Source organism: Mytilus edulis, chromosome 4 (genome assembly GCF_963676685.1).
Source record: "Mytilus edulis chromosome 4, xbMytEdul2.2, whole genome shotgun sequence".
NCBI lineage: Eukaryota > Metazoa > Mollusca > Bivalvia > Mytilida > Mytilidae > Mytilus > Mytilus edulis.
Window position 1 is genome coordinate 35412032 of NC_092347.1, and position 72089 is coordinate 35484120.

Here is a 72089-nt window from a genome sequence, read left to right on the forward strand (position 1 = left end):
AACCTTAATACAGCACAACCAAAACCAACATTGAAAAGCAATGGACGTATTAACACTGGAACACGTCAAGAGTTATATGACCAATAGAGACAAATTATTGTCTTCATACGTATGGTAGACAGATGTTCACACATTTTATACATTGTGATTTCTTATGTTATTATTATTCAGCCTATGGTGTAAAATTGCAATGAAAATCAAGATTTGTAAAACATTGTGTGTGATTTTGTACTGTTACAGCTTACATCGCTCTTATATGGGTTATCACTTTCTGGGGTTTCATTTGTAATCCTTATAGATTATATCATATGATACTCAGATGAAAAGTACTTAGGTATAGAAATACGGGCCTTATAATCTTTAAAGTACTTTTATCAGATGTCAATGCAACCAGATACAAAATATTTAAACTCTACGATCGACTACACGTGTATTAGTAAGCTATTGGTAGTGCTTCTGTAAGAAACTCAAGTACTGAGTGATAAGAACTAGTATGCTTCGTACCAAGGAGATAGGCGATGTACCACTGAGATATGTGATTACAAATGCAACAGCATAATATATATCAATGTTACTCAATATGAATATCTTGTCATCATAGAATATACACCGTGGACGTTGAAGTAGTAACTACTTTGTCCTGCTTCTGTGGTATTCGTTCTATTCGAGTCTAAAAGTGATAATTGAAGTTATCTTCAAAATATTTTAACTGTATGTCACCTCTGAATGTTTTTGTGTTGTTTTTGTGTCGTTTTGGTTGCTGTTTCATTGACGTATTCGCTACATATCATTTTATTCATCATAACTACAATTAAAAGTATGAATTATGCATTGTATTAGAATAGCTAAGTCTGACTTTAATACATGTATCCAAAAGGTCAGTGGAAGTGGTAAACATACAATTTTACTTTACATCACGTCAAGGTATATGCGAATGACGGAGGTGATATGCGTAATATATATTGCTGGATTTTTTTAATGACTCACATATAAGCACTAGACAAACAATCTTAAAGACTAAACACTAGACGTTGCAAGAATCATGTATTAAATCAAAACAAATTTGTTTAGCATGGTCGAACAAGTCCTGTATTATTAAAGTCTCATTCACTTTTTAGGCTAGATAAATTTGGTTGGTCTGTTCTCTGGAGGTTTGTTTATACAGTTTATAATTCTAGTTTTCAATACCAGAAATGAAAATAACCATAAGATTGTTCTTACTACATACACAATAAACAAAAATATCTTTTGATAAAAAAAAATAAAAGAAGCGAAAACAGCTGCTTCAAAGAAGAAACATGATAATTATTTTTTGAAGCAGCTTTTTTCACTCCAAGCTTTTGTTGATTCGTGTACTCACTTTTTTCCAATTGTTTCTGATGAAGTACATAAATAGATATAGAAATTCTTCATTTGCCCAATCATGGACCCGTGTGGATTTTAATTCCATACAATTACGATGATTTTTTTTATTTCAAGCTTATTGTTTTTCAATGCATTATTTTAACATCGTCACAAATATCACGTGCAGACAAAGCTGTTGTTTTTTTATGCGTCAACAACAAATGACATTGTAGTGCCTCAGTTGTTGTCAGCCGATTAAAATAACGGTTTCCAATGAAACATATATGTTCATGTAATGAAGTTATAACAGTATATGTAACAAGAATATGTCCATAGTACACGGATGCCCCATCCGCACTGTCATTTTCTATGTTCAGTGGACCGTGAAATTGGGGTAAAAAATCTAATTTGGCATTAGAATTAGAAAGATCATATCGTAGGGAACATACGTACTAAGTTTCACGTTGATTGGAGTTCACCTTCATCAAAAACTACCTCGACCAAAAACTTTAACCAAATTCTTTACCCTAAAGCGGGACAGACAGACGGATGACGAACGGACACACAGACCAGAAAACATAATGCCCATAAATGGGGAATAAAAATGAAAAGTCAGTGCATGCACATGAGAGAGAAATGTAAAAGGTTTTTTTATAAACCCTCTTAGTAATAGTTTTCTTACGTTGTATACACATTTTTTTCATTAAAGAACTTCTAAATTATTCATGTGTGAGGCTACTTCCAAAGTTCAGACGGAATCGTACATCACCGATGAGAAAATAATCTAAGTCTTTTAATCAAAATCCTACTGTGTCTTCCGACAACGCCAATTTAGCATACAACTGCAAAGTATCAAATGAAAAATAGCGATAAAAAACGAAATCAAAGGAAAATTAAAAAAAGAAACTTTTTTATCAAATGGAAAAATCAAAAGCTCTAACACATCAAACGAACGGAATACAACTGTCATATTCCTGACTTGATACTTGCATTTCCTGCTGAAGAAAATGGCGGATTAAACCTGGTTTAATAGCTAGGTAAACTAATGTAACACTGTCAATAGTACCAACTGTACATTTTTTTAAATTAATAACATTGACATCAATTTTTCATACTTGTTTTGATATCTTGAATACAGAATAGTCACTTATAACAAAATCGAGTTCAAACACTGTAATAACAGCCATTATATACGTATTTTAAAATTCAATCCTCACTATATACCGTAAGCTGTTAGAAACAAAAGAGGTATACTTTTTTTCCCTCCTGCATTTGTTTAACTCTCATTGCCGAGAGTCTCACTCAATTGGTATACACGTATGTGCCGCTGGAATGGGTCCCCTTTAGGATACGTTAATGGGTTGCATGTTCATCAAGGTAAAATGTCAATGCATTAGTCAGTAATTTTCGTCTTTTGAATAGATATCTGTATCTATACTGTTATATCAAACAATTTTACATTATTTTTATCCATAAAATCTATACGTCATTTGTTATTCGGTGTAGTAAACTGTTGCCGGAATCACTTTTTAACATAATTTTGAAAAACATGTTTCAACATAAAAATCATAAGAAAAAACGACCTATTTCGTATAAGAAAAATAATACAAAGATTAATTATGATAATTTTTGTATTTTTGTATTCTAAGAATGAAAATGTCCTTCCGTAAACATCATTTTATGAAATATTGAAGTTATTCTATATTTGACAAAATCTATCAGATTCGCTGTTTGAAACCAAGAGTACCGTCACTACGTATTTCTAATAACGTTTGCACGTTCGGGAAACGCCATTATACCATGATAATGTTGCTATAACCGGAAAGAAAGACAGATTTATATAAGTTTTTTCCAAACTTGTTTCCGAATCCCATATATGCACTTAATGTAACACTGTAATATGTTATCTTGTAATTTTTCATTAATATGAAATCAAATACTAGAAATTCACGCTATAAAACTGTTAAATTCAATAGAGACAGAAATTCAAAAGTATCTACGATCAGTTATTGTCATGGTTTTAAAAATATTCAACGGAAATTGATTTTGCATCTTAATTCCTATTACCCAAACACTTTTCAATGTTTCTTCGTGGAAGTGCTGTAACTATTGACAAACACGTGCTATTACTATTAACCTACACGTGCTGTTACTATTGACCAACAAGTATGAGGCGCCGTTTTACTATTTAATACTTATCTTCTGATATCAAAAAATGATTTTCTGATATCAAAACTTCTATTTTTTGATATCAGGAATTCGATTTCTTGATATCAAGAAATAAAGCATATTTTCTGATATCAAAAATTCGAATTTCTGATATCAAAATTTCGAATTCCTGATATCAAAAATTCATTTCTTGATATCAGGAAATCGATTTTTTGATATCAGAAATTCGAATTTTTGATATCAGAAAATATAAATTAATTTTTGATATCAAGAAATAGATTTTCTGATATCAAAAAATGATTTTGTGATATAAAAAAATCGAATTTCTGATATCAAAAAATCATTTTCTGATATCAGAAAATAAGAAATAAATGAATAAATGAAGGCTCCCTTTGCGTCAATAAAAGCATTCAAACTCAGCAATGAGCCCAAACATCAGGAAATATGTGAAATAATGTTTCCGGGTATACCAAATATTATGGGGGTCCTACTAAAAAGCGCCCGGGTGCACCCGGGTGAAGAAAAAGCGCCTGGGGAAAAGAAAAAACGCCCGGGGGGGGGGGGGGGGGAAGCGGCCGGGAAAAATATATAGAAATTGCATTGGCATGAGATAACTTTGTGTCGATGAAACATTTGATTTTTTAAAATTTTTAAACAAATATTTTGCAAATTCGGATAATAGACATTTGTAATCAAGCACAAAAACAAGTATGAATGTTTCAATTTAAACAATAATATATGAATACTATTTCGAAAGACAGATAATAATGGATCACAGCTTATGCTGAAGATTTATAAAATGTTAGATATCAAAAGACATGTTTTTCAAAAACGATATCAAAATGATAAATCCCAAAACAACTTAAAATTCACAGATAAATATAATTTTTCTAAAATTAAAAGAGTTGCACATTATTTAAGAACGATAGAAGTGACACGCACATGTATATCAGCATCAGCAAATAAAACAATTATACCATGCATGTTAAAAGCAGGTGTTCGGTATAAAACAAATTCTTAGTGACAGGCATGTTATATCCCTTCCACGATCTTCCAATGTCAATTCAAGTGTGTTTAATAAAATACAAAACTTTGAAAAGTTGTCACCATGCAGTTGCGAATATTAGACTCGGGCACTGATTTGTTTTTTAATAACGAAACATACGTTTTGATCGAGGACAATGTCATTCATGATTTTTCTATTTCCTCTTGTTTATATTTACGGCTTACTTACTTAAATCTAAAATGTAAAAGTGCAACAACACTATCTTCACTCTTTAGACAAAACAAGCAATGATTTTTAACCGGATTTTTGTGACAAAAATGTCGGTTATTGATTTGGGGATGTACGGCGGGCGGGCGGTCGGTCGGGCGGGCGGTCGGGCGGGCGGTCGGTCGGGCGGGCGGGCGGGCGGGCGGGAATCAAATGTTGTCCGTGCATTAACTCATGAACCGTTCAACCAAAGCTTTTAAAATTTTAATATGTTGTTACTGATGACAAAATGGAGGTCAAATTCAATAATGGCGATTTTGACTTTTACCGTTCAGGAGTTATGGTTCTTGAAAGATTGAAAAATGGAGTTCCCAGTCGTGTCCGTGCATTTACGCATGAACTGTTCTACATAAGCTTCCCAAATTTTAATATGTTGTTACTGATGACAAAATGGAGGTCAAGTTCAATAATGACGATTTTGACTTTTACCGTTCAGGAGTTATGGTTCTTGAAAGATTGAAAAATGGTGTTTCCAGTCGTGTCCGTGCATTTTCTCATGAACCATTCAACCAAAGCTTTTGAAATTTTTATATGTTGTTACTGATGGTAAATTAAAAGTCAAGTTCAATTATGACGATTTTGACTTTTACTGTTCAGGAGTTATGGTTCTTGAAAGATTGTGAAATGGCGTTTCCATTCACGTTGTTGCATTTACTCATGAACCATTCAATCTAAGCTTTTCAAATTTTAAGATGTTGATACTGATGACAAAATGGAGGTCAAATTTGATATTGACGATTTTCACTTTCACCATTCATCAGTAATGGTTCTTGTGATATTGCCAGGACACAAATAAATATTAATAAATCCGGTTTGCTGTCGTTGTGACAGCCTCTTGTTATTTTTTTTTATTCAGGAAAACATTTATTGTTATAAAATATTATTATTTTCTTCTCCCGAGCGCTTTATTTTCTTCCCCGGGCGCTATTTCTTTTTCTCCGGGCGATATTTGTCATTTTAATTATGGCAAAGGGTCCATTGTTACAAAAACAAAATGCTCATACATTTCAAGTTTTATAAAGATGATTTAGACTTAAAAAGTTTCCAGAAAACTTAACAATATTTGAAACTAAGTACACAATTCGAGTCCGATGCACAACAAGACAATATATTGAAGATATTTGAAATTATTATGAAATATAACACAGTATTTACTTTTGCGACGAACAATCCCAATCGAAAGAATTAGTCGACCTTAGAATTAACTAAATACTGGAAAATCTTGAACAAAACTTGACTTATCGAAAACAAATAATGATGTGTTCAAGATTTAGATACGATGGCTTGATGATATTATATTCAGGTTCAACTGACGTAATACACGATCTTTTCGCCTTATATATCTAATGCAATGCATGTACCTACCTAAATTGAACATACGAATTGTGCCATTCTTGACTGTCGTGTAATACAAATTTGAAAGACCAACGCTTTCAAAATAAAGGTATTTTAGAAATTTTACATACATTTTTCAATACTTCACAGTAAAGGCTTATATAAAATAAATGTAACTTAAAGGATATATAATTGCATTGCATGTATGTTTCATTTATATGATATGTTATTTTGAATGGCTAACAGCAATCTCGCGTCCTTCTGAAATTAACTTTCATTACACAATGAAATGTAACATTCGTGATGACCCGAACTCCCACAATAAAGTGCACATGTAAATTAAAGAAAAACTTGACAGAAATCGTGTTTTCATTATCCTAGCTAAAATGTGATTATAATATCGAATGCTTCTTTTTGTAATTCGTAGGGTTGTAAAAGCTTTGACCGTGCGCACATTTTTAGAAGGAAGGGCTTCCGCACTGCATACACAATGTATTTCGGTCAACGCTTTTATACCCCAATGAATTTATAAAAAGGAGCATTCAATTCTTAAATACAAGGCCATAGGCGGATTTAGATGGCCCGGTCACACATATCATGGCAAGAATTTGGTTGTTTATAATTGGGAATCACTGATCGAAGGATTACTGTAGTGGGCCCTTTTTATGGCAGTCAGTGGACCCCTATTTTAAAACGTTCTCGATCCGCCCCTGAAGGCGCAGTATAATAGATGCTATAGCAGTCTTTAAAAAAATATGTCACGTAAATAGACGAAATATTTTAAAATACAAGAAATGTTTGTTGCTATTGGCTTTGAGCTAGCTGTAAGAAGGTGAGAATGCTTTCCCATCTGTATTTTTTTCTTCTTGGTATTGTTCTACTGCCACGTCCAGTCTGTGTTTTTTTGTTAGCTATTTTTGTTCGTTGTATCGATCTGATGAATAAAGACCATTTTTACTGATTTTTATATATAAAAAAGAAGATTTAGTATGATGAGACAACTCTCCACAAGAGATCAAATAACATAAAGCAATTAACAACTATAGGCCACTGTACAGCCTTCAACAATTAGCAAATCCCATTCTGCATAGACAGCTATACAAGGCCCCGAAATGACAATGCAAAACAATTTAAACGAGAAAACTAACAGCCTAATTTATGAGAAAACAATGAACGAAAAACAGATATGTTACACATACACAAACGACAACCACTGAATTACAAGCTCCTGACTTGGGACAAGCACATACATTCAGAATAGTGGTGGTGTTAAATATGTCAGTGGAATCCCAACCTTCCCCTAACCTAGGATAAGGGTGTAACAGTACAACATAAGAACGAACTATAAAAATCCGTTGATAAAGGCTTAATTCATCAGATGAATACAAGTACAAATACTACACAGAGTGGACGTGGCCAGATACTTTTATATTCAATCAGCAAAAAGACAATAATATTCAGTTTGCTTTGAATTTACCGATAACTAAATCAATATTAATACCAATAAAAACATAAATTGTTTGTTCTTACAGTATGTTACGACAAAACACCAGTGTCCCAGGCCGCCACAATCTTTAAGTGTCTGTCCCACGTAAGAAGCCTGTAAGGATATACAATTGTCGTTAAGCTTTCTTAATAAATATTTTCATATTTTTCATGCCGGGACATTTTATAGCCCACTTTACGGTATTGGGTTTTCTCATTATTAAAGGCCGAACGATTGCCTATAATTTCTTATATCCACTTCATTTCATTTGGCTTTGGTGGATAGTTGTCTCAATGGCAATAATACCACATCTCCTGATTTTTATATACTAAACAGAACTAATTGACTTACTAAATTCGCAACATCATCAACTGGAAAAAACCTTAAAAAACGATATAACCAAATACTTGGGCTTAAATTCACAAAAACCTAGTTGAACAAATCTGTTTCAGAGGAAACTAACAATTGCTTATAAAAGAAACTGGAACGTACAATTGTTTTTCAATGAAGAAATACAATTGTTGACTATAAACCTTAAAAAAAATAATGTGTGAGATACACAATCATACAAAATTTCTTATAACTAATGAAGCCAAACTCTGTAATATTCTTTCCTTAAACAAGACCGAAACACTATACCAAATGTTAGGGCTCATGGGTGAGCTCGGAAGCTTTTATTGATTCACAGGGGGCAATCATTGATATTTTTCTGATTTTCTGATATCAAAAAATCATTTCTTGATATCAGAAATTCAAATTTTTGATATCAAAAAATCATTTTCTGATATCAAAAAATGTATTTCTTGATATCAAATAATCGTCAGTATTATTTGATATCAGAAAATCTATTTCTTGATATCATAAAATGGATTTCTTGATATCAAAAAATGATTTTCTGATATAAAAAAAATCGAATTATTGATATCAAGAAATAAAGATTATTTTCTGATATCAAGAAATCTAATTTCTGATATCAAAAAATGGATTTCTTGATATCAAAAAATTGAATTCCTGATATCAAGAAATATTTTTTGATATCAAAAATTATTTTCTGATATCAGAAATTCAATTATTTGATATCAGAAATTCTATTTTTTGCTATCAAGAAATATTTTTTGCTATCAGAAAATAAGGAATAAATAGTAAAACGGCGCCTCATAAACAAGTACTGTAACTATCAACCAACAATTGTAGTAACTCAGTCTCTTGACCGAGGAATATCATGTAAGCAAAATCAAATTGTTAATTTTATGCAATGTTTCCTGTCATTAATTCCCAAACTTCCATACGGTTTATACATTATGCAAACTGGTGTATCATCCCAGTGTACACTACTCATCCTATGTCTGGGACTGGCTTGATATATGTCAATTTAATAATTTTATAATAAACATTGTAGTGTGAACTCCTTTTGCAGCACTAGCCTGATATATCACAAAAACAATCCTACACTTAGTATTTTCTGCATCTTTTTACCAATAAGTTTTAAATTCTTCAAAATCTGAAAATAATATTGCTTTGACGATAAAAATATTACTTTTTCTATTAAAGTTGTAAATAATTGATATATTTTTTCCAAATTGCTTTAATTAAACTCCAACACTATTATCGTCATGGAAGTTTGAGTTTCTATTCAATTTTGTTTACACACTGATCAAATACATTAGATTTTCTGGTTCCATGGAATACTTCAGGATGTTAGACACGATAATCAATAGCTGTTCATTGATCAAGTGATATATGTTTAAATTGCATGTTACAATTTGTTTTGCTTGTCGTCTGCTGAAGAAACATATTAATTGGAAAAAACTTTAAACTCCGATTATTTATTTCCATATTTGGTTGTGTAAATAACACTTAAGCAAAGCAAAATAAAGTTACCCCCTTAGAACTTATGTGTCCTATTAATACGTCTAATTATGGTTAATTTGAATTAATTATTTACGTTATAATTATCTGTTGCTGTTCAGTTTCTTTTCAAAACTACGCATGTGCAGAACCGCTGTCCTCTTGGAATAACTAGACTTACGTCAAAGACTATCGCACGAAGATTTGTCTAAGAATCGATTGCCATTATTGAACATACGGATTCTGTAAAACTAACTAAATTGTTGTTTTAGAATGACCATAATGTAGAATTAAAGCTGTAAATTGGAAAATTAAAAAGTGAAAATGGTGAAAACTTCTCATCATATTAATGAAAAGCATAAAGACAGTAAGTGGAATTATTAATATAGCAATTATTATTTCATATTTTTATAATAATAATAAGAGTAATATTGTTGTATTCTTATTCATGAAAGTATACTTTGTGCTTTTAATATGTTTTTGAACATCTTCGGATAATAGACTAAATAAAATACCCATATTAACAATATACGTGTGATCTTTTTATACATTTGTACATTACTGACATAAAATAAGCATGATGTCACAAACAATTCTACTTGTTTATTTGTTGTTTATACTTTACACAAGATCACACTTCTTTTTCAACAGATACTTCAAATTGAATATGCATATTTTGTAAGGTTTTACCATGAGAAACTTAAGAGTTTCATAGTCGTCTTTCTTATTTAGAAAAATATGATAAGCATCTGTTTTAACTGTTGCTCATAAAATGAAAGTGTTTTCGTTTTCATGCTTACAAGTTCCTTGGTTTTCTAGTGTTCCGAAATAAGTTTAAAAAGGCAATCTTAGTTATATTCTCTGAGGATTTTGAATGTAACTATTGGTAACTGCTGATTTTCCTAGTCTGGTGTCTTATTAAGGCATATGATAATAATCTTAATTGATTTTGAATGTTTTGCAGAAATGCTGAAATAAAAATCCGTTTTCACGATCCAACCTGTTTGACAAGTTGTTTTGTTTTTGTTTCCCCCAAGGTACCCGACTAACAAAGCAACATGCATACTATTTTACGCTATTTACTTCAAAATTATTATATACATGAACAGTATATATATATTTTAAATGTTTTAGAATGAGCGCTTGGTAATTAAAAAGTATGAAATATGATCGTAAAATTGAAAATACATTAAATATTAATAATGGCAGTTGTTATAGGGTTACCAACGTATCTTCAAATATTTACATTTCATCTCTATTGGGATCTCATATTTATAGAACACCGCCATTAGGCATATGATTACACGCAATGTGCCCTTGTTTTTTGTTATTGTTTATTCCATTTTAAGTTAACATAAAGGGAATAGAAATTACGTTCGGAATCAGACATTGGGAAAAAAAATGAAATACAATAAAAGATATGGGAAGATATAATAATAGATAAAAAATAGCAAAAAGTAGAAAAATAAAAATACCGAACTCCGAGGAAAATTCAAAACGTAAAGTCCACAATCAAATGGCAAAATAAAAAGATAATACACATAAAACGAATGGATAACAACTATCATATTCCTGACTAGCAACTGATACAGTACACAAATAGTCAAAACGATACAAATGATAGAGTTTCATTACAGGAAATCCTGAAGGGTTTTTCGTATTTTTCTTCCCTTTTTTTCTGTTTACAGTGTGGTCGTTTTACCATAAAGTGCTGTTGTACCTTGTCAGTATTAATGTTGACCTCGAATATAAACATATTACATTATATCAATAATAAGTAGTAGTATGAGGGGAAATAGTCTGAGGCACTCTACAGTACATGTAGCTTGGAATTAAAAAAACAATAATGTGTGCACTTCAATTTATTTGCATTTAGAAAATTGAGAATAGTTACTAGAACGACCTGACAATGCCGGAATAAGATACTTCGTCAAAAGAATAGCAGTTTCTTTTTAATATTCCAGTTTCAGAATCATGTGATGAATTACAGATATAAATTACGTACAAATACTGGATACGTAATGCATAAATAATGACGCAATTTATCTCTTACAAATAACATGATATACTTACAACCCGTCATCAGTGTTAAAGTGTGCACGGAAGCTTCATTGGTGACATTACCGTCATTAAATGCGTCGTATGTATCTTGTAGTCACTAATGACCCTTGCTGATAATCAAACATTTCAACACTACTCTTTACCAACCTGTTTTCATGTAATTAGAAGCATGTATGTCACAACCTTTTTTTATTTTATGGTTGTATTTAGCTAATTTCTAAACTTTATTTTGTAATTGCATTTATTAGCCTCTATCTAAAATACATTATTATTATTATTATTATTATTATTATTATTATTATTATTATTATTATTATTATTATTATTATTATTATTTATTATTATTATTATTATTATTATTATTATTATTATTATTATTATTATTATTATTATTATTATTATTATTATTATTATTATTATTATTATTATTATTATTATTAATTCATTTCACTTAGGGTTGGCGCTGGACATTAAGCAATGAACACTCAAACAATCAATCACTCAAGGGTTTTATGGTTTTAATTTAGACATCTTATTAGATATAATACTTCAATATCCCTGGCGGTTAAGAAATCAATGTTCAATTAACTTTGTCTTAAACTGCAATTAACTTTGCCTTAAACTTTACAGTCAGTTCCTATACACGTAGATCCGGCTCAAGATCCGGAACCATAGGAAGACTCAGGTGGATTTTATAACGGAAAAGATCGATGTAGTTTTCTAAGAAATATCAAGTTACGGATTTTAATGTCAAATCAATAATGCAGTCTCTTCGTTACATTTGTACATCAAATGCATCTCCTCTATTCCAATTGAGAAATCAAAAGCCATTTATTTGATAAACACGTACGTCATCAATCAATTTTATGTTTTTATTTCATAAGTAGATAAAAATTTTATGAAGATTTTACCAAACTCGCAATAACAGTCCATTGTCTATATTCAAATGTGTAACTTTATTTTAATAAAAAGCTAGGTGTAGAATTATTTTTTATTTATAAATAAGTATACTAATGTCTAGTGCACATAAAAACGAATGATATTATCATGTTCAACCTACCATTTTTTCTGTTAAAATGTCCTGTACCAAGTCAGGAAAATGCCACTTGTTAACTTATTATAGTTCTTATCTGTCTGTTGTATTGTAGTGTTTTTGTTCAATTCAGGGTTTCTGTTGCTTCGTTGTTTTCCGTCTCATAATTGACGTGTTTCCCTCAGTTTTAGTTTGTAACCCTGATTTGTTTTCGTCTTAATCGATTTATGACTTTCGAGCAGTGGTATACTACGGTTGCCTTTATTGGGAGACTAGATATGTAATAGATCATTTTGCAGATGAGTTGATTGTCTGGTATCTTCGGTTGTTTCGTGACAGTCGTAGGTGTTATCCATACATATATTAAATGCTTGTAACAGATCAGGTGGCTTTGAATGAACCTGATATATTCTATACTAGAATATATATCACAGTTCATAACAATGTGTCCAAAATGTCATTGAAATCACACATCTTACAAAGAATGTTGAAAGATTATAAAAATCGGGAGTTACTGTAATAAACACACGACACATTTTAGATTCATGAATCCTTATACAGAAACAAAACGTAGCTAGTATACTCAACACATGACTTATATTAGATATACGTCCCTTCAACACTGAGGGATTTTGCTAAAAGATTATCGTACAAAACACGAATAGACAATATTATATATCCTTTAGTGTTACAAATGCAGTAAAAAGCTAAACCTTATGTTTTAGTTAACAAATAAAACAGTCTATTCTATTTGGTTAAAATCACACCTTTCACAGATATACATGCAGTGCATTTGTGTCGTTAGCTCTGTTGGTTTTGTTCACGCATCGCTGTCAAATGTCAATATAATGGAATTTGATACGACTGGCATACAAGTGAGATGTTTAGCTAACCACAAATCAAGGTTTAATCCAACATTTTCTACATAAGAAAATACCTGTACCAAGTCAGGAATATGACAGTTGTTATCCATTAAATTGATGTGTTTGAGCTTTTGATTTTGCCATTTGATTAGGGACTTTCCGTTTTGAATTTTCCTCGGAGTTCAGTATGTTTGTGATTTTACTTTTTATTATGTGTTTAATAACTATGTCACCGGATTTGATTTAATTTCATTTCCTTGCCGATCAAACTTCATGTATTGATTATACCCAATTTTAAAGCATGTAAAACGGACGATTTTGACTTGGACATGAAAAAATTGTCAGGTGCTTAAAATTTATGAGCACTGAAAAATAGAAAATGTTAATTAATGTCTGATATAAAATAATGGCACAGCCTGGTAAATGAAAATGAAGATTGCATAAATAAAATATACAATGGACATCCAAAATAACACGGAAAGCAGTTGGACCATATTGAAAATAGCGTGACATGCAGCATTAAATACAATAGTTTTTAAGTAATTCACGCTATGCCAAGCCGCAAATTGTATCTGGATACAGATTTATTTTGTCGTCAAGTTAGATCATTAGAAAGGCTACAGTAACGGTGTTCGATGTTTTAAAATATTATTCAGTTGGTTGATTCTGTCTAGCGGTGTGTTTTGTTAGATTCAGCTTCTATTGACATACCTTTTTGGGAATTTGCCTTGGAGTTCGATGTATCTGTTGATAATTTTTAATTGTACGGTTATGTCGATACTTAGTTCTGGAATACACAATTTTAGATTAACAGTATAGATAATTATGGATATTATATGATCTTATGTAGGTCATTTCAGGAACCCATACAGTTGTTGCAAGTGTTAATTAAATCAGTAGGAGCTTGATACCCTTTCGATTTGGAAATTTGTATTGAACATGAATAAAGTCCCCTCAATGGACGCGGAATCAGGGTAAAACATACTGATTTACGTATATACATAATTTTAATTACGTATATACAAAAGTAATTATCCAAAAAAATATATACCAAAAAAATTACGTATATGCAGAAATAATTCCGTATACACAGGAACCGAATTACTAATATACAGAAATAATTCCGTATATACATATACCGAATTCCGTATATCTACAGAAATAATTGTGTATAATACGTAAATAAGTATTTTTGACCCTGATTCCACGTCATACCCCTCACAACTGTTGATTTTACCAACAGTGAGACTGGATATGCTGCAAAATGTATTTTTTTATCCATTTCAATAATTATGACGTTCAACCCCAATTAATATACATCTAAAATATCAAAAACCTTGACTAAGTTATAACCTCCCCCCCTAAAAAAAGAAATAAAAAAAGAATCACAAGAGTTTTCCATAATATGAGATATTAAGACCAACAGCAGATTTGGTGTATACGAAACAAAGACATCAACCTGACAATTTTGTTCGATAGCTTTCTGAAAATAACTATTCTACGATCTAAATATAATTATGTACATCCTGAACGTGACACTGGTATCCTTTATCTCTCTAATACAAAACCATGCTTTCAGACTGATAAATCTCTGTCTCTAGGGTTCCAGTTTATTTTTCTTGTAATAATATTATTTTTCAGTCTCTATTGATTATTTCTTGTTGATTACGACATGACAGTTTGATGGCATTGCTCTGCGTATCCATGGTAAAATTTGTCTTGCATTGTAAAAAGGAAATCTGATGTCAAAGCTGTTTGTTCACATGTTAAATAATCTCTTAATACATTGCATTATCAGAAATCGTCAATAATTTTGAACTGAATATCTTCAGTTTCTATAGAAGCACAAATAGAATGTTTCTCTATGAGAAGAACTATATCAGGTATTGGAAACAACCACTGACCGTTGTTTTCAAACAAAAAAATATATGCGTTACGAAAATATGAGTATTGAACAACGAGTAGGTTAACACTGACATTTTATAAGTTCAACAAAATATTTAAAAGAAAAAAACGAACTCATTTAGTTCATTTGAGTTAACAATTCTTACAAATGTATTTTCTATGAATACAAACTAAGTTAAAGCTGGCGAACTTTAATTGTTTCAAATCTGTTGAGGTTTCTATCAAATAACATTCAGTTTGCTATAATTTAAAATTCAAATAGTTAAGGTTTCTAATCTCCCTCATGTTTAAGAACACGCCCACATGTTCTAGTATTGGCTAATTCGTTAGTTTAAAGTTACAGATTTAGAAATCTCTTGTCATCTGTCTTTCATCTCTTTCCGTACCAAGAGATATTTATCCGAGATTTCAAAATTACACGATTACTTTAACTCAAGTTTCCGTGACGTTCATTACAATTCCTTTGTTCGTGTACATCAATCTTCTAACAAGTTGACATTTCAATATTCATTTGTTTCACTTTGTTTCAATATAGAAGTCTAAGTCTTGTTCTTAAAAAATACATCGTCGTATCTTCTCTTAAAGCAGCATCAGCCAACAATAGGTATTACGACACTATATTGTTTTGCACCAATAAAAAGCCGTAAAATACTTCTTACGTCTTCAATGCCAAAAAAGAAATCTTTTAATACGCTTTTTTTTGGTTTAAATGTTAAATCCTCTTTCCTTAAAACTTTTCTTTTTCTTTGAGTCTTAATCTTTAAAAGGAATATTATTTTTATATAAGACTTTCCATATTGCAATGGGAAATTAAATGTTTAGTAAGAACATTGACATTAACGTGTACACAAACAACATTTTCTTGTATTCATAATAATATTCTGGCCTGTCTTTGGAAAAAAGTAATCGAATTTATGCGCCAATGTATATATATTTTTTTGTCCAGCGATACAATCAATTTATTAACAAACATACTTGGCCATTCGTTTGAAATAAAACAGAACTTATCCTGTAGCATTGATGTTCTGGAACTTCATTATCTAATAAAAAAATCGATATTAACAATCCCGAAGACTTTTATGAAGAGATCCAGTTATCAATTGATTAAAACCAATCCCGGTTAGAATTTGATATACTGTTGCTTTAATCCTATTATCATTGCAATGCACCGGCATCTTCTGCAGTTAATAGACTCAATGATTCAAAATAGCATGGAAATGAAATAGTTATTGATCGAACTGTCTTGCACGGATTCGGCAGAAATTTGTTGTTATCAAAGTATAATTTACATTGTTGATTGCTTTGCTAGAATCCTTTAGAAAAAATATTTCACATTGAATGATGTACATGTATTTAACCACAAAAATAGCCGTATGAATTATTATTAGACAATACTCTTCAAAAAGAGTTCATCTTCAGGTCGAGGTTTAGAAATATTTTGGTAAAGTTAAAGCACAGAAAGCCTTTATCGTCAAACACCAAACTGGTCCTTTTTTTGCCCACGACTATAGTATCATATTGTCCTCAGTTCACCTTAATTTTTTTTACAGAAGTCCGTGTTGTCTATGCATTTCCTGTGGTGTATTTTGAAATATATTATTTTTCAAATGTCTTTTCTGTTTTGTATACTGGTCTTGGATGTCTCTGTCTTTAAATTAATATTCTTTCCAACATTAGCATATTGTTATAAATAATGTAAACAGATTTACACTAAATGATGGTTTATAAATTTGGTAATGTCTTAGTGTTCAATAAATCACGTCTACTATTAATCATCTGTCGTACTATCCACCATCGCCAGATATGACATGAACTGTTCTGATGGGGTTGTTGTTTGACGGATATCAGTATTTTAGCAGAATCAGGTAACCCTTATGAGCTGTACCTATATATTGGGATATTTCTTTCAAAAAAATGTGAAATGGAAGATCTTGAATTTTCAATAGCGGTAAAACAATTAAATTGCGCAAATGTCAAAATATCCTCTAAATTCAGATTAACATTTCCATGCCATGATGAACTGACTGTTTTTCACAACAGCAAAAAAATGGTTCTAATTAAGCTTAAAATTCAACAGCTTACATCTTCTAAACCAAATTATATCTGTGTATTGTATGAAAATAAAAATGTCACGTCATATTTACAAATTCTTTAGCTTTATTAAATTCTTGCACTACGATTTTTAAAGCTGATTGAAATTACTTCAAACCAGGGAACTCTTTCAAGTCACACGAAATGAACGCAATGTGCTCATACAGAGGAAGGGCTGGCTATTTCAATTACAAGAATAGTCTTTTCAAAGACGCCTTTTGCTGCTTAATCATTGTTTACATTCCATTTTTCGATTGATTTTTGCATCAATATTATTTCATTAATTTGAAAGTAACTTTGTACTTTCTGGAATTAAGCTGAAAATGACATTATAGAGCATTAAAGTACATATCAATTTACGTAAAATAAAATAGATATCGACATTTAAAAATATTGAAAGATTCTAATTACACGTTGCGTAATTATTGAATGCACTATTGTGGCGAATTGAACACGCAATGTTAATTGAAGCCAAAACAATTTACAGGTGATCTTTTTCCTCTTTGATTTGCCTAGGTATGATGGTATTGTTAGTTTTAAAAATCATGCAAATTGTAGTGTGGGTTTGAAGAAATTGATGAATTTTAATGTTAAAATAACAAATACCGAGTTTTTTCGTTTATGTATAGTCATGTATGTGTAGTTGGTTTGTCTCCATGGCGATACTTACCCCGCATTACATTTTATTTATTTTGTTACTCGTGCAAAAACAACACTTATTAAGGGACGAAAGAGACAGGAAGAGCACGGTTCATAAAAAACACTCTTAAACACACTATTTTTATTAGCTTGGTTGGTATCTTGTTTGGATTTGAAGCACACATCTATTTGTTTTTGGCATCTTGAAATGTTATTGCATTTATTTTCAATGTATTCCTGTCATGTAATGTTGTCATTTTAGTATAATGTTTTAAAACATTGCCATTAAGCGCGAGGTTTGGATAGCCATAAAACCAGGTTTAACCCACCATGTTTTCCCTTAAAATCTCCTGTTGTATCAAGTCAGGAATATGACTGTTGTAATCAAATAGTCCGATTTTTTCTATGTTGAATTGGCGGTTTTTTTTTTCTCTCTTATAGTTGAGGTTTTAGTTTGTTATCCAGATATCTTTTCTCAATCTTTTTTTGACTTTTGAACAGTGGTAACCTACTTTCGCCTTTATTAAAATAAAGATTATAACTATTCCACATAACTGTGCCTTTTTGCTTTAATGCAAAATATGACAATTTTCATCACATACTTACATTGTAACTACACATTTTCTTCTCGATAAAAAATAAAATAACAAAATACAGACCTCCGATGGAAAATCTGAACGAAAAGACTATAAGCAAAAGCTCAAACACATCAAACGAATGGATAACAACTGTCACAATCCTTACTTGGTGCAGGCATTTTCTTATGTAGAAAATAATGATAATTATAATAATTATGATAATATGATAATGTACATTTTTCCTGAAACTAACATAGATCATGTTTTTAAAATTCTGCCTTTGAAGAAAATAAATACTAAACACTTTATGCTCTCAGTGGAATTATGGTTTACTGATTGATTAAAGTGTACTTTCTGACTTGTCTGGCATTTGAATAAATGTCAGGTGTGGAATTTAAATTGTAAAAGAGGTAGACATGTAAACATCAACGTAATATGGGGATTTTTGTTCAAACATTGACGCAATCAAACAAAACAGAAACGTATTATACAAAGCAAAAAATAGGTATTTAAATTGAAAAGCAAATATGTAATTACCTGGAAGTGCGAACACAGGTTGTAATCTTATACGGATTTTGAACAGGCTTCAAATTTATTTCCATTAGCGATTATTTTTTTACGTAGGTCTTTTGGTCTGGTTATTTCCCCAATAGGCATGTAATTACACAATGTATTATCATTTTCAAATTCTAACGAAACTAACCTTGCTTTTCATACCTTTTTGTATGAATGACAATGTTTGTCTTTTGAGAAATCAACTCTTCAAATCAAGTTATTTTCTGTATTACTACATGCTCGTCGTAAGATCCTATCGAAATTGACTGTAATAAGCGTTAAACGAACCACTGTTGTCGTGAACATATACTTTGGCGTTTTTGTCAGGCTTATTCGTTCTAAACACGTTTGATGACAACTGATCAAACCTGGCCTTCTTGTTTGAAATCACTATTACTAAAAATGGTTCATTTTGGTGTTTGTTTTATTTGCTTAGAAATTGCTTTTGCATATCAATCTGAAACTTGATTTTACGACCTTCTTTTGCCACAAACAATCTTTTCTTGGATACATTTTAGACATGTAATGTGTTCAATGTTTTATTGTTGTCAACGTTCACCAACATTTTACATTTATGGATTCTAAAGCGTTTGGTCTGCGTTTGTTGCAATTTTATAACATTTCCCTTTTCATTAATTTGACCTTCCGAATTAGACTATTTACCGGGTTTGTAATAACATGATCAACACGACGGGTGCCACATGTGAAGCAGGATCTTCTTTCCCCACCTGAGATCACGCCAAGTTTTTGGTGGGGTTCGTGTTGCTCAGTATTTAGTTTTCTATGTTGTTTCTTGTGTACTATTATTTGTCTGTTTGTCTTTTTGATTTTAGCCATATCGTTGTCTGTTTATTTTACGATTTATGAGGTTTGACTGTTCCTCTGGTATCTTTCGTCCCTCTTTTTGGTTGTGAATTTGATGAAAAGATAAAAAAAACTTTCTGAATTGAAATAGAACACTTATACTAGCTAGATTGTCCCTTTGGCTTCCTTTTCTTTTATCTCCCTGCTTTACTGATCATATTGTATATCCTTGATCTGTATAGTGTGGATGTTGCCTTGTCAGATTGATCATGTTGTACTGTTTGACCTGTCTAGCACAATTATGAAAACCTACATTTAGATAAATATATCTAAATCGAACAAAAGACACAAAAAAGACATGAAAGTTTTATGTATATATCATGAGTGTATGAAATACAATAACATCGAATTTAAATGCTTATTATGTAAATTTAAACAAATCCATATATGTATTGGATGTTTGACAGTTTTGTATTTTTTTAACTTTCCAGTGATATTGCTTTTAAGATTTTTTTCCTGTGAACTTTGAATTGACGTGTAGTATCACTATCAAATTGAGTATTTAGGGATACAAACCAGTTGATTTTCTAAAGTTTAAGTCAGCTTATTGGTTTACTAGTTGACTTTAGAAGTTTATTTCCAAACATACATTTTTTCTTTTAATTCCCCGAAATGGAATCTATTCTCTTTTATTTCTTTTTGGTATTCTTAGTTAAGGTTCCACTAAAGTCAAAATATAGGACACTTCATAAACATCTAAACTTTGCCTGTATTTTTCAACCTATAATGAATAAAGTCATAAACTATGAGAACATTTATTCATTTAAACATACTTAACACATACACACTGTGTAAATTGTAAATAAACTTGAAATTGTTATGTTGTGGCCAAAACGGTTCTTGGGGTGAAGACTAAATTTTCCAAAAAATCTGGAGGCCTGCAAGACGTCTTAATTTGTTAGAATTGGTATGGACGAATAATGTTATAACTAATGCAGGGCAAAGTTTAGATGTTTATGAAGTGTCCTATATTTTGACTTTAGTGGAACCTTAAAATTTGTTCACAATGTGTCTTGACTATGTGTTACGTTGACTTTATACTGGATATTCAGTTCATAAAAATGCTATCGATAATTGTTAACTGGTTATATATTGTAACTTGGGTGAAGAGTTGTCTCATGAGGACTTATACCACATCTTCTAATTTCTATTGTTTACGACTAAATTGTTGTAAGTGCGTGTATGTTTGAAGTCACACGTCATTGTTTTCAATTCACATTCAAAGACAGAGGTCAATAATAGAGCAGAGTATGCAACTGATATCACACCCGCTTCTTTGGAGTGTTTTTTTTTCGAAGGGAGCGTCATAATGCTCAATTTTGGGCTCTCTTTGTAGTGTTTTGTGTACAACGTTTTGTTTTTTCGTTGTTATTTGTTTTTGGCAATGCCTTCGTGTGCGTTATTCTACCTATGGATTCATATTGTCCCATTGGTATTTATTATATCTCCGTTTTATCTTTATGACTGCGCACGCAACAGTACCAAATGCATAATGTATCCTGTAGTATTATTGCATCCTATAGATGCAATCAAGGATTTATAAAAAATATTTGATGCAATGTTCAGATGAATTTTAAAATTGAATAATCGTGGTATATAAAAAAAATATTGCATCGTATGTGTCAGTCGATAAAATGAGAAATTATTGATTTGTACTCGATTAACACAATAATTTAGTAATACATATATGTATAAATATTAATATATTCATGATAATTATTCTGTCGAGTCAATAGGTACACAATCACTTTTCTAGAACACTTCTTCTCGGTGCATTAAAACTCACTTAAATACTAGTGTAGTTAATGCATGTATCTTAAACATATAACACGTTAAGGTATATGGCAAAACAAATTAGACTTACTTTTTTATGGAACACTCTCCAATATCGTATTTTAAATTTAAATGAATTGCCTTATAATTATCCTTTTTTTTTTTTTTATAAATTTGAAACGGTTGTCAAATTTGAAATGCTCTACATATTATAGCTATTATTGACATAAAATTTAATGCTAGAATCCATATCAATGTCGTGATGACATGAATGAAGTAGACCTAATATAAATAAAAGAAATGCAGACACGAAGAGGTGCACAGTTGGTTCCAATGAAAAACACGCCCACTAAGATCACAATATATTGTAAATCGAAAAATAATGTATTTTGTATATTTTGTTTTTGTTTTACGTCAAGTATAAACTTTCTATTCTTAGACGAGACATAGTTTTACTTGCATCAATTTTTAATCAAATAATTCCATATTTTTATATTGAAAGATATGATTATGACGAAACGGTAATTTTTTCTTTATTCTATTCTATTTTCAGTACATGCTATAAATGCATATGGAATTACAGCCATATGCCTTGGAGTGATAGGCTGCCTTTTATTTCTTTCTGTGGTCACTTACAAGTGTTATCGAAGACGTCGAAGTCGTCTAGCACAAAGTCGCCTTTCAACTGCCATTAAAAAAGGTCTTAAAGAGAGTTCCGGTGTTAAAAAGAACATCCCGCCTCTTGGAACGCCAATTAAACACAAAGCGACAAGTCCATTAGGCCATACTAGACAGGATATATCTCCGGGGGATAGAAAATTATCACCAACCTATTCCACTCATTCAGAAAAAGAACCAGGAAGTAAGCAGAGATCACCTGACCAAGCTTATATTGAAAATGAGAAAGATAACAAGCCAGAAATGATCCACGAAAAAGAAGAGAGTATGCGCGAGAAACAGCCAGACGAAAAACAGAGATCTTTAGGAAACATGGCATTTTCCATTGCATACGATTTACAAAAGATGGCCCTGTTGGTGACCGTAGTAAACGTCAAGGACTTGCCAACACGTGACCCTAGTCTCGGTGGATGTGATCCTTACATAAAACTACAGCTTCTACCAGAAAAAAGACACAAATGTAAAACTAGAGTCTTGAGAAAGACATTGAACCCCCAATATGACGAGACATTCACATTTTATGGAATCAACCCCAATCAGATTGTTGATATCACCCTTCACTTTGTAGTGCTGAGTTTTGACAGATTCTCGCGAGATGATATAATTGGTGAAGTAATACATCCATTGCACGAGTTTGATATCTCTAAGAATGAGATGAATCTCTGCAAAGAAATTTGTCCACGTCACCTAACGGTAAGTTCAATTCATAATTAACTTATTCTAGAATAAACTTGGTGCCGTTTGGTTTTGACATAAACGCATAAAGAAGAAACATGCTTTGCATTATGAATTCAACTACCATACATGAATATTGAAATTTAGATACTTGTATTCTATTATTTCTTTGTTATTTCTATTCTTATTTATTATAATTCTTCCATTGTTTTGACAGCTCAATCTATATGAATATCTTTTATAATTGCAACAAACTATGTAAAACTGTATATTGAAATGTTGCCTGCCATGTGTAGATATGTAGACTGAGACAGTAGTTAATAAACTCATAAAAGGTCACCGTTACAATGAAATTGTATTACATAGAACCTTGTCGTAGTGTCTATCATTAACAGGAAACAGTAACAATATCTACAAAAGATCATAAACAAACAACAAAATTTAAGTTCACAGAAATATGACCAGTACTGTATTTATGTGCAGTAAAAAGTAAAATAACAAAGATATCAATTTCCGAGGAAACTCCAACCGGAAAGATCGTACATAAATGGCAAACTCAAAGCTCAAACACATCAATCGAATGGATAACAACTGTCGCATTCCTGATAAGTGGTTTACATTTTACAGTTGGCTTTCTTAACCGTGAAAGATACAAGTTTGGCATAGAATTGCCTCTTATAATTGCCTGTGATTGCAATTTATTTGCATATTTTGATTTATCTTACCTCCTATACATTTCTAGGAATATGATTGGTTAAAAGCGTCCGCGTGGAGACCGTGTATGGTTCATATTAGGTTAGTAGGGAGGCGGGTTAATTTCATACACGGTTAAGTTTGGTGTTACGTTCCTTTATATTCCATATTAGGTAAGAAGGGAGGAGGGGCTTATTTCATACAGGGTTAGTAGTGGTGTAACGTCCCTTTATAAAAACAAAACGGTTCTAAGAAAAAATCTAAAAGGTTTCAACAGACGAAGAAATTGATGATTAAGATTGAAATAAATTCATAAAACACATTTAAACCTAACAAGTTGTTATTGTTGGCATCTGTTTTTGTAGGATCAATGAAAGTTGTTTCTTAATGGTAACAGTATTTAAGACTTGCTCATTTTGATAGGTCACTAGTCTAAATTTCACACGTTAAGATAGTCGGTATGATAAATTCGTTACATAGTGTGCTAGTGACGTAATACGGTATATATAGGGTCAGTAAATTCCATATGGGGATTCGAGCTTCAATCTCAACCCATATGGAATTTACTGACCCCATATATACCGTATTATGGCACTAGCACACTAGGGAACTAATAGTACTCGCCTATATTGTTAAAACCATTCAAACAGACTCAAAGAAATCTAAATAAGCTATAAATTATTTCTAAGCATCGTTAAACATTTGTCAAACAAGCAAGACATATTTTTTTCTAGCAGTAAAAAAGGTTTTAAATTTGGGACGAAATCCTATAAAGTATTATTTTTATTTGTGAACTGGTATTTTACTTTCATTGTTATAGCTAGCTCTGTATTATTATATTTCAAGAAATTGCATAAAATGCATCTATAAATTGTTCTAAACAGATAAAAAAAGGCATTATTTATTAATGTACGAAGCACATTCTATGCTCCAAATGTTGTTATACCCTAAATAGATCAAACCGTTTTTGCAGGTTCACCTCATACAGATTGGTAATCAATACGATAAGTAGGTGTATAGACAAAATATTACATTAAATTATTTTAGTTATGCACCTTCAGGGATTCATGTCATTTGCATTACGCTAATGCATACATATTCTCTTATTAAAAGGGCAACAATATACTTATTCTTAATGTGTATAAGATATATGACTTTTAACGATTATGAACAGTCATAATATACATCGCCTCATTCTTTTTAGGGGTTATTGTTTTAACTATACGTTATCTGTTGCGATGTAGATAAATTTTGTTTTAAATGTAACACACCAAACCAAAACCATATATGTATATACTTTTACTGGAACAAAAATTCGTTCAGTTCATTTTATTCATAGATTAATCCAAGTCTGATGTTTAGGTTCATTAGCAATGCGTCAGACACATTTATGGCTTGAATCAAGTGGTAGGCGTCAAATAAAACATAAGGACAATATTGAATTTTTATTATTGCATTTCCTGGTCGTTTCCGGAACTTTTATTCATCTTCGTTACTAGATAATCATGAAACATTTTTGTAGACGGTTGTTACTGATCATTAACTTCTGACCAAAATGTCTCTTAAGTAGTTATAAAATGAGAAGATAAGACCTAAGTGATAAAGACTAGGAAAATGAAAAACCTACACAAACAATTAGAAACAAATGACCTTTCACAAGAGCACAGGGTAAAGGTCACACTGTATATGTTTTACTCGATTATATTGCATTAACAATTTTATTGGAATCAATAAATAAAAATAATTCAGTATGGCTTTTTTGCAAACAGCGATTATTTTGAGGCACATTTTTACAGTGCGTGTCAACTGGCGAGAATGATAAACCAAGTTGCAATTTTTGGAATTACAAACAGATAAACATGTTTTTATTTATTGCTACTGAAAAGTTGAATGCATAAAGCAAGTGTAGTATAGTACAAATTATTCTTACTACCTTTTTCTAGGGATTGACTGTCGGTTTTGTATTAATTGGAATAACTTTAAAACACCTGCTCTTCATTAACACCTGTATAAAAACGGTTTGAATTGGAAATGATTTTTTTTTGTCGTAATGACATTTCATTTTTGTTGCTAGTTCAAAATATTGTTTTATTAAACAACGAATTATTGCTTTGTTATCTGATAAACAGTTATTGTGTCCTTAAAATTGGTATGTTTTACTTAAGTAATAGATAAAGTAGATAATTTAACACCAAAAATGATTAATGTTATGCACAACTAAGACTAAGTCCCTGTAATAGCAGGCAACACTAATAGGTTATGTTCATTTAATTCCTTACACAACCAAGATGGTGTCCCTTTATATCATGTTTTCAATATTTGTTACTGTGGCAATACAACACACATTCATCTATCAAATATTTAATGTGCTGTTGGAATAGTTTAACTACCATGGAAACAATTTTTAGAAAAAAAATATCTAAAAATCATGATTATGAAGGGAGTATATATCAAAGCAAATAGAATTTCAATAAGTGTTACAATCAGTCGGTCTTTACACACACTTTTTTTCTAAACAGAAAGCCATCTCTGAAAACAGGTCAGATAACATCACACTTGCTTCATACCGAGAACCTTTCACTATCTAGCAAGTTGATTGCAAACGGCAACTTAGTAAACCATAAAACCCAAATGATTTTGTGAAAGGACAAAGCTTTTTTAATATGAATAGTTATATCAAATATTTCCGACGTATTTTTCATGTTTCAGTGTACAATCAATGTGAATTTGTGTATATTTTACATGAAAATAACCTGCTAGATTCCTTTAATTTCTAAAAGGCTAAATACCGCACATATGAGTAGACTTTGATAGAAGTCACATTTATTAAAAGTCTTCATTTGTTTGATCACCGGACTTTCTGGATCAAACATTAACGATCAAATATATCCGTTAAAATTCATTATATTTATTTATCTTCATTTTTTTTTAAATTTTATAAGAAATACACGAAGAATAATTCTAATGTCATGATTTCGTTGTTGTCCATCGTTATTGACTGTCATACCCTTTATTAAAATTTCTCTGAAGTGAATGTATGATATAGAAGGAAGTAAAAATTGAGCTTCGGTATGAATGCCAATGAAACAAGTGTACATAAACTACAACTACCATATACGATTATTTTCTAAGTTAAAATAATTGATCTTCCACATAAGATTGGTATCGCTCATTATGTACAAACTGAGCAATCTTCTATTAAAAAAATCAAATACTTAAACTAGATACTTATCCTAGATAAGGGGTTCCAGAAACATGTGTAGTCAATAATTGACTAATTATTGTTTTGTGTTCGATGATAAACAATATTTAAAAGAAAAAATATCACAAACAACCTGTATAATTTACTTAAAGCAAGTCCAAAGTGGTTTTGCATGGTTAATAAATATATGATGTTTTCCAAAACGTATAAAAATGAATAACTGCATTCTTCATAGAAGATAGAACTGAGAGGGGACTAATTAAAATAGGTATGCGTGATATATTTCCGGATGCAAAAACGCCGCAATCCGAAACAAAAACATTATGAAATTGTATGTCCTAGGGTATATGGCTTGACCTGAGCAAACATTAAAGTTAGACTATGAAAAAAAGCAATATCACTAAAGGACGCTAATGCAGATGCATCATGCTTTTACTTCCAAAACTAGTATTTATATCATAACGATACGTCTTGAGCAATCAACTTCACAGAAAGGACACTGCATATGGTATCGAATATGAACAATCCTATTAACAATATGACATGATTGATAACGACGTAGCATTAAACGGAATGTCAATCTGATTTGGGGCTTTCAAAGCAAATTGAATTTTTCACATTGATTATGCGTGGGTAAATGACATTTATGAAAATCATGTAGATATCTTGTTAGCATTGAATAATGTGCAATGAAATATGCGTAGTATTTGTAAATGCATGTCAATCATCTTTCCGGTTTTAAAACATGAAAACGGAGAAAAGCAAGATGATTTGAAATATGGTAAAAGTAAAAGAACTAAAAATTGAAAAGACACAATTAGCAATCATCTACGGTTGAATTGACTAATATGAATATCAAATCTACACCTCTTTTTAACATTAAGAAGTTAAAAAGTGAAAGACTACACTACAGAAAAAAAGGCATCTTGAACAGAGACATTATGTCTACGACTGTATCATCAGAAATCTTTTGATCCGACAGAATACCTTCACTTTTTTCCATTAAGGAAAATGCTATAAAATGCACCTGGTATGTTGTCACAAGGAGTGGACTTCAATTATAATCACGATAATCAATCGGATTTTATTATGATCTTTCCTATTTTTATATAAAAAAAAAAAAGGATAATTTACAGTGTAATCGATTCGATCTGCATAGTACTGAGGTCTGTCATAGATTGTAAAGAATAATAGCGCTGGTGTTTGTTTTTTTTCATAATTCAATCCTACATAGTATCTAATCAATATCAATATGTATGGGGTTTTCTTTCGGGTAAATCGATGATAAACCAATTATCAGTGCTGCATTTGATCAAGCAGTGCTTTTATCTGTATTGACATGGTCACAGCTTGTAAGTTTCGAAATAACGAGGGCTTGATTTTCTAGGAAATTTGGTCGACAGGAGACTATATCTGCTCAAAAACATCAGTTATTCCCATGAGCATTTCGTTCAAATAGTGGTCTTATATTAATTCATGTGAAGAATAATTCTAAAATATTAAACAAAAAATGTGTCGACAGATATTCATTTAAAGTTTACATGTCATTATTTAAAGGTCTTTTTCCCTCTTTAAAATTTACACAACATGCTATTTTAAAAAGATCTCATATTAGTTAAAGGATGTTTCGATCAGTCACATTTTATAATATTAGCAGTTTGTTTTATTGTTTGATTTAAATAAGACGAATTTTCTCTAATAGTATAATAGATATAACTTAGAGAAAAGAGATGTTAAATTGTTCCCTTTTAAAATTGTTAAACGATGATGACTGATGTACCCATATTTTGACTATTATATTTATTGTGTCTGTTTATTTAACGCATCAATGTAAAAATATCGGAAATTGATGAGACTGTCATTACAAAAGTGAGAGGGTTAGCGCTATAGAACCAGGTTTAATCCACCATTTTCTACATTTGAAAATGCCTGTACCAAGTCAGGAATATGACAGTTCTTGTCCATTCGTTTTTGATGCGTTTTGTTATTTGATTTTGCCATGTGATTATGGACTTTCCCAATTGATCTTCCTCTAAGTTCAGTATTTTTGTGATTTTACTTTTTAGAGTAGACAAGAGCCAAATTTGCTTCGAAATGTATTTGCATTTCTAACTAATTGTTATTACAAAGTGATCTGACCTATATTACGCTTATTCTATTGTCTTCAACAAATGTTATTGCATTGATTTGTTTTTCTCAATTTGTCGAAACAAAAGCTGTAGTAAAAATGTCTATTCGGATACCAATATTACATTATATATTGGATGTCTATTTCCTGTGAAAGTAGGCATCTTCATCAATACCCATTACTGTAAACAAAGTCATCCATCAGAAAAAGCAATAACATTACGTTGTTATAGCCATGTTCGGAACAGTCAATACAATATTTCATGTAATATGTCACTAAAAGAGAAGTTTGATCGTTTAAATGAATAGGTTTAACCTTTCCGTTTTAAGATTCATTTTTCAGTTAATAATATTCCATGATAATTGCCATTGAAAGATATGAATTGATGTCTAGTTCATATAACTTGTTAGAGAATATCAAGGAATTATATAACAAGTATAATCCAGTAATGGATAAAATCTTGATAATTATGCTCTGCAATTTGATTCATGATTGAACATGTCGATTATAATTCTATATACTAGTATTAATTGTATATTTGAACACCATCCGTTTTGATGATTAAGGAACTTGATATCTTAATGTATTCTGATGAAGTTATGTCTTTTCATACTTATTGTTTGGTTTCTGTATATGATAACAATATTCAGAATTATTGATATTGCTTGCAATCAGCATTCACAAATTTTAACAATTCTATTGTTCAACTTGTGTATATGTTTGCATCGCTGTTTTTGACGAGGGTAAAAGATACCAACTGGATATTTAAACTAACATTTAAGTAAACAAACGAACTAACAATGCCATGGCAAAAGAAATGATAAACTATGAAAAATCTTTTATCTTTTGATAAGAAAATCACAAGTATATCCATAACAACTTCATTCCTTTAGGGCTGAATAAAAATAAATCGGCCATGGTTAAAGTTGCTATTAATAATTTACTCGCTGATAGAATTATATATAACAAAAACGCGCCAAATCAACACATGAAAATCTATTATATTACGACAAAATATATCATTTCACCTGAAAGGCAGGAATACATATAGTATGTAATAGCAGTTGTTCGTTTAATTATTAATGACAAAACTGATAGCATAATGTCAGTCTGACGGAATCATAAATCATAGACTCACCTATACTGATATTGCATATTTCGTATTTTGTAGCTGAAAACTCAGGGGAGAGGAGAAATACTGGTATCGTTATGTTATCAACCAGCGGCTAATAGACTAACAGTAGTAGTTCTAAAAGCAAGAAATTTGCCAAAAATGGACATAACAGGATTGTCAGGTACAAATGATAAAATATTGAAATTATTCTGTTTGAATTTAGTAGAACTCATCTACCTTTTTTTAAACTGGACGGCTTTGGGATTGTTGATTTTTTTAAATGGAAAGAGAACTCTTACAATGTGAACATAGGTATTAGAAGATGTGGTATGAGTGCTAATGAAACATCTTTCCATCCAAGTCACAATTTGTAAAAAGAAAATCATTATTACTTAATATACGCAATTCATATCTTTCTCTTAATATCCCCAACATCTGATTTAACAAGATATGCAAATCGAACTCACCCCTTATTATTCAATATATACGCAAACTGCAGAATTATATCCCACAAAACCTTGTCGTTTTGGGGACGGAATTATATGTTTGCATTTTTGTGGTTATTTGATAAATACATCTCTTTCCATATAACTTTAAGTATAGTTTCGCCTACAATCAATAATGTTCTAGACCATTTTGAATTTTATGAAATGATTTATACAGACTGAATTACTGACTAAGAGTCATAGTGAAACGGCAAATCAATACAGCTTAGATTTCATATGAAAATGTTCCTACAGGCAATCTCCAGATTTATTTCATTAATTGACAAATAATACCATATATGGAAAATTTTATCGTTTACTGGGGATATATCATATCAAAGAGCAATCTTGGTGCGATAAACACATCAATAACAGCGGTAGAGTGGTCAATCTGGTACTGAAATAGAAACACAGGAAATTAAATACTTTTCCATCGGGTTACATATTGAATGGTTTTTCCTAATTTGGTATCAAATTTGAAAGCTAGTAATTTATGACCAGTTTTGACCTATATGTACAATGAACAATGTCAGCAAATGAATTTAAATAACCACACTGTGTTTTCAAAGTTATTATGTCTATTTACCCATCACTCCACCAGAGAGCACGACTATTTAAAACACTGTAGACAAATATTGTCGACATGTAGCACGCATGAACACGATTCACGAAGAGACAATAAATTTAAAATTCATTGCTTTAGTTGATATCAACTGTCTGGGATATTTTTTGTGTTGTGTTGACGTGTTTACAAATTGGTACATCTTAAATCGTTTAACAGATTTCATCAAACTCGAAACTGATTTATTGAACAAAAATTAGAACAAAGATAAAAAGTCTAAGGCAAAACAGAAAATATAATGGAATAGTAGAATATGAATGTTTCAAATACAGAATTGATATTTTTATTTTTAAATTGAAGACGCAGATTGAACGCAGATTGGATGGTTTTGGTCATAAAGCTGTTCAATATTTTCGATTCATATAAATCATTCGCTTTCGCAATTTTGGCTTTGAACATTCCTGATGACGGTAAACCCATCAAAGTGCTTCGGGTTTATGACCTTTTTTCAATCTCTTAATGCATGCGCGTGAGGTAACTTCCTAAAGTAAGTTGAAAAGAGTTTACCCTTGTGCAAGCCCATTACATTGATTAAGAAGACAATCAAGATAACAAACAAAAACTAAGGGAACCACATTAACTTAAATGAAACGAGAGACCGGTTGCGTCAATAGCTTTAGTTAGCCTTTTCAATCATGATATTCGTAAAAACATGCAAAATTCAACTTAGGAACGAATTTCGAAACTGATCAACGTTTCTTTACCCTTGTTTGTCAAGTTCGTTTACTAGTCATAAGTAAATAAAATAGCTTTACGTTATACAACCTTTTTTTATGCAAAATACAGTATTAGTTTTTTGTTGTTTACATTTTCCTATCTTTTTATATTGTAGATCCTTATATAAAAGTATACTTACTTTACAATAACCAAAGAATTGCTAAAAAGAAAACACATGTCAAGAAGAGAACACTGAACCCTGTTTATAATGAATCGTTTTTGTTTGACGTCCCTTATAATGAAGGATTGGCAAATATTAGTCTAGAGTTCCTTGTCTTAGACTGGGATAGGATGACCAAAAATGAAGTCGTTGGACGTCTGGAGATAGGATCTAAAGCCAGTCCACAAGAAATCCATCATTGGAATGAAGTTATGAACTGTCCAAGAAAACAGATTGCTGAATGGCACAAGTTAACGGGTTGATTGTCTGTAATTGATTGACAAAGTGTGTTATTGTGTTTGGAAAATGTTTATTAATGTTGTTAAGGATAACTACAAAGATATATTTTACTAAGAAAGAAACAGTTAAATCTATATTTGTAATATAATGCAAAATATATAATGTACATTTCAGAAGTGACAAATAATACATTTAAAGTGACTTTCAAGAACAACATTTGGTTTTAAAATGAAACCTGTAGTTGAAAATATCCTTACGGTTCACATAAAAGGACAACCATATTTGAAAACGTAATGGTTCTTACGGTTCACATAAAATGACAACCAGATTTTAAAAAGTCATTTATTTGAAATGAACTAAACTATTTAGCGTTATATTACAACATGGTAATTGCATCGATTTATCGATAATTTCAGAGATACGTGTCTGTCATAGAATGCATTGAAAAATAATGATATAAAAATGTTCTGTTGTTTTCGGTAAACTGGCATCTATTTTAAGATTGATAATAATTAGATTCAGTTTATATAATACTGATTTCATTTAGAACAAAATCAAATGAATTAGAAAAGAACACGTTCACAGTTTTAATCACACCCACATACTAATCATTTTAGCTTTAATAAAGATCTTAAGATTAGGAGTGATATTGTCCAGCTGCTGATTGTTTGTCTAAGAATTAATTTGATAAATTTTTTCTGTATATTAGTTGACTTTTGTCCAAGGAAAACATTGATTTATTCCTTTTGAGCTGTAGGTCTAAAGTTCTCCTGTTTGATTTACTAGTTTTTACAAAAAGGTGAATTGTTATTCACCGTAACATGAATTTATTCTTGGCAAAATATTTGAGGATTTTCCTTGAATGATTTACTTTCATTTCCTTTAGGGACAAATTAACTAAGTCATGTGTATTTATAAACTTATCTGCTTTGGTTACTTCATGTAAAAACGTTTAAGGTGATAACACATATTAAACAAATAATAGACATGTTGCAGTCATCGTCTGAAAACTAATAAGTATCATAGCTGCAAAGGAAATTGCTTTATATTTGCCATGCTGGAAGCAGATATTATCGCAATATAGTTTTAGACACATACAGTCATGATGTTAATTGTTTTGACAAATGTGAATATTTGCTTTTGTCTGTATGATATGCTCATTGTTTTTTTCACTTGTTAATAAATTTGACGTAGAAGAAACAATTCAAAATTGCAATATTAAAATAAGACATTTCTAGTTTTGAACATAAGACGAGGATCCTGGGTCATAATTGAAAAAACGTTATAAAAATGATTTAATTCAGCATATGGTAAATAAAGGCAACAGTAGTATACCGCTGTTCAAAAGTCATAAATCGATTGAGAGTTCAAAAGAAATTACCAACAATCATTCAATCTGCCTATTAAAACTATTTTAAGTCATTTTTTGAATATATCTAAGCAAACAATAAGACAGATGGTATATATCAATAAACGGATAGGAAATATATTGTCACAAAGGACTAAACTTTAAAGCCTAGGCCAAGTAATACGATATCCACAGAAGCAAGGGTTCACTAATTTACTTGGTTAATTGAAGGTTTTTATTTGTTTGTTTGATATTGTTATTCGTTAAGAAATCCAAACTATAAAATATCCAATAATCACAAAAGTATGGGAGTCTATTTATTGAATGCTATAACATAACTATAATCATGGTCATTTAATAAGGACATTTTCAACACCTAGGCTAAACATACAGAAAAAATTAATTGAATTTAAAATTTTAGATTCGAGTCTATAAAACTTTCTCCATAGACGTTTTTGAAGTGGTTCTAGTAAATGACTTAATCATTGAAATCACTATGTAAATGATACGCCGTAATCTTGGGAGAAATGGGAATAATCAGAATGATTATTATATTAAGTTTCAACATGATAGAAAGGCAATGTGAAAACATTTTGTTAAATTTGAAATGTGAATGCTTCTATTCTTGTACAAAGTTTTGAAATATATTCATACTTTTACAGTTCTTTTACTACGAGTATGTATTTTGTCATACCTTGTAACATCACAGTTATAAACTGATAATTATTTTATTTGCAAAATAAAAAAACCAGATGGAATATATGTTTATTTTCTTCACAGTAAGAAAACAGTCCCGTCGCATTTTCACGAATGTGACCTACCTTATCAGAATTTTAACCGGGTTTGCACTAACATGTGCAACACGACGGGTGCCACATGTGGAGCAGGATATGCTTACCTTTCTGAGGTATCTGAAAATAAATCCAGTTTTGGTGGGGTTTGCGTTGTGAATTCTATAGATTTCAATGTTGTGTTTTGTGTACTATAGACTTCACTCATGGAAAACGACGTAAAAATTGGAAAGACATGGTTTTCTCAACTTTTATCATTGTACCATTCAATAATGTTATTCCATTCAGTTGTTATATCCAGTGTTAGACCGTCTTCGATCTTAATTGATTATCCTGCTCAAGAATTACTTTTTCAATTGTGGCTTTCGTCTCGCATGTCTCGTGACATTAAAAAATGAACCCAAAAATATCACTGTAAGAGAAGAATTAAGCTTCTTAACCTTATAATAGTTTTCTTTCGATATAAGCAGAGATAATCGGATTGAGCACACAGATTGAATGAAATCTTGAAATGCCATGATGGCAAATAGGTCACAAAATAAACCAAATAGGTTTATTCATTGTTTACCACTGTGTTGTTATTATAGCAATCATTTTTGTAAGGGTTAGTCTTTAATCTTGTTCGATACGTTCTGCATGCGATTTTGTATTCACCTTTTAAAATATTCGAATAGGTAAAAACCTTGTTCGTATGTTTTTTTTTTTTTTGTTTTTTTTTTTATATATTACAATATATAATAATATTTCAATTGTGTGTTTGATTTTACCCTTTGCAACGGAGAATAAGTGCCGATATACAAATAACATTATGTATTTTGAAAAAGCAGGATACAATTTATTCACATTACAATTACAGGCGTAACAATATATATTTCTATTGACTGGCATTCTGGCATCCTTTTATCTTTATGCAACAATCTAAAATGTAGTGTATGGAAATCACGTTGCTGCTTATGCATAAATTGATGCGTGGGATTTCTTCGAATTTAAGGATGAAAGCATTCTTTAGAAATATAATCTGACAACATATGATGCACCTTGTATCTACACGAAAAGAAATAAAATTTCCAACATGTTAATAGCATCAAGGTTAAAATCTGAAGGTAAAAATTGCGAAAAATAAAACGGTACTTACATTCTTAAATAGCATCAATTATTGAGGAATACGATTACACAAAAAAAAGTATACATAAACCATTCTGTAAAATAAATCCAAGGAAGAAAAGGTATATTCCTAATGAATAAGATTATCGCCCACCTAAAACGACTTGGGAATTTTATTGTAATTATTTATTTAGCCTTTTATCAAATCTTATTATATATATTCAACATCATAACGGCATTCTTAAACACACTATTTGACACAAAACATAATACAAACCATAAATCATATATACAGTGAAAGAGGGACGAAAAATATCGAATGCATGTTCTAACGTAAGACATAATTAAAAAACTGACAACTCCGTGGCAAAAAAAAAAACAACAGAAAAAACAACAAAAAGACAAAGTCTACAAAACACAACACAGAAAAGTATGGACAATACGAACTCTACCAAAATTCGGGGGTAATTTGCGGGGTGTCTGAAGAGTATTCAGATACAATTCCACATTGTGGCACGAGTAAATTCATATACGGGGAGGAAAAAAGAGCGCAGTGGAAGAGAAGACAATAAAAGAGGGACGAAAGATACCAAAGGGACAGTCAAACTCATAAATCTAAAACAAACTGACAACGCCATGGCTAAAAATGAAAAAGACAAACAGAAAAACAATAGTACACATGACACAACATAGAAAACTAAAGAATAAACAACACGAACCCCAATAAGATAGTCAACCTTACCACAAGTATTGCCTAATACGTCATTACGTCCTTGAAAGGGATGACATTAGCTTCACCACTTGTAAGCATAATGTATGACAGGTTCAACTGTTTTAAGCAGTTATCAAGGCGAATTACAAATCAACCATTACTGGATCATTGGTTCCTGGTTTTGAATAGACTAAAAAATGACCGTTTAGAGCTCTTTTAACCGCAATCATGGACAGTTACAAAATGTCTTAACTAAATGAAAGACATATATTGTATTTTATTCACAATTGTCACTAAAAAATAAAAATAAAAATACGGGGATGGTCAATTGACAAGCAGTATTATTCACTCAATGGTGGTAAAATAAATGTATGATAATGATTCCAGGGCTAACTACACTTTTTCTGGGTCAGTGGGATTTCCAGTGACACTAGAACAATAGAAAAATCACTCTTCTTATGAAAGAGATAGAAAAGGTAGAAAAAAAGGAGAGACAATTTACGCATAAAAACCGATATGCATAGGGATGAATATCTCTTAAAACACAAAACCATTATACAACATTTATACTACCACTATAAATAAAGTATATGCTAAAGCTAAATTTGTTAATATATGAATTTTTAATTGCCAAACATGCTGTTAATTGAACAATCTATTGTTCAACATAGGGGTGTGTAAAAAACTGCCAGATTTGACTGCATATTTTTCGTTTTTTTTGAAAAAAATATATATCAAACCTTAATAATGCAGCTTTCTGAGTATCCAATTTTTAACGTGTTCCGAAATGTAGTTTCGTCACAAGAATTTTTCAAAGTTGGGTCATTTTGTCTATATGAATGTCGGTAAATTCGCATGATCGAGCACACCGACAAGTGTATCATTGGAACAACTCAATATAATGTAATCAATATACGTGACAAATAACCTAATGTGAAGTTTATTAAAATCATCATAACATAATTGATCAACACATTATATTTGAAAAACATGAGTCCTATAATATAAGACTTTAAAGGTTCATATCACTTACATTCAACGTTTTTAATGGATTTTTTTTACTACAATGTAACCTCGAGGTTAAACGTTGGTAGTAAAAAAAAATCCCAGAAAAATGTTGATTGATATTGTAAATGATTTGAACCTTCGAATTCTTATAATATCGGAATAGAAAATATGTGATCCGAATTAACCATGCACGTGTATTGAAGAAGAATTTGCACTTTTATGAAGTACAGGGGGTAAGGTGTTTTTCTTAAACAATATTATGATCCCAAATTTTGTTGGCAATACTTTTAAAGAAACACTACATATAGGAAAGTATATGTTAAATCTCAATGTATTATTATTATGAAAAAACCTTTCCCCGGTTTGGCATGTAATGGTTGAAACCTAAGGTGATTCGCTCTAACTGCCTAAAAGGGGGCCCACTTCAGTCTTGCGTCAGTGATTTAGTATATACTAGTAATAAACAAAATATTGTCTCATACTGAAAGGGGCGGCCGAGCAACCTGCACAGCCAAGCTTGTCTTGCAAAACAGCCAATATTTACAAAACATTTCCAATAAAAACCTTCAGTTGGGCAATCTGAATGGAATCTAATTATCTCTACTGATAAATAATGCAACACTAATGACACATTTAAGTTTTGGAAGGATTTTATTCACAAAGAATGTTTCTCATTGATGTACATTTATATGCTCTTGTCTTTTCGGAGTTTATATTGGAAATTAAACTGTTGCATGAAAGAGTCTAGCTCCACATTCCTATGCATATGATTGTCACATGTACGTGAGAATCATTCCATAAAACATTCGTTTGATATCCTTTCAATGCCAGACACTGTCTAGAGTGGAAAATCTGGCTAAACTTGTGCTGGATCAGACACTTGAATCTTACATCGTTATTGATGTTAAGCAATTAGTTTAACCAGCCATCCGGAACTGTTAGATTTTATGACATTCTTCCTTGGAGTTCCATACAGAACATCACTGCAAAATAATTTGAACATTCAATTATGTGATTATAATATTATTTGGCAATCCAAACAGCACCTGAAAATATTAGACCAACGTACGTTTGAACAGAGATGCTAAAATAAATTCCCCCCAAAAAACCCAGCCATTTTACTTAACCATCAAATTAAAAAAAGTAGTTAGTTGCATGTCCCATCATCCTTTGGTTGTAGACCCCAGATAAATATAATCTAAATTTCGTAGCATTTTCACCCCTCCCCCCTTTTTTTAACTGAATTTGTTCAAGGTATAGTGGTTTTACCCCTTTTCAGATTTCAGTATGTCATGTTGTATATATTTTATAAATTAGATGAATTTCTAGTAAGTTTCTACTATATTCTTTATCATTTGACAAAATACTATGCATCTGAATTAAATTGTTTACTTTTTGAAAAAGCGCGCCTTATACTTTAATTTACCTCCCATTATTTCACATAGCAACACAAATTAAAAACTGCCAATCTTTGCTGCATATCAATTTTTTCCCCCGATAAAAATATATATCATGCAACATAATCAACTTTACAAATTGGGAGAAAATCAAGGTGTTCCGACCATTGGATAGTATTTAAAAAAAATAATGAAAGGATGGCATGATTACAAGTTTGATCCCTGACGACACTGAAAATCGAAAATTCACGCATTTACCTATCATATGATGATACGATGAAGTGATAAACTTAACAAGAAATAATTTACCTGATTCGTTATCATATTCACATTATGTTGACACGTCGTAGTTCGTTTATGCTAGCTCATTTTAAACAAGCTAAACAATTCCAGCATCATCCGTTTTTTTTTTACCGATTACCTCTAGTCAGAAGAGCGCACTGTTTACAGGGGAGGTAATATTTTGTCACCAGTTTGCCCACTGGGGTAACTTCAAAGAGTTTGATCGAGAGAAAGCAAAACACATGAAACCTTAAAGAGCACTTAACAAATGTAACTACAGAATCCTTTAATGGACAAACACTCTTATATTTTTGTGTATACAATAATTTATTACTGTGGGTTCATTTAATTTCGTGGATATCGATTTCAATGCATTTTGGATGTTTGATTTCGTGTTTTTGACAGATTATGTATTCCATCGTAAACAATTTCCTAATTTGTTTAACTTTTATTTGATACTAACCCTGTAGCCATGCAATCTAAGAAAATTGGTATCCAGTAAATGAAAGTGAATCCATAGTACCTTAGCTTGTTCTATCGAAATTATAACAACCAGCATGTAAGTCATACCAGTAGCAATGCAATGGTTAGTAAACGCATCCTTTCGTACAGTATCATGAGTATTGTCCAGTAAAACGAGCGACATTTTGACTAATGAACAAGTTTGTCAGAAAATGAGATGCAACCACCACAATAAAGTAGTATTACAGGCTTGACTAAAGGAGTCAGTGCGGTTAAGGCCGTTTTTACCCCTCATTATTAAGTTCAATGTTTCAAGATAAAAATTATTTTCAGTTCATGAAAAGACATTTCTCATTTTTATATAGACCGTTGGTTTTCCCGTTTGAATGGTTTTACACTAGTAATTTTTGGGGCGCTTCATAGCTTCCTGTTAAAGACCTTACCTTGACCTATAATGGTTTACTTTTATATATAGTGACTAGGATGAAGAGTTGTCTCATTCGCACTCATACCACATCTTCCTGTATCTATTTGAAAAAAGTTAAATTGAGCTATTTGTCCTAGGTTTTAATGTAAAGCGTTGATGTTAACATCCCATATAGTTTAAACTAGAGATTTACTCGGAAGTGACCAGATTTTTCGTATTTCAACCAAATTATTCCATAATAAATGTAGAGCGTATTTGCCGATACACTTAACATTAAAATCAGATATGTAAAACGTCATACCAAAGATACTAGAATTCAAGTTATTTTTTGTCGACGCATGCACTTCACGTTTCCTGTCCAAAAAAACAAGAGATTTTGACCCGTATTCATTAAATTTTCCGTGAAATTAATATGATTGATATTGTTACGCCATGAATAGAATGCAAGTACGTAAATTTTCAACAAAAAATACTTCCTATTTAATTATTGTATAAACTATGATCATTGTGATTTTGGTGAAAAGATACTTATTTGATTTTTAAGCTAAAATTAGAGGCCATTTGAGGGCCTTATCGAACCTACTCTAATTTTTAGCAGTTCATGGATGCGTGAACTGGAGTTATTCGCTCACAAATTTTACATAACTGCCTTCTTTATTTGTGCTGAAGAACAAACATATCAAATTTCGAATTATAGTTTTAATTGTTTCCTGCAAACGTTGGGAATTAATTTTCAAATTAACACAAAGTAATGCAAACAATATTTATTGTAATAATTCATTTTTTTGGCTAGAATTTAATACGTTATGGAGTTGATCTGTTTGTTGATTCCTAATACACATACACATGTATGTACATTCCATTTGTGAATCATGCATTACTACAGAATGGAAACAATTGTCAAATGTAATCAAGCCATAACTTTGTTTGTAATAGAAACAAAAAAGGTCCAGCTATCATAGTCAATCGAAGAAACCACAACCCAAAAGCAATGTAACTAATTTAGCACAAGATAAAAATTATTGAAAAGAAGGACATAACCAATGTGTCTGAGATTCTTTTCCTAGTTTCAGTGCCGAAATTAACTGTTTGCATTAGAAAATATATATTCTATATCAAATTCATAGATATAGGAAGGTGTTGTATGAGTGCCAATGAGACAACTCTCCATCCAAATAACAATTTATAAAAGTAAACCATTATAGGTCAAGGTACGGCCTTCAACACGGAGCCTTGGCTCACACCGAACAACAAGCTATAAAGGGCCCTAAAATTACTAGTGTAATAACATTCAAACGGGAAAACCGATGGTCTAATCTTTATTAAAAACGAGAAACACTTATAAATTACATAAACAAACGACAACTTTTGTACATCAGATTCCTAGCTCATGCATACTATGCAAATCATTTGGATTTGTCGTTAAACAAATACTTATCAAAAGTTGGATTCTGGTTGCAAGATTTATTAACAGCTTATAAGCACTATTCAAACTGCTTCAGGTTTTATATTCCATTTGTCTGAAGTGAAAATATTTCCTTCACTTTACAAATCCATTCTACAAAATCAATTAGCCCGTGTTGAAATATTAAGGCGCCATAGTTATATAATTCAGTAAGTACCATATACAAATCTCTGTGGAGTTTCATGATTACGCCACAAAGAAGATGATTACAATATCTACAGATATAATATTCACAGATAATAGATATATGAATCTCAAAGTAATACTTAAGTGCAGCAAACCAGTTATAAACACCGTACATTTAGATATTTCTTATATTATTAGCCATTTTATTTCAGATAATATGCGTTTTATTGCGATTCAATGTTGCCATTAATTACTTTCGATTTCTCAAATCATTAGAAAGTGACATATGTACATGTATAGATGTCCGAAGGTTGACCGAAAAAGCCGAGTAGAAATTAATTCGTTTCTACTGCTAAGATATTAACAAATCACAACTATGACTTGAAAGAAACCAATACCGTGTCAAAAAAACCAACATAGAATGAAAATGCAAACAATAAAATAAATTACACAGTTGTGATTCAGACAACATGGTCCAAAGAAAACAAATCTACGAACAATCGAAAACTAGAAAATCTTCCACGGCTTATATATCTAAACTTATTCTTCCATTTGCATGGATACGGCAATGTTCATAGCGCCTACTAAAATTTGGGATCGGATAAATGAATTGGTGAGATTTCATATGAAACTCGAATTGAAGTAAGTTCAGTGTTATGCTGAGAGATTTAGAATCAATATTTAGTTGTAGAAATATCCATGTTTTGCATTATGACCTCAAACCTTATTTTGAAAAACCCTAAAATATGAGATGTGCAATGTTATTGTGTACCAAGGAATGTTTAAATTGTAATCTCTGGTTTATACAGAGTTTCTGGTAAACGTATCGTAACGATTGAAAGGACATTCAAGCAGTCAAAACGATCACCAATGAGAGAAAACAGAAACAAATCCAACGAAGGAGGAACACAATTCCTTGGTGACTAAATAGTGCTAGCTAAACTGATGCTTTCCATTTTGTGTATCCCTTGGTGAAATTTACAGTTATGAAATTATTACGTTCTATGAAGTATGATAGTAAGAAGTTGTTCATTGTTTCCACATGTTAGTATTTTATGGAAACTTGCTTATATTCAATGAAATAGTAAACACATAGTTCTACTGTTTAGTATTATGATGTCCTTAAATAGTTTTAATTATAACTGAAAATAGACACATAAACATGTGTTAAAATTACTTTTATGTTTTGAATTGTTGTAGTTTATATCTTTGAAGAAAACACAAATGTGATAAGCTAATTTGATGGTTAAGTTCACTAGGCCAACATGTTATTTCTATCGACAAATGACATTTCTTAGTCGCCATTTAATTGCTAGGAAGTTTGTAATTCCAATTGATAAGACATCTGGGTTTGTATTCGATAAATTTAAAACATTTAATTACTTCTATTTTATAATTATTTCCAATACTAAACGTCGGACTATTTGTGTTCCAAAATAAATATTCTTACATATAATGTATGTGTTTATTTATTACGCGTATTAATGACAAAAGTAAGTCTCTTCATGAAAATGTAAACATATAAGCATCGGACAAATTTCGTTCTATTTAGTTTACCGTTTATTAAACATGTTACTGATGTATTTTTATCTGTATTGTATGTATCTGTAAACTTGTTTTTAGTTTATAGAGTACAACAAAAAGTATAACTATTCAAAAAATGAATTTTAGAAAGTATTAAACAATATAAGATATACTCATCGAAGATACCATGCTTAAATTTGGTATGCCATTCACACGTCGTTTCGGGTTTTTAAGACACATCGGTGGTGTTCTAAATGAAAATAAACTCATCATTGATACCAGGACTAAAATTTTATATTTACACCTGTCGCGCGTTTCGTCTACAAAAGACTCATCAGTAACGCTTGAATTGAAAAATGTTTAAAAGGCCAAATAGAGTATGAAGTTGAAGAGCACTGAGGACCAAAAATTCCTACAGTTTTGCCAAATACAACTGATGTAATCTATTCCTGAGGTAGACAAGCCTTAGTTTTTCAAAAATTCAGTTTTGTTAACAGTTAATTTAAAATTATAAACATATCAATGAAACAATTGGAGGCCAGATCAGATACGGCGTTAACGAGTTTTAAAAACCATGAATTCCGTTTGATAAATGATAAACGTATGTCAGGTTATAAACGTTTGCGTTGGGTTTTGTTTGCAGTTAGAGCCTTAATTGAGACTGTTTAAAATTCACTGTGTTTATTATTTATGCTTAATTGCTATACACAAGGCATTCAAATGAATCGTGTAATCTAAGCCTATGATACATTCGAAAAAATAGCGAAAATTTCATCATATACGGTAGTATAATTGTTTATTATAATGACATGTCTTTAGACATGACAAACCAAAATCTGGATGATCTCTACGGAACTTTTATTTGCTCAAGCTCCCTATTGGGTTTTTCTAGACGAAACATGTATCTGACAGGATTCAAACAGAAAAATAACAAAACGACCGAACTCCTAGAAAAATTCTAAACAGAAAGTGCCTATAAAGCAAATGGCAAAACCAAAAGCTCAAACACATCAAACGAATGTTTAACAACGGTCATATTTCTGACTTGGAACATGCATTTTCTTATGTAGAAAATGGAGGATTAACTTGGTTTTATAGATAGCTAAACCTTTCACTTGAGACATTCAGGAGCATTATGACAGTCAAATTAAATTCCTTTTAACCGTGGTATCTTTGATAAGGTTTACATATAATTTTGTGAAACTTTTTCCCGTTTCTTCAGTTTTGTTTATTTGAATGTAAAAACATGTAACACTAAGACAAAAACAAGTCGCACATCAAACAATATTAGATTAAATTTCTCCATGATAAAGTTACAAACATTACCATGTAACTTAACTTTGATAGGCTTTGTGACATCCGTTTATTATGCAACCACCTTAACTGTCGACTAATTTAAATTGAAGCCGATATGTCGTGTCTTGGGAAATCACGTAGTTGTTGATGCCTTAATAGATGCGTGGGATTCCTGAAAATTGAGGTCGAAGGCATGTAATAGGAAGATAATATGATAACAAACGATGTGTCGTTAATTCCAATAAAAGGGGAAATAAATTCAGTTTGTTGAAATCTGGAGGTAAAAATATCTTTTAATGAATCAGTAATTTTTGATTATGTAGAAAATCCATTATGGATGAATTTAATTAAACAAAACAGAACCACATCACGTCAGTTGGTAAATATAAAACAGAACGTTGAGCAATTTGTTCTAAAGAGTGCCGAATCTGGGCGATTGATGAACATAGTATATTCTCAATGCAACTTTCAGAATTGAAACGGCTTTTCAAAAACACACATTAAAACAATACTTAAAAATGTAAAAAAAAAAATGGAAAGCTATAAGCAATATCCTCGTCGAACAAATATCATGATTTCCTTGATAGAGGGATTAAATATTAGAACGTTCAGTCTTTTAGAAATTTCATTCATCAACAAATAAATTGTTTTGTCTGGTTGTAAAACGTGTGTATCGATGTCCTGTACCAAGTCAGGAATATTGTATTTGATATCATATTGTCTGTTTTTATGTATTGTGGCGTTTCATTTTTTTTTATTTATTTTTTTTGCGGTTTAGTGTTTCTGTTGTTCCGTTATTTTCCTTTTATTTGTTTTCCTATTACAGTTGATATAAATCATGTGTTTCCTTCGGTTTAAGTTTGTAATCCGGATTTGTTTTCTCTAAATCGATTTATAACTTTTTAAACAGCGGTAAATTACTGTTGCCTTTAAATTGTCCAATGATGTCAGATATATCACCTAACACAAACCACCAAAATTTGTTAGGAGGTGCTGCCGTTAAAGACTAATAAAATGTTAAGCTGACTTGTTTAACAGGATTCTAAATTTATTCGTACAATTTCGATTGTCATTAATATTGATCCCAATATAATATAAGTTTTTGTTTAAATAAAAAAAATGACGATCTAAATTGAGTGCTCTCATGTTCGAAAGAAACCAAAATGATATGAAAAAACTTTATGCTTTTATGGCCGCTCAATGATTTCTTTTACCTAAAATTTACCACTTTATTTATGCTTTAAGTGTGTAAAAAATCCTGATGTCAACAAGAACTAAGAATGTCACACATAAATAAGAAAAGAGAAAATGAAGCACTCTTCTATCATTTGTTATTCCAACTAGAATCTAATGCATATGTATAAACAGGTGTGTTGATATGACAACCATATTGAAGGATGTTTTATAGTCGCATTCTGTACTAAAGGAAGTTTTTATCGAGCAGAATTAGTTACAAAAAATAATATGAAGTTGCAAAGGTGGTTTTCAGTTTATACAAATGATATAAGATCTAAAATATTCATGAATCAATACAATCCAACTGTCACCAAGAAAGATATATCTATGAATAAAGCTCAATATTTTTCTCGCTATGAGTGAACCATTCACTTCAGATAAAGCTTTGACTACTTTTATTCAGCAAGTCTGAGATCTTTCTGTTGGTGTTTAATAGTCTAATTGAATGCGTGGGTTTCATTGAAGTCAACACCATCTATGAAATATCGGTCGTGCTGAAAGGCTCAAGAAGAACTTAATCAGCTTATATGCTAGTTCTTAAATTAACTTTTCGAGATATAAACATCCTATATAATGCAGATGGAAAGACAGAAATCATAAAAGGGCATGGTTTTGTTTTTCTTGATTCAAATAAAATATCAACTGACACCAACCTTATGTTTAAGAACTTCAATCAAGTTCATGTTTTTGTTCTGTTCAAAAAGTAAAAAAAGCAAACATATCGTACTCAAAGTAAAATACAAAACAGAAAGTTCCTTGTCAAAAGCTTAAAAATATCAAACGAATGGATAACAGCTGTCATATTCCTGACTAGTCACAGTGATTGTCTTAGGTTGAAAATGGTAAGTTGCTTTATAGCTACATGTAGATCAACCTCTCACCTGTATGACAGTCGCATAGACTTCCAGTGTATTGACAACAATGTCTAAGCAACACAAACGGACATAATAGGTTAAATTTTAGTACAGCAGTCAATCTTGTGTTATAACTAAACTCGCTTTAAAAATAAATTAATGCATGGACCATTCTTTTAGTTTCAGAAAGGGTATGGATACCAATACAAAGAAAACAGATTGAGCAGCATAACCAGTGTTAATCTGAAGTGTTAAGGCAGAAAACGTATCTACTCTATTTGTGCCCCCTTTGATGTCTCTGTTATAAATATTTACATTAATTAACATATTACGCTTTCTGAAATTCGACTCGTCACTTGTACGCCTTATTGTTTACGTTTTTTAAAGTATGTTTTCTTGCATCTACAAATTGTACTAACAGTGATCGTCTCGTTCGAATGCACTATATACTTCAGATTAAGTTTTGATTATTCCCATTTGAGATGTCTAAGAAAATCCTGTTCGCGTTTAATAGTCTCATTAAATGCGTGTGTATCATTAATCAAGAACATTATGTACATAGCTTTGCCGTTGTAAAAGGGTGATTTGACTTGTAACGAAGTTAAAGTGTGAATAATTTAGTATACATTTCATATAAGCATCATATATATATTTTCAAAAAAGGCATCGGGGATATTTTCGCTTAATGTGCAATTACATTCTAAATTGATACAACCGCTTCAATACACACGATTCAAAGGTTTATGTTAAGTCTTCTGTTTTCATTTGGATGGGTCAAATCGTAAAAAGAAAACCAAAAGATTGTTAATAGTAAGTGTTGATATGTACTGATGCATTGATGTCATTAAATCGTTAAGTTTTGTATCGAAAATATATGAATTAAAATTTATTGATGAATGTTAAACACACATACAAAATTCTAGTGGTCTAAAAAATAAAGTAGTAGGCTCTTTATTTTTAATATAATTGACTAAATAAAAGCAATATTTTCAACTGTATTATTATCGAATGAATGTAAACATAGGACCATTCTTCAACGCATATAGTGTGAGCAGATTTTATTTGTTGTTCAAAAGGTATGCTTTTAGACATATATTGTGATGTAATGTATCAAAAAGACAGCATTACAATGAATTGACATCATTAAAAAGTATGTACTTCTCTGTTTGAAGACTTGTATTGCTTGATGGAACATTTATTGGTTGATACAAGGGTAAATTTAACTCTTAAATTTGGCTTAGGGGGAATTCGTTAAAGTTTATCATTCAATGAAACGATAGTGAATTATACGCAATAAATTGCCTGATTCAGTCTACCGTTCCTATATTGTAGCAGAAAAGCTCGATAAGGAAGTTTGCGATGTAGACCTGAAGAAATATAATTACAAATCTGATAATCATCCACCAATTAACATTTAATTATTGATACAAATGAATGTTTCGCGTATGCAGTTCAATCTAACACATTGGATATATTATTGTAAAAAAGGTGTTTAAGAATACACGTTTAATCCTGATATGAAAAGTAGCAATATCTAAAAGTATACATTACACTGTTTTCTTCAGTTATAAGGATGCATAGATAATTAAAATATATATTTTAAAGATAACATTATAGTACCTCATTGCAAAATCCTATTTTTAACCAACCTAATTTGAATACTTTACGTAATTTTATACAACCAAGTATTACGGAGAAAAGGTGTTGAAGTTTGCCTTAGGATCATGCATAACATGTTTACAAAGGTATTGACCAAAGATAGCAAATAGATTTTAGGTTATTAACACTAATACACGCAGACAAGCATAGTCTTCGGCGAAATAAATTAAAAAAATCGCAAAACTAAACATTTAATACATTCAAAGAAAGACGTATTATTTAAGCTAGCTTATAATTTTTGTTAGCTTTGGCTTTGGTATTTTTTTTAGTCAGTAGTATCAATTTTAACATATTATTTGATTAAAAAAACATGGTTTACATGCAAACTATTCATAAGTTTAAATCGATTCTAAATCCCTAATGTTCATTTGATTAAATAATCAAGAAATTATAAACAATGTCATTGTGTTGATCATAAAAGCGTATCGAAGTAACCATATAAATCCTTCGTTAAATTAGCACAATGCATGGGAGAGCTTGTCCATGATCACACTAACTAGATATACAGTATGCACTTACTTAATTTACCAGTGCTATTTTTATTCCTAAATATAGCAAACCGATTGTTGATAAATTCTTGTCCGTTTAATCTGTTATAAATCTTGGTTCAAACATTATTATTGAAATAGCTTTAAGTATTACGTATTCAGCAAATTACAACTGTATATCGTTTTTACCTAATATGTTAATTATTCCTGTATTTGTTTTTATGTAAAATTGTGTAATGATACTTTAATTGAAATCTGATTATTACATCTGAAAAGGAGTGTTATTGTGGTTTGGTATAAAAATATTTATCATAATTTTATGCAAATAAAGTATAAGAGGAAAACAACGAAACAACAGAAATACTGAAGTGCAACAAAAAACAAATGTCAATGTAACACCTTTAGATTTTAGCATCAATATTTTTTGTACTATCATTTTATACTTTCAAATGGCCTAACTTTACCTTTACCTGACATATGTTTCATACAATTATAATGAGTAATAGAACCAATTCATACAAGAGATATCTTACTTTGTTATCTACTGGAAAATATCAAATGCACTGGAAAGTATTCGTTAAGAGGTTTCTCGAGAGACCACGAATTACTGTATTGCGTTGTTTTGTTAACAAATGGGAGAAAAAAGAATTACTGTCTTATTCACTGCTGTGGAATATCATTACAGGAAAATTATATGTCTATTGTTTAACAGTATCCCAGCCCTGTAATGAACAATGTTCTGCTTTTGGTTTTGCAAAATTAATTTGCACCAACAAACACGTTATAAAATGTACATTTGTACTGAAACGTAATATTATAATGTATACAATGTACCAACTTGTTAGGACACAAATGAATTTGAAGTTGTGTTCAGTAAATAAATACTTGGTTTGTTCTCTATAAGTCATAAATTTTGAAATGTAAATTCAGATTTTGTAGGAGTCCTTCGTTCCAAACTATTGCAAGTTCGTACACAAAATCCATTTGATATACTTAGTAAAACAGTTCGTGTTGTTTATTCTTTAGTTTTCTATGTTGTGTCATGTGTACTATTGTTTTTCTGTTTGTCTTTTTCATTTTTAGCCATGGTGTTGTCAGTTTGTTTTAGATTTATGACTTTGACTGTCCCTTTGGTATCTTTCGTCCCTCTTCCAGATAATGTCTTTTTAAAAATATGACATGTAAAATTCAACATAAATCAAATTATTTGTGCATCAGCGTTATTTCTTTGTTATAATTACATTTTCATGTAGCGTTGCACAAGGAAATAATGTACAAAGAATCGAATTGCAAGAAAAAGGAAGAAAAGCTGTCACGAAATACAAAACATTGATGCAAAACTGGTGTGTTATGTTTCATTTAGTCATTAAATTCAAATAAATCTGAAAAAAATGTGGTTGAACATTATTACGCAATTTTTGCAGAGTGATGTAATGATACCACAGTTTAAGTGCGATAACACTGATTTTTCCTCTCCTTCTGGAATCAATGAACCCTTGTTAAAACAAAGTCTCAAATGTGATGTGGCACTGTGTTTGTTATCGGATAATATCCATAGAATAAACTCATCATTGATACCAGACAGTGCCCGAATGTATAAGACGACATAAGTAAGAAATCCAATCGTTTTTTTTTCTGTTCAAAAAGGAAAATAGCAAGCATACCCAGCTACAAGGAAAATACAAAACAGAATGTCCCTTGTCAAATGGCAAAATAAAAAGCTCAAACACATCAAGCAAATGGATAACGACTGTTATAGTATTGACTTGGCACAGGCAAATTCTTGTGAAAATGGGTAATTGAACCTTGTTTAATTGCTAACCAAACCTCTCACTTGTATTACATTTGCATTTAACTCCATTATATCAACAGTAATATGTGAGCAAAACAAACAGACATAAAAGGTTTTTTTTAAATTACAAAATGAGGTTTTCTGGTAATATAAGCAGCACCTCCTCCATTTGTGCAATGTTTGATATCTGATTTTAAAAGAATTTACATAAATGAACAAATTACGTTCCTTTAAAATTTGACTCGTCACTTGTATGACCTTTTATTTAGGTTTTTTTTAAAGTATTTTTTCCTTCATCTACAATTTGTTCTTACAGTGATCGTCTCGTTCAAATACACTCTATACTTCAGATTAAGTTTTGATTATTCCCATCATAGTTGTCTAAGAAAATTATGTTGGCGTTTAATAGTCTTGATGAATGGCTGAGTATCATGAATTAAGAACATTAACTACATCCTAGTTGTATCGTTGTAAAACGTTATTATCTTAAAACGAGTTTGCAGTGCAAATTTGAACAGCATTGAGGACCCAAAATTCCAAAAAGTTGTGCCAAATACGGCTTAGGTAATCTATTACAGGGATAAGAAAATCTTTATATTTTTAGAAAAATTCAAAGTTTTGGAACAGGCAATTTATAAAATTGACCTTATAATTGATATTCATGTCAATACCGAAGAGCTGACTACTTGGCTGCTGATATACCCTCGAGAACGAAACGTCCACCAGCAATGGCATTGACCCAGTGGTGCAAATCTTTATCAAAGGTACCAGGATTATAATCTAGTACGCCATACGCGCGTTTCGTCTTCATGAGACTCATCAGTGAAGCTCAGATCAAAATAGTTATAAAGCCAACAAGAATCATTCTTCAACGCATATAGTGTGAGCAGAATTTAACTTTTTTTTTCAAAATGTATGGTTCTATAAATACATTGCGATCTGTCAAAAGTTAAAAGACAGCATATCAATATTGACATCATCAAAAGTCTGTACTTCACTGTTTTCATACCTATATTGCGTGATGGAACATGCTAAAATGATGTTTTATTGTGTGATGGAACATGCTAAAATGATGTTTTATTGTGTGATGGAACATGCTAAAATGATGTTTTATTGTGTGATGGAACATGCTAAAATGATGTTTTATTGTGTGATGGAACATGCTAAAATGATGTTTTATTGTTATAAAGAGGTATATATTCTAATATTACACATTGCTTATGTAACTATAGTGGATAAAACACAATAAGTACCATGAGTCCCTCGACCGTTCTTACATTGTATAGCAGGAAAGCAAAGTCTGATTTAAATTATTCGATTGCAGCCCTGAAGAAGTATAATTACCGAACTGATACGCATCTACCAATAAACATTTAATAATTGATACAAATGGGTTTTTCGAGTGTCTTGTGAAAATTCAACATATTATTGTAGAAAATATGTTCGATTTATACATAGTATAGATATATAAGAAGATGTGGTTTTAGTTCCGATGCGACAATTCTCCATCTAATTCACAATTTGTTAAAGTAAACCATTATAGGTCAAATATGGTGTTCAACAAGGAGCCTTGCGATAAAGGTAACAATATCAAAAGTATATATTACACTATTTTCTTCAGTTATAAAAGCATTTGACTAGAATTCTCAGTTTTTGTATCAAAGGTCGGTGGTTTTCTCCAGTTACTACGGCTTCCTCCACCAATAAAAACTAGCCATCACGAAATAGCCCAAAAGCGGTGCTTAAAAGGAGCGATAAAGCACCAAAATATCTAATCAAATCAGAAAAAAGAGTGCATGCATAATGACAACATTAATTTTAAAAGGTAACAGTAAAGTACCTCACTGCAAAAATCCTATTTTCAGTCAACTTCATTCAAATTTATTATTTAAATATTATACAGAACTGAATATTACGGAGGAAACGTGTGGAAATGTGCCTCGTGATCATTTATAATACGTTTACAAAGGTGCTGAACAAAAATGGCTAATATTTCTTTGCTCAGTCAGTGGTATCAATTCAAACATGTTATTGGATAACAAAAACGTCATTTACATGCAATCTGTTCATAACTTCAAAACGATTCTAAAACATAATTTGTTATTTGGACAAATAACTTAGAAATTATCAAATTATATTTTTTTTAAACCATAGAACCCATTATAATATGATAACATGCCCGTGTATGACTGACTGCGCGGGTAGTTAAATCCTCTATATTTACATTAACAGCGCAGTGGCATAAATTCAGAGATTGAAAATAAAAATCAGGAAAATATTCCGATTATCACATAAACCATAATTAAAATTACAAAAAGATTTAAAATTTGTTTTAAATGCCCATTCTTTGTTCTTGATTTGTCACAAACATATGCAATTTCAAAGGTAAATAAGTCATGTAGCGGATTAAAATCTATTCCCATCATTATTCAAAAGTTTCTCCTTCAAATGTTCATGTATGTCATTATGTTATAATTATTGAACAAATTATATACATCAGTCGTACAATGCGTGGGAGAGCTAATCTATGATTAAACTAACTAGATTTACAGTCTATGCACTTACTTATGTGCCATTGCTGTTTTATTTTGACTAAATGGAGTAAACCGACTGTTGATAAATCCGTATCCTCATTATCCGTTATAAATCTTAGTTCAAACGTTATTGTCTCAATTTCGTTAAGCGTTGTGTTATCAGAAGAATACAACTGTATATCGTGTTTACCTTATATAATGGTTATTCATGTGTCTTTTGTCACATGTGAAATGGTGTTAAGATACTTTATTCGAACTCTGATTAATGCATCTAATAAGTACTGCTATTGTGGGCTTTAATCATAAACATCTAGCATATTTTTATTCACAAATATATGTTATGTATTGTGCATGTGTTATTGCAATACAATTTTACTTACCAATATTGTCTTTAAAACAAAAATAGGACATAGAAAGAAGGTCAAACTATCTAATGGGATATTTGCAAGATGGAGTTTGAACCTTAGTACTTTGGGAATTCATGAAATTCATAAACGGGGAATTTTAGAAAAAAATATATATATTATAAGTCAGTCCTAAGGAATTGACTACTGAGCAGATGTGAAGATATCCTCGGGGCTAATAGTCAACCAGCAATGATTTAGACGCAATCAATGCTAGTAAATGAAAATAAAATTTCATAAATCGTGTGTTTAAAGGCTTTTCCTTAGAATAATCGTAATCAGGAGAGCTTAAACCAAACAGTTGAGATTTATAGAAATGTTGAAACATTAGGAACTATATAATCAAAAGAGACTTAAAACAATTGCTAATTTCATTCAGTTAATTCTTGTCTAAGCGTGTTTTCTTTTGATTTATCTATTATTTTTTTCCACCTGAACAATAAATTCGAACACAACAAAAAAAAACATAATATGATCATGTGTTTGCAATAAGTTTTTTTGTCAAAGTTAAACACATTAGAAATTGTCTATGTGATCCGATATGTTTTTGTTATGAATTGATGAAATGCAAAACTTATAATTGAAGTCAGATAGAAATTGTGTTCAATGTAATGTTTCCGAAATCCCTATATAATGTGCGTTTATTCAGCAAACAATTTTTCCAAAAAAAAATAAAACCAGTATAATGATACCAATTTTTGGCAATTTGAATCGTAAAGCAAAAATATCATAAAACTATGATAATTATAAGAAAAAAACATTTGTCTGTCAGACATCAGTATTTTGTTTTAAGTTTTGTTTTATGTATTCGTGGGGTATTAAAAGGGGGACGAAAGATACGAAAGGGACAGTCAAACTCATAAATCTAAAACAAACTGACAACGCCATGGCTAAAAAATGAAAAGAACAATCAAACAACAGCACACACGACACAACATAGAAAACTAAAGAATAAACCCCACGAACCCCACCAAAAAACTAGGGGTGATCTTAGATGCTCCGGAAGGGTAAGCAAATCCAGCTCCAGATGTGGCACCCGTCGTGTTGCTTAGGTAGCACTCCACAGTTAGAAAATAAAATTAAAAATGAGCCACAAAATGTTTTATCATTTCCTATTCCTGGATTTCTAATACATTAACCTAACTGTTCGTGTTGTACATGTGCATATGTCTGTAATCAGTATCTTCCATAGATTTGATTTTCAAAAGTTAAAAGGGTGAAAATTAATTCCTTTTATGTGTATCCATGGCAATATTCTGCATTTATTTCCCATAAAATATTGCAAAAAGGGGGGTGAACATGTCACATTTCCCCCCAAAATTTGGATCAAACTAGAATTTCAATGCCTTTGAGTGATACCTTTTCAGAAACTGTTTTCCTAAATCTTCCTAATGATCAAATAAAAAATGGGTGTCTTTCGCCTCATTTTTTCGTAAAATCCAATCACAAAGTTCGTGCGATAAAAAGTTGGAAAATAACATAACAATAATTGCCGGACCAATGTATGGTAGGGACATGCAAATACGGACTGTCATACAGAAAACAGCCTATATTACATACATTACATAACCTTGATGTTCCTATAAACCCAATACAAAGGCTATTTTAATACTCAGCTATCCAAAAATGAATTTTATTGCACACTAGCTCTCATATTTGAAAAATTCACAGGGGCCAAAATGCGAAACTACACACCTAACTGTGGAGTGCTACCTTATGTGATAACAAATCCGGTAAATATTCTAATTCGGTAGGTCACATTCATGAAAGGGAAGGGGATTGTAGTTACGACGTAAGGAACATATCCATTATCATTTATGAAACGGTTATTCCATAACGGTTAACCAACTCGTAATGGAGTCCGTAAAATTTACGAAGGGATGATTTCAACTTCACCATTTGGAACTCTTGGTTTAATAGCTTCCTTGTGAGCAGCAACCCTCTATCAAGAAAATCATGATAGGAAATGCAAGCACGGGAATATCGTATCAATTGGGAGATTTATACCCCGTATGCAGGTGCTGCTGGAATGTTGCTACTTAGAAATGGAAAGTTCATAATTGGAAAGCTGAAGTCATCTCTTTTGTCGTAAAGTTTTGTTTTCAACCGACCCTCATTGTCAATTTCTAGATGTAAGTCAAGATATGAGTTCGACTTAAATGTATCTGTAGTATCCTTTATCTCTAGCTCGATTGGATAGATGCGTTCCACATAGTCACCATATTTTGAATTATTTAGTGAAAGAACATCATCTATGTAGCGAAAAGTAGAGTTAAAGGATATTTCTAACTTCTTATCTTTCTTCCTAAGAAGTTCCTGCATGAAGTCAGCCTCGTGATAATAAAGAAACAAGTCGGCAAGTAGAGTGGCACAGTTTTTTCCAATTGGAATGCCGACAGTCTGTTGAAATCACGTCCTCCGAACGTAACAAATATGTTGTCAATCAAGATATCAAGCATCTTTATAACATCAGTTTCAGAGAATTTTTTGTTCGAATCAGAGTGATCCTTTACAAAGTAGGATTTATCCCTCCCTAAGACAAGATACTTGTATCTACGTTGGCCATTCTTTTTTAAACTGCTCATATAAAATACAAAACTTCAAAACATTGGCAAATACTTGCCTCATTTTGAGATATACTATTATTGATATCTGGAAATGAATTTACCCAAACATATGTTTTGCTGCATGAATTCATGTTATTAATCGTTATTATGTATGTTAACTTTTAATCTTTGTCATTTTTTAAATGAAAATTTATCGGGATGCATATCGATATTTGTTTTTAGCAAGTTTTCTTTTAAACGTGAATATAAATATTGTTTTGAAATAAAAACAGATTAATCAAGCTGATGGTTCTTTTGTCAAGCTTTTTGTTATCTAACTATTTGCTCTCAGTGATTTTTTTTATATCTCGCAACGACGTAGCCCATTGTTGGAAATTCTATAAACAATGTACGACATTGGCTCTCTTGTTACACATAGTTACTACCCACTAGAATTATACTAATTATATATATATCAAATCATATTTCCTGCAATAATTTTTGAATACTATCAAATGAAAGATTATCTAAAAGCAGAGAAGGATGTGGATCTACAAGGAAGTGATGTGGTATTTCTATATGTCATTTGATTCAAGAGTAAAATGAGTATTGCTGAAAAACATTTGCTGTCTTTTCCTTTATCGAATCAAATTTAGATTCAAGAATTGAGATTTTCTGTAAAAAATAAAATAATGTCTATCCTTTATCAAAGCAAACGTTTCACATAGCTGTATATTAGCGTATTGAATTGAATAGAGTAAATATATTTGAAAAGTGTTAATTAAGAATTGAATGCTTCTTTTTGTAAATTTATTGGGGTGTAAAAGCGTTGACCGAAGTACATTTTGTATCAAGCGCGGAAGCGCTTCATTTTAAAAATGTACGCACGGTCAACGCTTTTACAACCCTATAAAGTTACAAAAAGAAGCATTCAATACTTATAATTATATTTTTTAGCTATGATCATGAAAACACGAATTTTATATATTTTATTGTTTAATTCACCTTTGCACTTTATTGTTGGAGCACGTGTTATCATGAATGAAAAGTTGTATTGAGCATTGCAACTACTTACGGAATAACACGTTATATGCAGTTAGCCAATCAGAATAAAATATTATAATGAAACATACATCTAATGTAATTATATATCAGAACAATACATAATAACAGTGAATATTGAGGAAGTTTTTATTCATAAACTATTTGGTTTGTTGATCAAACATTTTGAGTATAATCGCTTGCTAAATGTTTCGTCCTAAGAAAACTTGGCGACGGTTAAGAAGTACGTATTGGGCACAGTAAAAGTTTATGTAGAGTCAGTTACGTTTGGTTAAGTGTTCCTCATTTTAATATTGATACAATACCTTACAAATCTTGAAATATCTATAGATTAAAGGTCATTAGATCGATAAGATAACAGTTAGATTGTAAATCGTTACATTTTCGGATGTGACTTATTTTAGCTAATTAGATGATATCCTTATTAAAAAGTAAAATCACAAAAATACTCCGAGGAAAAGTCAAAACAGAAAAACACATCCCTAAAACAATGGAAAAATCAAAAGCTCGACTCATCAAATGAATTGACAACACCTGTCCTCACTTGGTACCTGCGTTTTTTTAAGTTTTCTAAGTACAAAATGTTGAATAAAACTAGAGTTATAGCTAGCTAAACCTCTCATGATCACTTGTATGAAACATCTGCAAAATGTTCACGTTTTGGATGTGTGTCATTAGAAATGAATATATATATATTATCTTTTGTTGAAATGCTTATTTACATTCACATTAGATCAAATTAGCTTTAAACCATTTGCTTTATGAGGTTGACGACAAATGACATAACTTTACCTTATTTAAGTATAAGAATTATCTGACATATTTTTAATACATTTGTAAAGAGTAATGGAACAATGTATACAAGAATAATTTTACGTTCTACCAGTATTTTTTCATTTTTTAAATTTTATACTGCCCATTACGCCCATTGGCGTGTGAGGCAGCAACGAAGCAGTAGTAAGAAATGATTCAGAGTTTGTTCGTTTGGAGGTTTCTCTAGAAACCCATTATTACTTTGCTGGCTTGTTTGGTTAAAAATGGAAGAGAAGTTGTTGTCCTGTTTACCACTGTGAAATATTGCTTTGCTATTCATTTCGGGAAAATAGGCTAGCTTCTATCCTGTCTATTGTTCAACAATGCCAAAACCCTTTCATAAATTTGTGTGCTGCTTTTGATCTGCAAAATGGTTATGCGTTGAAAAACAGGTTCTTTTTTCATATTTGTACTGATATTTGATTTGAAAATGTGTACCTATATGTATGACCAAAAAATGAAATTGCGGGAAATGTTATTTCAAATGTTTGCACAGTCAATAAAGATCATGATTATTATGGAAAGTAAAATGTAAATTCACGTTACGTTAAAACTTTTACGATTTAAACTATTTGTTGTTCGTACACAAATTTTGATTCGATATAAAACACTGCGAGATAATGTCTTTATTATGACTTGAAACATTCAACAGTAATCAAATTATTTGTGCATCAGCATGTATTTCTTTGTTATAATGGCGTTTAAATGTAGAGTTGCACAAAGCAATAACATATAAAGAATTTAATTGCAAGAGAAAGAACGCAAATTAGTCACGAAAAAAGAAAAATTGATACAATACGGGAGTGTTATATTTAATTTAGTCATTAAAATTAACTAAAATTAAAGTAATTAAAAAAATTGATTTAACAGTTATTACGTAATTTGTGTAGTGTGATGTTGTGGTGCTACAGTATCAGTATAATGACAGTGATTTTTCTCCTACTGGAATCAGTGAACCCTTGATGTATTGTACTGTTCTAGTTAAAGGATAAATCATTCAAAATAATACCCATAACATAAACTCAGCGTGGATACCAGTGACTGTATGAACTAGAAAATACGTTGAACCACAAACGTCAAAATTATTCAAACGTGTAGTGGAATAAACTATTTGTGGATTCTTCTAAATTCTATATAGCTTTTGGAGTATTTTAGATCTCGGTCTATTTCTGAAATTAATTCTTACATACTTTTTTGTGTTTTGTTAAATTGTTCCTTTTAAAATTGTAACACGATGATGACTGCTGTACCCATGTTTTGACTATTTTACTTATTATGTCTGTTCAGATCACGCATCATTGTAAATATAACGGAATTTGATGAGACTGTCATCAAAGTGAGAGTTTTAGCGCTTTAAAACCAGGTTTAATCCACCATTTTTTACATTTGAAAATGCCTGTACCAAGTTATGAATATGACTATTTGTCCATTCGTTTTTGATGTGTTTTGTCATTTGATTATGGACTTTCCGATTGGATTCTCCTCTGAGTTCAGTATTTTTTGTGATTTTACTTTTTAAACCACTTAAGTTAAGAAATCCAATCGTAGTACTTATTTATCGTTTAAAATGAAGAAAAATCCGTCCTTTCAGAACAAAACGAAGTATGTAGAGAAGTGATGACCAAAATTTTTAAAAGGTTTTGCCAAAAAACAGTTGATGTTATCTATTCCTAAGGAATGGAACCTGTTAAAAACAACCCGGGGAAATTAACATCTGATGAAGTATTCTTTGTCAACTTCATGTAAAAAGAAATATCAATAGCGACTGGAGATGATACTGTAATGATATCTTAAACATTTAATAAATTAGTCATTGTTAGATGACATTCACCGCTTTTTTCAAGCAATAACCTAATGCATTAACTTTAAGCATTATAGAAGTCCTTATAGACTCCTGTAGCTCTTTTCACAAAAAATCTTAAATGTAAACTTAATCTTACGATAAAAATATTTAGTTGAATTGTTAAGGAATATTTTAGACTTACGATAAATTTTACACTTAAGATTTTGATACAGCCTTGTTTGCCACCCAATCAACATAAAGTGGGGCTAGTATGTTAGACAATATCTGAAAAAATTTTGGCAATAAGAAAAAAAAAAGTCTTTAGACCCGGTTATAATAGCACAAATTGAAGTAATCTGTAATTCAAACAATTGTTAAATGTGGTAACAATTGCAATTTCAAAAATGGTACAAAATAATTCCAGTTCTTTCCTGTTACCAAAATGAATCAATTTTTAAAAAAATCTAAGGAGAATAAGGAATAAGTTTAAGACACTATTTGTGGTTAGCTAGTCAATCCTGCAATAGTTTAGTAAATGCCAATTATTGATTTTAGCATTTGTAATACAAAAGGTTTAGAAATATACTAAAATATAGTCGGGGATGTCGGTAACTTGAAAGAATCTTGAGTAACAGGACAACGGTAACAGGACCGAGTTTGTAACAGAAAGAATTTAATTCTTATAAAAAACTGCTTTAGTTTATAGTTTAAGAAAAATATATATTTTCGATTGGTGTTAATTGGAAGATAACAGCAATCAATGTCATTTATCCGTTGAAACTGTATTTGCCAGATGAAAAATCTGCCTAGGTAATGAAAAATTTTAAAATAAATTCCTTTCTGTTACTATCTACTATACTAGAACTGCAAAATTTTCTCTGCTGTTATCAAAAGCAAAAAACCTATTTTTCATTCAATATACTATATACTACTTTGAAATTTACTTAATATGGTGACGATGACTTATATTAAATGGAATGGTTGACATATCGTAGATTAACTTTATGATTAATCAGTGAAATTGTCTTGAACATACTTCCTGTTACTGATTATGGTTATGCTGTTCCTTTTTATCAGGTAACATGACAGAACGTAACAGAAAGGAATTACGCAGTACTTTTTGTTCATTTACTCGAATTGTGTAGACGTTTACTTTCATCTATATATCAATTTGATAAGATACTATAAAAACACATGTACTGTTATAGTGGTGACAATGAAATATTATCAGAAGGTACACAAAAAGGCTGTAATAGGAGAGAACAACAAAATTATTTTTCTCCAAATTCTGATCTTTGGGGAGTTCAGTTTTTTTAAACTGGCTGCTATTCACCTAAACAAATGGATTCATACATTCAGGAAATGATGCTCTTCACATTACATTACAAGAAATAAATTTTTGGTCATTCAAACGTGTCCACAGGTGGAAAAAAAACCCAGCGGTAACAGGAGGAAAAGTACCCCTGGGGACAACATTCAAAAGACCCTTAAAAATGCAAAATTCTCTGACATGCTTTAGTTTATAATATTGTAACAAACCTAGGGTTACTATAAAACTGTTTAACTCATTGAGTCGTTCAGGAGGAGTGGAATCATTGCTTAACTCAACAGCAGCGTGAAGAAACACTAAGATTTGTAATACATAACAATAGTATTTATTTCAGTCGTATCTTGACTCAGTTCTTCTTTCAATATAATAAACATCAAATACACATTCATCTTTCAACAAATAAAACAATAAATCGGGTGATCAATATAAATTGTAGTTGACAGCTGAAAGACTTGATTTAGAATCACATGTTGTTCTACAGGCTCCTATTTATGTCTTTTGGCACTTACTATGACGTTAGAGTAAACATTTAATCGTTTCTTACGTCTTTTGGCTTGAAACGTTAAAGAAGACAATCAGATTTCGTTATTCTTAGATAAAGAAACATTTTTAAGTTGTCCTTATTTTGTCCTTCTTGTCCGAATTATATTTAAAAGCAAATAAAACTAAAAGGACATTTCTATATAATGCTATATTTAAACGGACAGTAAATTCCTTTCTCGATATGGCGTATGAACTTGGGTGTAATTTACATAACCTTACGCATTAGATATAATGCTTAAATGAGATCAATGAAAACCCTGTTCTATCATAAATAAACACAATGTTAATGAAAAGGGAGGCACAAACATAATAAATACGCAATTTACCTGCATTGATAAAGTGTTAACTTAAACAAATAATAATATGAGATCGCAAAGTGAAAGTACAGAACGGTGTCATGGCAGATGTAAACAAGTTGAATCTCACGACGATATTTGTCAAAATAAATCACTATATGACGGGATACTCAAAGTATTTTATAGGTAAAAATTACCAAGATATACATATAAAACTGGCCCTTATCACTTGCAAAGTACAAATAGTTTAAATCATGAGTATGAAAGTCAATGCATTTATCAGTGTTTGTGCACACCCGAGAAGTTGACCACCCGGCAATATTCAAATAAATATATGTAATATACAATAAATAATACGTTAAATAATAACAATAATAAGTCCATATTTACACAATATAACAAAATCAGACCTGTAATGGAGAAGTATATTATATAATCTATCAGATTTGTAAAAATCGGATACTTAATTTAGATTTTCTTTGATGATATAATTTTCAGAAAATAACAGGGGACAACATGAATTTTTTTTTTTGTGTGTTGGGGGGGGGGGGGGTTAAACCATTTAAATTATAATATTTCATTAGATGAAGATGAAATATTAAAAAGAATATTTAATTGGTTGCAGTTGGTGCATTATATACTCGAGTTAATACTGAAACTTAAAATTTTCCAAAAAGATTCCTGAATAAAAAAAATAATTGCTGTTGAAAGGCGGGACATGGAAATTAGACTTTGTCAGATATTGTCTCATGTAACGTTTTCAAAGTATTTAATTCAGAGAAGAATTTTTTTTTAAATGTTGTAATCAGATATTAAAGCTTGATTATTATGTCTATGTTTCCCATCCAATTGGAACCAAATAAAAATAATCCATACAGAATAGTCCATTTGTCTCTCCCGTCAAGTTTGAAACTAGTTTTGACAATAATGTAATGGTAAAAGTATAGAAATTGACTTATGCTTCCAAGACTTACAATCTACTAACATAACCACAATGTTTGTCTAGCGATCATACTGATAGATATGTTGTTTTGTGATTGCATATTGTAACATGAAACGTGGAAAATCAGAGATAGAGTATTTATAAGTGTCCAAAAGTTAATAAAGAAAGCTGAGCTGAATCACAAATCGCTAATCTATTAATGTAAAATTTAGAATTATTTGTGTTATTATTTTCCTGAAATATAGTTGCATCTAAAAACGTAAAGTCCTTTTAAAATGCCATTCATCAAAAATGAATTGCTTCTTTTGAAGGAAAATATAGTGTTTCATTGCATAAATGCACTATAACTTTCCAATGTTAAAAAATACATCCAACGCAAAAACACATAATTCGGGTAGAGGTGCTGCCTTCAAAGACTAAACAATATAAAGCAGAGTCGTTAGAATATAATCCTATATCGATCTCTACAATTCCAAATGACATTAATATTGATCCTATTATAATATTTTTTTTTCTTCAAAACAGCATCCGACGATTTAATTTCAGTGAGAAGGTCAAGTTCGAAAGAAAACAAAATGATTATTTAAAAAACTTTTTGTTTGTATGGTAGTTAAATGTAATTATTTGGACCTAACATTTACCAGTGTTTTTATTTTTTTCTTGTTTAAATAAAATCATCCAGATGTCAACAAACACGTGGAATGTCACTCATGAAGATTAAATAGAGAGAATGTAGCACTCTTCTTATATTTGGTATTCAAACTTGAATTTAATGTATATGACAACCATATTTAGGATGAACCATTCAAAAATGTGTTGTTTTTTTTAATAAAATCATAGTAAGATTTTGTTTTCAAGAGAGTTTTTCACGAGCAGATTTTTTATCTAATTAATTAATATTAAGTTGCATAGGTGGTTTGCAGCTTAATATTAATGATATTAGATTTTAGATATTTATTTATCAATACTAACTAACCGTCGCCAAGAAAGATATATTTATGAATAAAGCTCAATATTTTTCTCGGCTTTAGTGAACTATTTACTTCAGACTAAGCTTTGAGCAAGTCTGAAATTTTTCTGTTGGCGTTTAAAAGTCTAATTGAATGCGTGGGTTTCAATGAAGTCAAAACCATCTATGACATATCGGTCGCGCTGAAAGGCTCAAGAAGAAATTAATCAGCTTATATGCTAGTCCTCAAATTATTTTTTCGTCATTTTAATAACTTATATAATGCAGATTGAAAGATGGAAATCATAAAAGGGCTTGTTTTAGTTTTTGTTTATTTAATTTAAATATAAACTGACATCAATCTTATGTTTACAGTCAGGTACATGATAGTTTATCCGTAAAAAAAAGTAAAACAGCAAACATACTGATCTTAAAATAAATAATGCATGGACAATTTATGGCGTTTCAGGAAATAAGGGTATAAATAAATATACACAAAAAAAAATTCGCAGCATAATGAGGTTATACTGAGGTGTTATTGAAGAATATAAAGCATTTATTCCACATTTGATATCCCTGTTTTAAGAATGAAGATATTAAGTTCCTTGAAATTTGACTCGTCACTTGTCCTATTGTTTTCGTTTTCAAGTGTGTGGTTTTTTTTTTTGCATCTTCAATTTGTACTCACAGTGATCGTCTCCTTCGAATGCAATTAATTCTTCAGGTTAAGTTTTTATGATTCCCATTTGATATTTGTAAAAAAGTTCTGTTGGCGTTTAATAATGTTATCAAATGCGTAGGTATCATGAATCTAGAACATTTTGAAATTGCATAGCGGTATCGTTGTAAACACGCCGTTTGTCTTGTAACGAGGCTACAGTGTGAATAATTTAGTATATATTTCGTATACTAGTAATCTATAGATATTTTCAAAAGGAAGGAGTGGGGATCTTCGATTATTTTTAATTGATACAACAGCAATAATATACACACGTTAAATGAGTATTTAAGGCATAAGTAAAACAAACCCTAAAAAACATACATTGTGAATAGTAAGTGTTGATACGTACTGGTGCATTGATGTCATTAAATCGTTATGTTTTGTATCGAACATATGTGAATAAAAATTTATTGATGAATGTTAAACACACATATACAATGCTAGTGGTCTAAAAAATAGTAATAGGCTCTTTATTCTAAATATGATTGACTATACAAAAGCAATAATTTCGACTGTATTATTATCGTATAGGACTATTCTTCAACGCATATAGTGTGAGCAGAATTTAATTTGTTGTTCAAAAAGTATGCTATTAGAAATATATTGTGATGTAATGTATAAAAAAGACAGCATAACACTGAATTGACATCATTAAAAAGTATGTACTTCTCTGTTTTAAGACTTGTATTGCTTGATGGATTTATTGGTTGATACAAGGGTAAATTTAACTCTTACATTTGGCTTAGGGGGAATCATTTAAAGTTTATTATTCAATGAAACGATAGTGGATAATACGCAATAAGTTGCCTGATTGTAGCAGAAAAACTCGATAAGGAATTTTTTTATGTAGACCTGAAGAAATATAATTACCGATCTGATATTCATCCACCAATTAACATTTCATTATTGATACAAATGAATGTTTCGCGTGTGCAGTTCAATCTAACATATTGCAAATATTACTGTAGAAAAGGTGTTTACGAATACAAGTTTAATCGTGATATAAAGGGTAGCAATATCTAAAAGTATACATTACACTGTTTTCTTCAGTTATAAGAGTGCTTAGGTAATGAACACATTTATTTTTAAGGGTAACATTATAGTACCTCATTGCAAAATCCTATTTTTAACCAATCTTATTTGACCAAAGATGGCAAATAAGTCTTAGGCTATTAACACTGATACACGCAGACAATGCATTGTCTTCAGAGAAATAATTAATCATTTGTAAAACTAAACATTTAATACATTCAAAGAAAGCATTGAAGCTAGCTTATAATGTTTTTTGGCTTTGGCTTTGGTGTTTTTGTTTTGTTTCGTTTTTGTAGTCAGTAGTATCAATTATATCATGTTATTGGATTTAAAAAACATTGGTTTACATGCAAACTATTCATAAGTTTAAAACAAACGATTTTAAATCCCTAATGTTCATTTGATCAAAAATTTAAGAATTTATAAAATACGTATGTCATTATGTTGTACCATAAATAAAGGTAACAGTAGTATACCGCTGTTCAAAACTCATAAATCTATGGACAAAAAACAAAATCGTGGTAACAAACTAAACCTGAGGGAAACGCATTAAATATTAGAGGATAACAACGACACAACATTAAAATGTAACACGCACAGCAACGGACTAAGCATTAGACAAAATCCTATGATAATAACCAATATAACATCAAAACCAAATACATGAATTTGGGATAGAAAAGTACCGAGACACGTAAAACTTTGTCGAACTAACTATACACATTATGCGTTAAGTGAGCACAATGTATGGGAGAGCTTGTCTATGATTAAACAAACTAGATATACAGTCCTTGCGCTTTCTTAATTTGCCATTGCTGGTTTGTATTCCTTACAAAATATATCAGAGCGATTGTTGATAAATTTTTGTCCGTTTTATATGTTACAAATCTTGGTTCACACTTTATTTCCTCAATAGCTTTAAGTATTACGTATTCAGAAAAATACAACTGTATATCGTGTTTACCTAGTATGTTAATAAGGTCTTTCCACTTTTCTGAGGAAAGACCTATTGTTTTTCTTCTGATTATTTTTTTTCTTCCGCCTAATTTTGTTGTTGCGATAAATATTTGTTTCGCAATATGTCGCTTAGATACTTGGTTAATGATATTGAACAGTTTATGCGCTTTTGAAATTTATCCTGCGTAACTGAATACTTTTTTTTGTAGGAGTTATCTCCCCAAACACTGTTTTCCTTGTGTCCACTACTCCTTCGCAACCGTAAAAGATTACGACAAATTTATTTTATAGAATAACTCGTTATATCCTTCGCATGATTTGTCCTATTTTGACCGAAGCAATATGAAAACTCCATATGAGAGTTATTTCCCCATATGCATTTGATATAAGTGATAGAGACCTAGGATCTTTTGATTTGAGGTCCTTGGCCCAAAAAAATTAGGTCAAGGTCAAAGGTCAAGGTCATATTCTAATTTTTGAATTTGGCTTATTTTCACTTATTCCCAAAAACCGTATAAGATATCAACAAATTATTTTTACTAAATTGTTAGTTGCGACATGTCGTAACACGTATATTTGGTTGTAAGGGTATGTTGAACGTAAAAGGAAGTTTTCTCCCCTCTTGTATATAAAAAATACGAGTATGGTGATATAACTCATTAACCAAATACAATTCAGACCTCTGGTCTTTTGATTTTAGGTCCTTGGTTTATTACCTTGAAATTAATCTCAGTCATAACTTAATTTGACGTTCTAGATTTTGACCTTTGCCTTTTACATGTATACATGATAAAGCCATGATACTTTAAGCAATAGGTATCAAACCATTTAACCTTGAAAAAACAACCGGAAGTGACCTTGTGTAAACCGGAAGTAGCTAATTTTTGTAATTTATTAATATAAAAGTATATAGAACCAGATATTTTTGGAATCAGTGTCAAGTAAATATTAAAATATTATCGAAAGTAACATTTTTCAAACTGGAAGGAACAAAGTATCTCCCGTATTTAAAAATATTATATAGAAACCATATATTTTTGGAATCAGCATACAGTAAGCTATCATTGGACGATTGAAATGACATTTTAAACTTAATTTTACAATTTTCATATTAGAATACGTTGTTTTTGGTAGAAAAGCCTTTAATTGTTCTCTAAACAATTGGTTTTTAATTATTCCTGTATCTGTTTTCAGAGGTAAAATTGATTTAGGATACTTCAAGTCGAACTCTAATTCAATTCGTTCATCTGAAAAGTAGTGTTATTGTGGGCTTGGAATATAAATATTTATCATAATTTTAGGCAAATAAACTATAAGAGGAAAACAACGAAAGGACAGAAACACTGAAGTGCAACGTAATTCAAACGTCAATATAAAAGCTTTAGATTTTAGCATCAAGATTTTCTGTACTATCATTTTATACTTACAAATGCCCTAACTTTACCTTTACCTGACATACGTTTCATACAATTGTTATGGGTAATAGAATCAATGTATACAAGAGTTATCTAACTTTGTTATCTACTGGAAAATATCAAAATGCACTGGAAATTATTCGTTAGGAGGTTTCTCAATAGACCACGAATTGCTGTATTGCGTTGTTTTGTTAACAAATGGAAGGGCAAGTAGTTACTGTCTTATTCACTGCTGTGAAATATCCTTTTCATTACAAGAAAATAACCTCTTTTCTGTCTATTTTTTAACAATAGCCCAGTCCTGTAATGAACATTGTTCGGCTTTTGGTCTGCAAAATCGATGTACATCAACAAACAAGCTGTAAAATGTACATTTGTACTGAAACATAATATTAGAATAATACAGTGTACCAATTTGTTAGGACACAAATGAAATTACGCGAAATCTTATTTCAAGGAGTGTTCAATGAATAAGGACTTTGTTTCTTTTCCATACGTATAAATATTAAAAAATAAATTCAGGTTCTGTTAGGAGTCCTTCGATCCAAATTATTTCATTTGATATAAAACAGTGTCAGGTAATGTCTTTATTTTGACACGAAATATTCAACATAAATCAAGTTATTTGTGCATCAGCATGTATTTCTTTGTTATAATGACATTTTCATGTAGCATTGCACAAGGAAAAAATGTACAAAGAATCTAATTGCAAGGAAAAGGAAGGAAAGCTGTCATGAAATACAAAACAATAATGTAAAAATGGTGTGTTATGTTTCATTTAGTCATTAAGTTCAAATAAAGTTGGAGTAATATTTGATTTAACAGAAATTGCGTAATTTTTAATAGTGGTACCATAGTATCAGTACGATGACAGTGATTTTTCTTCTCCTACTGGAATTGACGAACCCTTGCTAGAACAAAGTTTCTAATGTGATGTGGTACTATGCTTATTATATAAATCTTTAAAAATAATACCCATTGAGTAAACGAATCATTGATAACAGACAGTGCCCGTATGCAGAAGACCACATAAGTAAAGAAATCCAATTGTTGAACAGGTAGAAAATCTGTCCGTTCGGAAGGAATCTTTATTTAGGTAGCTTTATGTATACAGACCCAAACTATACACTTTTGTTCGCTAGATGTGCGTTTCATTTACAAAGACTCGTCATTGACGCTCTGTCCAAAAACATTAAAATTGTTGAACAGGTAGAAAGATCCGTCCGTTCGGAACAAATCTTAACTTAAGTAACTTTGTATACGGGTCCAAGCTTTACAGTTTTGTTCCCCAGATATGCGTTTCATTTACGTAGACTCGTGATTGACACTCTGTTTAAAACATTTTAAGAAGGCAAGTAAATACAAAACAGAAAGTCCCTTGTCAAATTACAAAATCAAAAGCTCAAAGACATCAAACGAATGGATAGGATCGGTCATATTCCTAACTTGGCGTAGGCATTTTCTTTTATGAAAAATGGTAATTTGAACCTTGTTTTATAACAAGCTAAACCTCTAACTTGTATTACATGATTATTGTGATGTATTCTCTGAAAGAACCTCATTTTATTGACAACAGTGTTTGAGAGAACCAAACAGACATAATAGGTAAAAATTCTCAAACTTTTGGTATAGCAATCAACATAATGTTATAATCTTAATCATTATAAAAATAAATAAATGCATGGATCATTTATGGATTTTCAGGAAGTAAGGATATGAATAACAGTTAAAAAAAATTAAACAGGATAACCCGTGTTAAACAATGTGGTCTCGTATAATAAGAAGCAACTTCTACATTTTTGCCACAATTGATATCCCTGTTAAAATATTTTCGCTAATGAACATAATATGTAACTTAGAATTTGACTCGTCACATGTGCTATTGGTTTTTTTTCTTGAATCCTCAATTTTTACTGACACTGCTCGTCTAGTTTGAATGCACTATATACTTCAGATCAAGTTCAGATTATAAGTGTCTAAGAACATTTTGTTGGCGCTTAATAGTCTTATTTAAATGCGTGGGTATCATTAATCTAGAACATCATTTATATTACAGTATCGTGATTTGTCATGTAACGAGGCTACAGTGAAAATTATTTAGTATATATTTTATAAAAGCTACAGGTGTATTTAAATGAAAGCTGTTGTTTTATTTGCCTTATAAGTGTCCACGTGGCACAACAATGGTACAACATCTGTAATGTACACACGTCACAGTGTGAGCTGTTGTTTACGTTAAGTCATGTTTTCATTCAAATAGATCAGTATCCCTCTAAAAAGACAAAATATTGTCAGTAGTGTACTTATATCATATTCCATTACTTGTTAAATTTTGTATCGAACATTTATGAATAAAATCTACATTGATAAAAGTTAAAAACGCATAAAATGCTAGTTGTCAAAATAGTAACTTTCTCTTCATTATGAAAACAAGTGACAAGACGAAGTAAGAATTAAAAATTTTAAATTCTCTGATGGATGTATTCATAGAGCCTTCAAGGTATTAAGTGTGCATGAGTTGTATTTAAAATGTTTTTCAAAAAGTATGGTTCTATATTGGTTCTATAAATACAGTGCGATGTAATGTTGTTAAAAGACATCATAACACTGTAATGACATCCTCAAAAGTCTCATTGTTTTCAGGTCTGTAATGCGTGATGGAACATGCTAAAATGACGTTTTCCTGTCATTAGAACGTATATATTCTACTGTTACACATGGCTTACATGGTATTATAGTATTTGTTCTACTTCAATGTAACTAACGTATATAACGTACAATAAGTAGCCTGATTCCCTCGACCATTCCTAGATTTTAATAGGAAAGCAAATTCTAATTAAAAATTATTCGATGAAGACCTGAAGAAGTATAAGTACCGATTTTATGCTCAGCCACCAATGAATATTTAATTATTGATATTAATGAGTTTTTCGCGTTTGTTGTGAATATTAACAGGTTGGGTCTATTATTGTAGGAAAGGTGTTTGTAGAGTACACTTTTATACCTATGATAAGGTAACAATATTTTAAATATACAGTTATAATAACGTTTTTAAAATGCAAATATTTGTTCAATAGTATAGCACTTCATACAAAAATCATCTTTCCAACCAACTTCATTTGTAGTCATTATGAAAATGTTGCACAGAACCAAATATGTTGAAGTTGACATCATCCCTTTGTCTATTTTGACGCCATATTAAGTTAGTTGACCGTTATGGAATACCCGCTTTACAGATGATATCGGATATGTTCCTTATGTCGTAACTACAGTCCACCTTCCTAACCTAACGAATTAGACTATTTACAGGTTTTGTAATGATATGAACAAAATGACGGATGCCACATGTGGAGGAGGATCTGCTCACTCTTCCTGAGCACCTGCGATCACCTCCAGTGTTTTGTTGGGTTTGTGTTGCTTAGTCTTTAGTTTTCTATGTTGTGTCTTGTAAATATTAATTGTCTGTTTGTCGGGTTTTTTTTAGCCATTGCGTTTTCAGTTTGTTTTTTTATCTATGAGTTTGACTGTCCCTCTGGTATCTTTCGCCCCTCTTTTACGTAGGAAACGTGTTGAAGTATAACACGTTAACACAAATGTTGACCGATGATGGCAAATAAATATGTTTTATTAACACTGATACAATTCGACAATTCATTGTCTCCTACGGAATGATTAAACATTTGCGAAACTTTAACTTTAATACTTAAGGTAGGCAACGGGAATTCAAGAAAAGTCGTCATATCTTAGCTAAAACATACTTTTCGTTAGCCTTCACTTTTTCCTCTTTTTTGTCTTTTGTTTTCTATCCTCAGTCAGAAGAATTATTTAAACAAAGTTGTTGGAAAATAAACATAATTAACATGCAAACTCAGTTCAAAACGAGTCTGTCTGAAGCATAATTGTTTTTTTTTATCATCAAATAACGTAGAAATTATCAAGTTGCATATTTCTGAAAACCGTGGAACTTATTATATTATGATATCATGACCGTTTATTAGAATTGACAGCGCTGTAAGTTCAGTTATCAGGATTAACATTACAAACTATTGCATAAGTACAAAGATTATATATATAAAAATTACGAAAAGATTGGGAAAATGACATGATGCACATAAACCAGAATTGTGATTACAAAGTATAAAATCCCTTTATAAAATCCTTTTCTGCTCTTAGAGTTTCACAAGCATATGCAATATCAAAGATAACTCAGTCCTGCAGCAAAAAGGGCTATTCATAAACTATTAACACCACCATACCTA

At 30.8% G+C, this 72089-nt stretch overlaps 1 protein-coding gene across 1 annotated transcript; it reads left to right on the forward strand.

Annotated features, from left to right (window-relative positions):
* The first annotated feature begins 9575 nt into the window (after positions 1 to 9575).
* On the forward strand, positions 9576 to 34637 carry LOC139519608 (synaptotagmin-4-like). The gene is made up of 4 exons (XM_071311799.1): positions 9576 to 9822; positions 22371 to 23188; positions 30365 to 30488; positions 32247 to 34637. The coding sequence occupies exons 1-4, from the start codon at positions 9780 to 9782 to the stop codon at positions 32552 to 32554; spliced, it is 1293 nt and encodes a 430-aa protein (XP_071167900.1). The 5' UTR covers positions 9576 to 9779; the 3' UTR covers positions 32555 to 34637.
* Positions 34638 to 72089: the final 37452 nt, after the last annotated feature.

What these genes read in the sequence shown, in the direction of transcription:
- LOC139519608 (XM_071311799.1), top strand. Translation starts at nt 9,780, where the DNA reads ATGGTGAAAACTTCTCATCATATTAATGAAAAGCATAAAGACA. An exon ending in TAATGAAAAGCATAAAGACA is followed by an intron (nt 9,823 to 22,370) that starts GTAAGTGGAATT and finishes TTCTATTTTCAG; the next exon opens with TACATGCTATAAATGCATAT. An exon ending in TTTGTCCACGTCACCTAACG is followed by an intron (nt 23,189 to 30,364) that starts GTAAGTTCAATT and finishes CGTATTTTGTAG; the next exon opens with CTGAAAACTCAGGGGAGAGG.